The sequence below is a fragment of the Lathyrus oleraceus genome, chromosome 7 (assembly GCF_024323335.1).
Source record: "Lathyrus oleraceus cultivar Zhongwan6 chromosome 7, CAAS_Psat_ZW6_1.0, whole genome shotgun sequence".
Taxonomy (NCBI): Eukaryota; Viridiplantae; Streptophyta; class Magnoliopsida; order Fabales; family Fabaceae; genus Lathyrus; species Lathyrus oleraceus.
The window spans coordinates 36,428,545-36,500,633 of record NC_066585.1 but is presented as its reverse complement, the minus strand read 5'-3'; the positions used below and the strand labels follow the sequence as shown (position 1 = coordinate 36,500,633).

Sequence of the window (72,089 nt, the reverse complement as noted above, 5' to 3'; positions counted from 1 at the left end):
ATTGGTGCAGACTAGGTGGCAGTGTTGGCATGCATTGGTGCAGACTAGGTGGGAGTTGTCTTGTCTTGGGGAAGACTTGGTGGAATCTGATGATGCAAAGGTGTGACACGTGGAAGGCATGCATGGGAATCTTGCAGAATAGGTGCAGACTAGGTGGCAGTGTTGGCATGCATTGGTGCAGACTAGGTGGGAGTTGTCTTGTCTTGGGGAAGACTTGGTGGAATCTGATGATGCAAAAACGTGACAAGTGTAAGGCATGCGTGGGAATCTTGCAGAATAGGTGCAGACTAGGTGGCAGTGTTGGCATGCATTGGTGCAGACTAGGTGGGAATTGTCTTGTCTTGGGGAAGACTTGGTGGAATCTGATGATGCAAAGGTGTGACACGTGGAAGGCATGCATGGGAATCTTGCAGAATAGGTGCAGACTAGATGGTAGTGTTGGCATGCATTAGTGCAGACTAGGTGGCAGTGTTGGCATGCATTGGTGCAGACTAGGTGGGAGTTGTCTTGTCTTGGGGAAGACTTGGTGGAATCTGATGATGCAAAGGTGTGACACGTGGAAGGCATGCATGGGAATCTTGCAGAATAGGTGCAGACTAGGTGGCAGTGTTGGCATGCATTGGTGCAGACTAGGTGGAAGTTGTCTTGTCTTGGGGAAGACTTGGTGGAATCTGATGATGCAAAAACGTGACAAGTGTAAGGCATGCGTGGGAATCTTGCAAAATAGGTGGCAGTGTTGGCATGCATTAGTGCAGACTAGGTGGGAGTTGTCTTGTCTTGGGGAAGACTTGGTGGAATCTGATGATGCAAAGGTGTGACACGTGGAAGGCATGCATGGGAATCTTGCAGAATAGGTGCAGACTAGATGGTAGTGTTGGCATGCATTGGTGCAGACTAGGTGGTAGTGTTGGCATGCATTGGTGCAGACTAGGTGGGAGTTGTCTTGTCTTGGGGAAGACTTGGTGGAATCTGATGATGCAAAGGTGTGACACGTGGAAGGCATGCATGGGAATCTTGCAGAATAGGTGCAGACTAGGTGGTAGTGTTGGCATGCATTGGTGCAGACTAGGTGGTAGTGTTGGCATGCATTGGTGCAGACTAGATGGGAATCTTTCACGTGATTTATTGAGATTTGTTTTGTACAGTGTCAGACTGTACAGGTCAGATTAGAAGTTAAGTGTCACAAAGATAGTAGAATCCAATTTTAGCTTTGATATCCCCCAATAATTTATTTAACGGTTGAAATTTGACTTTCAAATATTTATTTTAATGGTTATGGGTAATCGATCTTAAAATTCACCAAAAGTTTATTTGATTGGAATGAAAAAAATAAAATAAAACAATAACTGATATCAATATTTTGGTGTCTAAATATATTTCTCGAACACATTTACATTAGCATAATTTGTTACTATGATGCATAATGGACCATAGGTTGGCATGCATTAGTACAGACTAGGTGGGAGTGTTGTGTAACACCCTTCTAAAATACCCCAAATATTTAATTAAAACAACATATAAAACTCAGAGTAATTATGCAGTTAAGGGTGTCACACACAAACACTGCACACCATTCAACAATATAACGGTCATGCTCCTTTATTAATTCAAAACATAACATTTGCATAAAACGCAGCGGATAGAAATCTCATCAATCATGTAAAACATTACATGTAAAATGGTTCATAACCAACAATAAAACATTTAAAACAAGTTAAAACATCCCATCCCGATGTTACATCTATCAGAGCACGACCCACTAAGGAGACTACACTAGACTCCAAGCATTTGCTTCTACTCAACTCATTGCTCGTTACCTAAAAAATAGTTGTAAGGGTGAGTTCCTCAATCGATATAACAAGCATTATAAAACATCATGTAATGCTAAGTAATAACACGTTTCATCACCCAAATCAGATTACACGTTCAGTAACAGCAATATCAACTCAATCATACTCAACATCAACACAACACACAACACACGTATAATACTGGAATACATCCATTCATATTATACGCCATACATTAATTATGAAATGAGACTCCATGCATGCGGTACCGACTCTTTGTGAACATATAGTTCACCTCACCGTCCAAATCCAGGCACGGCTACCAAGCCCACTAGTCCCACTCATTTGAGACCTAGTGACTCACTCACTAATTCCTCACCATGGGAATTAGCTACCACCCCAAATGGGCCATGCTATGCACGCTAATCACCTAGCATGCAAACATCAACAACAGTCCAAAATGACTAACTCACTAATTCCTCACCATGGGAATCAGCTACCACCCTAAAGGCCACACTATGCATGCTAATCATCTAGCAATGCAACATCAACAACAAAATCCACAATGGACATGTGCTCACACTCTAAGCCATACAACAGTCCATTCACAATTGCATACATAACATGTACATTCACAACATTATGCATACCATCAAACATCATCAACACATGTATCAAAACATCATATCATGTCAAATAATTAACCACAGTATTAGCACACTCTACTAATACCTATACTGCTCAAAATAGCGGGAATTAATCCCTATTACATCATACGCCACTATAGGCCCAACATCAATTATGAACAAAACATTAAAATGTCAATTTTCTCACTTTTCAACAGTGTTAACCGGTTAACGCCCTGGGTTAACCGGTTAACGCAGCACAAACACACTTTCTGGCAAAACGCAACAGTGTTAACCGGTTAACGCCCTGGGTTAACCGGTTAACGCAGGCAAAACATCACTAATTTTACAATTCGCAACAGTGTTAACCGGTTAACACCCTGGGTTAACCGGTTAACGCAGACAAAACAGCAGTTCCTGCGCTAACACAAGCAGAATGCAGAATTCTCCGCATTTTCCGCCGTTGGAGGACTTCCGGACCTCCGATTCCAATTCCGTAAAAAGCTATACGTTAGGGAAGTTACAACACACTCAATTACAGGTTCAATTCCAGTTTTTACACAACATATCCATCACAATTTTCGGCATTCAACAATCCCAATTAGGGTCAATTCAACGGTTTATCACTACCCATTACATGCTAACCCATAATACCCATTAAACGACGATAACCCCCCTTACCTGAGATAATCCGGCAATCTCTAAGCTTCAAGCTTTTCCGTTCTTCAACCTTTGCTCTCTAGCTCTTCCTATTTGCCCTTTCTCCACTTTCCACTTTTCAGCCGCTTCTCTGTTTCACGTGAAAACTCTTTACCAAAAATGAAAACCCTTTTCTCTTATTCCAACTTATATATTTTCCACTAATTATTATTCCAAATAATAATAATAATAATCCAATAATTCAATTTATTTAATTAAATTAATAAATATATTATTAACTTAATTTAAATAATTCTCTTAGTTTATTCGGGGTGTTACAACTCTCCCCCACTAAAAGAGTTTTCGTCCTCGAAAACATACCTCAAGCAAATAACTCTGGATAAGACTCTTTCATCTGACTCTCCAGTTCCCAAGTCACATTGCCACCTGCTGGTCCTCCCCAAGCTACTTTCACTAAGGCAATCTCTTTACCCCGCAACTGCTTCAACTCTCGATCCTCGATCCTCATAGGTGATGTTTCAACAGTCAGGTTATCTCTCACCTGTACATCATCTACTTGGACTACATGCGACGGATCATGAATGTACCTCCTCAACTGAGACACATGAAAAACCTCATGCAAATTCGCAAGTGACGGCGGTAAAGCGATACGATAGGCTACTTCCCCTATCCTCTCCAAAATCTGATAAGGACCAATAAATCGAGGTGTCAACTTTTTCGACTTCAAAGCTCGCCCAACACCAGTTATCGGAGTAACACGAAGAAACACATGATCTCCCTCTTGGAACTCAAGTGACTTCCTCCTCCTGTCATGATAACTCTTCTGACGACTCTGAGCAATTCTCATCTTCTCCTGAATCATCTTAATCTTTTCCGTAGTTTGTTGAACAATCTCCGGTCCAACCACAACACTCTCACCGGACTCATACCAACATAAAGGTGTCCGACATCTCCTACCATACAAAGCTTCAAACGGTGCCATACCAATGCTCGAATGAAAACTATTGTTGTAGGTAAACTCAATCAAAGGCAAATAACAATCCCAAGCACCTCCCTTTTCCAAAACACAAGCTCTCAAAAGATCCTCTAGTGACTGAATCGTCCTCTCAGTCTGACCATCGGTCTGCGGATGATATGCAGAACTCAATCTCAGCTTAGTTCCCAAAGCCCTCTGCAAACCTTCCCAGAACTTCGATGTAAATCTAGGATCTCTGTCCGAAACAATGCTCGACGGAATACCATGCAAACTTACAATTTTCTCAATATACAACTCGGCTAATCTCTCTAACGGATAATCTATTCTGATCGGAATGAAATGAGCCAACTTTGTCAATCTATCCACAATCACCCAAATAGCTTCAAAGTTCTTACTTGTCCTCGGCAAACCAGAAACAAAATCCATACTGATAATATCCCACTTCCACTCTGGAATAGTCAACGGTTGCATTAGCCCAGACGGCTTCTGATGCTCAATCTTCGACTTCTGACAAGTCAAACAGGAATAAACAAAACTTGCAATTTCTCTTTTCATTCCCGGCCACCAAAATAACTTTTTCAAATCATGATACATCTTCGTAGCTCCAGGATGAATACTCAGGCCACTACGATGTCCTTCTTCAAGAATACTCTTCTTAAGTTCGGTAACATCCGGAATACACACCCGATTACCAAATTTCAAAACACCATTCTCATCAACTCTGAATTCACCACCTTGACCTTGATTCACTAAAGTTAACTTATCAACCAAAAGCACATCGGATTTCTGACCCTCTCTAATCTCATCCAGAATACCACTCGTTAATTTCAACATTCCCAATTTAACACTATTGTGAGTACTCTCACACACCAAACTCAAGTCTCTAAACTGCTCAATTAAATCCAATTCCTTAACCATTAACATAGACATATGTAATGATTTCCGACTCAATGCATCAGCCACCACGTTTGCTTTACCCGGATGGTAATTCAAACCAAAGTCATAATCCTTCAGAAATTCTAACCATCTCCTCTGTCTCATATTCAGCTCTTTCTGATCAAACAGATACTTTAAACTTTTATGATCACTGAAAACCTCAAATCTTGACCCGTACAAGTAATGCCTCCACAACTTCAGAACAAATACCACAGCTGTCAACTCTAAATCATGTGTCGGGTAGTTCCTCTCATGAACCCTCAGCTGTCTCGAAGCATAAGCTATAACCTGCTTATGTTGCATCAACACACCACCCAAACCCAACAATGAAGCATCACAGTAAACCTCAAATGGTTCCGACGGACTCGGTAATATCAGAATAGGAGCAATAGTCAACCTTCTCTTTAACTCTTGGAAACCTTCTTCACATTTTGAGTCCCAAACAAATGCTTGCCCCTTTCTAGTCAACATCGTCAACGGTAACGCCAACTTAGAAAATCCCTCAATGAATTTCCTATAGTAACCAGCCAATCCCAGGAAACTGCGAATCTCAGCAACAGACTTCGGAGCTTCCCACTTAGACACCGCTTCTATCTTAGAAGGATCAACAGCAACACCACCTCTTGAAATCACATGACCAAGAAAACTAACCTTTTCTAACCAAAATTCACACTTGGATAGTTTAGCAAATAACTTCTTTTCTCGGAGAACTTCTAAAACCACTCTCAATTGCTCAGCATGCTCTTCTTCAGATTTCGAATACACCAAAATGTCATCAATAAACACCACAACAAACTTGTCTAGGTACGGATGGAAAATCCTATTCATATACTCCATAAATACTCCAGGCGCATTAGTCACACCAAAAGGCATCACAGAATACTCATAATGTCCATACCTTGTTCTGAAAGCAGTCTTCTGAATATCCTCAGTCTTCACACGTATCTGATGATACCCAGATCTCAAATCTATCTTGCTGAACACACTCGCACCAACCAATTGATCCATCAAATCATCAATCCTCGGCAAAGGATACCGATTCTTGATCGTCACTTTATTCAGTTGCCTGTAGTCCACACACAACCTCATAGTACCTTCTTTCTTCTTAACCAACAACACTGGTGCACCCCACGGGGACACACTCGGACGAATAAATTTCTTATCCAACAGATCTTCCAACTGACTCTTCAACTCAGTTAACTCAACAGCAGACATACGGTACGGAGCCATCGATATCGGCCTAGTACCAGATACCAAATCAATCGAGAACTCAACTTCACATTCTGGCGGTAATTCATTCACTTCTTCCGGAAACACATCAGGAAAATCACACACCACGGCTAGATCGCAAATCACCAGTTTATCTTTAGCCTCTAAAGTCGCTAACAGCATAAACAACTCTGCCCCATCCGCTACTGCCTCATTCACCTGCCTCGCTGATAAAACCAAACTCTCTCCTTCCTCAATCTCAGGAAAGATCACAGTCTTATCAAAACAGTTGATGGAAACCCGGTTAAACACCAACCAGTTCATACCCAAGATAACGTCAATCTGCACTAGTGGAAGACACACAAGGTCTATCCCAAAATCTCTACCAAAAATACTCAAAGGACAACTCAAGCAAACTGAAGTAGTAGTCACTGAACCCTTTGCAGGAGTATCAATCACCATACTACCATACATCTCAGATATCTCTAACTTAAGTTTCACAGCACAATCCAAAGATATAAAGGAATGAGTAGCACCGGTGTCAATAATAGCTACAAGAGGAAAGCCATTAATATAACACGTACCTCTGATCAAACGATCATCTGCAGAAGTCTCAGAACCCGATAAGGCAAAGACCTTGCCTCCTGACTGATTCTCCTTCTTCGGCTTAGGACACTGTGGACTGATATGACCCACCTCTCCACAGTTGAAACAAGTTACAGTCTTCAACCGGCACTCTGCAGCCAAATGACCACCTTTTCCACACTTGAAACACTTCTTCTCAGCACTGGTACACTCATGGACACGATGTCCAGCCTGACCACATCTGTAACACTTAGCAGGAGCACTAGAGTCTCCCCCACTGGGCCTCTTCATCCCACTCTGACTCTGGAAACCTCTGCCAGCTGCATACGGTTTCCCACGATCATTCTGATTCTTGCCTCTTCTATCAACCCTCTGCTGATAGCTCTCCGCTCTGGCTTTGGAATCCTGTTCAAAAATCCTGCAACAGTCAACCAAGTCAGAAAACACTCTGATCCGCTGATATCCAATAGCCTGTTTGATCTCGGGACGCAACCCGTTCTCAAACTTCACACATTTCGAAAATTCTCCAGCAGCCTCATTATAGGGAGTATAATACTTCGACAGCTCTGTGAACTTAGCAGCATACTCAGTAACAGACCTGTTACCCTGCTTCAATTCCAAAAACTCTATCTCTTTCTTTCCTCTGACATCCTCTGGAAAGTACTTCCTCAGGAATCTCTCTCTGAACACAGCCCAAGTGATTTCAGCATTCCCAGCAGTTTCCAACTCAGTGCGGGTAGCAACCCACCAATCATCAGCTTCTTCTGACAGCATATGCGTACCGAACCTGACCTTCTGGTTATCGGCACACTCAGTCACTCGGAAGATTCTCTCGATCTCCTTCAACCACTTCTGAGCGCCATCTGGATCGTATGCTCCCTTGAACATTGGAGGATTGTTCTTCTGGAACTCACTCAATTGACGAGCAGCTCCCATCCCCACCACATTCGGATTCCCTCCAAGTACTCCAGCTAGCATCCCCAGAGCCTCAGCAATCGCAGCATCATCTCTACCTCTTCCAGCCATCTCTATTCTGAAAACCCAACAAGCTAAAACAATAAGTACTGATAGGGTTACACAACACCTATCCCGTACAGGGGAAACAGAATAATTACGACTCGACTCGACCGACTATGCTCTGATACCACTAATGTAACACCCTTCTAAAATACCCCAAATATTTAATTAAAACAACATATAAAACTCAGAGTAATTATGCAGTTAAGGGTGTCACACACAAACACTGCACACCATTCAACAATATAACGGTCATGCTCCTTTATTAATTCAAAACATAACATTTGCATAAAACGCAGCGGATAGAAATCTCATCAATCATGTAAAACATTACATGTAAAATGGTTCATAACCAACAATAAAACATTTAAAACAAGTTAAAACATCCCATCCCGATGTTACATCTATCAGAGCACGACCCACTAAGGAGACTACACTAGACTCCAAGCATTTGCTTCTACTCAACTCATTGCTCGTTACCTAAAAAATAGTTGTAAGGGTGAGTTCCTCAATCGATATAACAAGCATTATAAAACATCATGTAATGCTAAGTAATAACACGTTTCATCACCCAAATCAGATTACACGTTCAGTAACAGCAATATCAACTCAATCATACTCAACATCAACACAACACACAACACACGTATAATACTGGAATACATCCATTCATATTATACGCCATACATTAATTATGAAATGAGACTCCATGCATGCGGTACCGACTCTTTGTGAACATATAGTTCACCTCACCGTCCAAATCCAGGCACGGCTACCAAGCCCACTAGTCCCACTCATTTGAGACCTAGTGACTCACTCACTAATTCCTCACCATGGGAATTAGCTACCACCCCAAATGGGCCATGCTATGCACGCTAATCACCTAGCATACAAACATCAACAACAGTCCAAAATGACTAACTCACTAATTCCTCACCATGGGAATCAGCTACCACCTTAAAGGCCACACTATGCATGCTAATCATCTAGCAATGCAACATCAACAACAAAATCCACAATGGACATGTGCTCACACTCTAAGCCATACAACAGTCCATTCACAATTGCATACATAACATGTACATTCACAACATTATGCATACCATCAAACATCATCAACACATGTATCAAAACATCATATCATGTCAAATAATTAACCACAGTATTAGCACACTCTACTAATACCTATACTGCTCAAAATAGCGGGAATTAATCCCTATTACATCATACGCCACTATAGGCCCAACATCAATTATGTACAAAACATTAAAATGTCAATTTTCTCACTTTTCAACAGTGTTAACCGGTTAACGCCCTGGGTTAACCGGTTAACGCAGCACAAACACACTTTCTGGCAAAACGCAACAGTGTTAACCGGTTAACGCCCTGGGTTAACCGGTTAACGCAGGCAAAACAGCACTAATTTTACAATTCGCAACAGTGTTAACCGGTTAACACCCTGGGTTAACCGGTTAACGCAGACAAAACAGCAGTTCCTGCGCTAACACAAGCAGAATGCAGAATTCTCCGCATTTTCCACCGTTGGAGGACTTCCGGACCTCCGATTCCAATTCCGTAAAAAGCTATACGTTAGGGAAGTTACAACACACTCAATTACAGGTTCAATTCCAGTTTTTACACAACATATCCATCACAATTTTTGGCATTCAACAATCCCAATTAGGGTCAATTCAACGGTTTATCACTACTCATTACATGCTAACCCATAATACCCATTAAACGACGATAACCCCCTTACCTGAGATAATCCGGCAATCTCTAAGCTTCAAGCTTTTCCGTTCTTCAACCTTTGCTCTCTAGCTCTTCCTCTTTGCCCTTTCTCCACTTTCCACTTTTCAGCCGCTTCTCTGTTTCACGTGAAAACTCTTTACCAAAAATGAAAACCCTTTTCTCTTATTCCAACTTATATATTTTCCACTAATTATTATTCCAAATAATAATAATAATAATCCAATAATTCAATTTATTTAATTAAATTAATAAATATATTATTAACTTAATTTAAATAATTCTCTTATTTTATTCGGGGTGTTACATGTTGCATTCAAGGGTGTGACACGTGTAAGGCATGCGTGGGAATCTGCCAGACTTGGTGGTGAAGACTTGATGGGGAACAGGCATGCATGGGAATCTCTGAGACTAAGTTCAGGCTAGGTGAATAGGTTGGCATGCATTAGTACAGACTAGGTGGGAGTGTTGCATTCAAGGGTGTGACACGTGTAAGGCATGCGTGGGAATCTGCCAGACTTGGTGGTGAAGACTTGATGGGGAACAAGCATGCATGGGAATCTCTGAGACTAAGTTCAGGCTAGGTGAATAGGTTGGCATGCATTAGTACAGACTAGGTGGGAGTGTTGCATTCAAGGGTGTGACACGTGTAAGGCATGCGTGGGAATCTGCCAGACTTGGTGGTGAAGACTTGATGGGGAACATGCATGCATGGGAATCTCTGAGACTAAGTTCAGACTTGGTGGTGAAGACTTGATGGATAGGCAGTAAGATTCTTGCAGTATAAATATTCACACACATTTTCGCAAAGGTATTCACAATATCTTCACAGCAATCTTCACAAAACCTTGACAATATCTTCACAAAACCTTCACAAAACCTTCACAATATCTTCACAAAACCTTCACAATGTCTTCGCAAAACATGGCATCTTCATCACAATACAAAATCAAAGCTCACGTCAATGGTGAGACTTATGAATGTGATATGTCTGGCTTCCTATTTAGAAACACCGAATGCACTCGTTTTTGTCTAAATAGAGGAGCTGACTTCTCTTATCTGAAGAGGAAGATTGAGTCCAAACTAAGACAACCCGTGTCCCAAATTTTTTATCAACAACCTTTTTTTTCAGAAAACAACTCTGTCAAGTTTTATAAGTCATTGATTCAAAATGACATGGAGACACAATACATGCTTCGTAACCATGAGTACTCTGGTTACGAATACATAGTGTTGTACATTGTGTTGGAACAACCTCAACCAACTCAGAATATTCAATCACAGGTTATTGATCCTGTGATTGATGACGAACAAGATGCTGAGCACCACGTTGAAGACGATGTGGTTGATGATGCTGAAGACGTGGTTGATGACTTGGTGAACCGTCATTCTGAAGACGAAGACCAAGCTCAAATACCTATAGCGCAACGCTACTCACCTCCTGCGCACTTCACAACACTTAACTTGGGCGAGGATGAGCCCTCATCAGATATGTTCTACAACCCATATATGAGGTCTGATGAGGACTTAAAGAAGGGTGACCAATTTCGGACCAAGGAAGAGTGTCTGTTAGCAATAAAGAACTGGCACTTGAAAAATTGTGTTGACTACGATGTTATCAAATCAAATCCGGAAAGATACATTATTGTATGCAAAAATCCGGAGTGTGGATATAGGTTGATGGCATCGTACAAGAAGAAGCATAATGCGTGGGTGATAGGGTCCATATCTCAAGCTCACATTTGCGTCAACACCAACATGGCACAGGATCATCGCAAACTTAGCCATGACATGATCTGCCATTCCATATTACCTCTAGTTGAGGCTGACCCGTCACTGAAGGTCAAAACAATTATCTCCCATTGTGTGGCTGTTTTCAAATATACACCGTCATACAGAAAGGCTTGGTTAGCGAAAACCAAGGCAATTGAACTGGTGTACGGTAACTGGGAGGAATCATACAAACAACTACCACGCTACCTGGCTGCACTACGATTGTATTCACCTGGGACGGTTACTATAATGGAGACCTTGCCTGCACAATCCCCTGACGGAACTCGTCTAGAAGGTAATGGAATTTTCCATAGACTTTTCTGGGCATTCCGTCCCTGCATCATCGGGTTCACATTCTGCAAACCACTTGTTCAAGTCGATGGAACTTGGCTGTATGGGAAATACAAAGGATCGTTACTGATGGCGGTCGCACAAGATGGCAATTCAAATATTTTCCCAATAGCCTTTGCATTGGTGGAAGGAGAAACGGCTGCTGCTTGGAGTTTCTTCCTTAAGAATCTTCGAACGCACGTGACTCCACAAGCTGGCATCTGCGTGATTTCTGACAGGCACGCTTCAATAGACAGTGCATACAATAATCCAGCAAATGGTTGGCATGACCCCCCGTCTACCCATGTCTACTGCATCAGGCATATTGCTCAAAATTTTATGCGGGAGTTCAAGGATAACTTCTTGAAGCAACATTTGATAAACGCGGGGCATGCATTAAACCAACCTGGATTCCAATACTATCGCCGGGAAATAGTGTTGGCAAATTCTGATGCAGGGAGGTGGATCGATAATATCGACAGAGCGAAGTGGACTAGATCATACGACGATGGGGTGAGGTGGGGCCACATGACAACAAATCTTGTGGAATCAATGAACGGCGTGTTTAAGGGCATACGTAACCTCCCGGTAACCGCATTGGTGAGTGCGACCTATTTTCGGATGGCAACGTTGTTCGTAACAAGAGGCAGGCGCTGGAATGAAGTGTTGCAGACGAGTCAAGTATATAGTGATGCCTGCATGAAGTTTATGAGGCAGGAATCTGCCAAAGCCAGCAGCCATCGGGTTACGGAATTCGACCGCCATGGCCACACTTTTAGTGTCAAGGAAACAATTGACCACAACCAAGGGTTGCCCAGACAAGAGTATAGGGTCCTAATACCAGACCGTTGGTGCGACTGTGGTCAATTTCAGGCCTATCGTATGCCTTGTTCCCATGTCATTGCAGCGTGTTCACACAGCCACTTCGATGCATTATCGCTAGTGTCTCCAATCTACAAAGTTGCAACATTGCTCAATGTATACGACAATCCCTTTCCGGTGGTAGCATTGGAGGCGTATTGGCCAGAGTATGACGGGGAAATTGTTTGGCACAACGAATCGATGCGGCGGAATAAAAGTGGTCGCCCAAATAGCAGGCGCATTAGAACTGAAATGGACGTCACAGAGAAAATGCAGAGGAAGTGTAGCATATGTAGACAACTAGGGCATAATAAGAACAAATGTCCATATCGTGGATCTAGTTCCACAACTTAGTTTTCACTTTCATAAATCTGTGTACCAAAATCATTTTAAATTAAAGTTTACTTTTTATTCCAAATAGAAGATGACACTTGAACAACAAACACAAACATCTAACATTACAACACCAATTACTAAAACAAAAACAAATACTGGAACAAAAACAAGTACTAAAACAAGAACAAGTACTAGAACAATAACAAATACAACAACAACATGACAAACAACCATTAAAATCTAAGAAATTACAACAGTTAACACTATGCCGTCTGATCCATGCATCATTTGGATGCAATCAATGTCGCTTTCAACTTCAATCCACCAACGTATCGTTTCTCCAGTTTCAAATGAGAACCTTGTTCTAAGCCTCTGAATCCTTCTGATGACTTCACCAGGTTGGTAATCTCCCTCTAACCAAGACATCAAGGACCTTTTTAGTTGGTCCAACGAACGGATGTTCCAAAATTTCATCTCCATTGGAGGTTTCAAAGGCGAGAAAATAACATGCCCATCCCTTTTTAAGATTACTGGTTCAGGATCCGGGCGCCTTGATGATGTTCGCTGCCATGACGACGGTCTTGGGGATGCCATGAACTCAACTTGATAGGAAACAGTGGTGAAGAAAATGCAAGGAAATAACACTTTATTTATAGGAAAAGATCTGGGTTGTACACCAGTCTACCTAACCCTAATTAGTGTCGCACTTGATTACTTAATCTTATAGGGAATTAGGGTTTCAATTAGGTCATAACTACCAAACTCTAATTATAACCGATCAATAAACCCTAATTATAATTGATAAATTAACCTTAACATGATTAACCCTAATTCTTCCAAAAAATTTTAAATAATAATAATTACTTATAAATTAAATTAGTATATATATAAATTAATATATATATATATATATATATATATCTTGTAAATAATTTTATTTATATATATGTGTTAATATAAATTAATATAATTTAGAAAAAATATAAATTCATAAATTAAAAAAAATTAAAAAAAATTAAAAAAAAAAAATAATTTTAAGGGTAGGCGCCACTCCTAGTGGCGACTTGCCCTACCCTTTAAGGGTAGGCGCCAACTAGGGTGGCGCCCATGTAGGAAACTAGGGCAAAAATTGCCCATTTTGGTAATTTTTTGGAAAAAATGGATATTTTTGAAATTTTTTTAAAATTTTTGGATATTTTAAAAAAAAATTCGAATTATCATGCTTAATATTCTTTAAAATACTAGTAAATAAAAAAAATGCATACTTTTTTTGAAAGAAAAAAAGGAAATGCATAATAATGGCTATAACTAATTTTCATTTTATTTATTTATTTATATTTTTAAGAAAGTAATAATAATAAATCAATGCCGGAAGTCGTTCATTTCACGGTTGGCCACCCTCGCCGTGACGAAACAACATAAACAGAGAAGAAGAAAACAAAACACCGAACGCCATCACAAAATTCACAATTCACAACAAAGAACCAATGGCGGTAAAAATCTCTCACTTGCTCACACTTTTTGAAATTCGAACTTCACGCTTCACGTTCCTAACTCTTGATTTATGCAGGACTCTTCCGGAACCACGCTAATGGATCTGATAACGGCTGATCCAACTCCGGCGCCGGCTTCATCTTCCTCATCGACCGCGGCTCCACCGCCGTCGGCATCACCGTCAACATCCGCTACAACTTCATCGACTTTAGGTAAACCTGCTACGGAGAAGAGATCGAAGAGAGCCGCATTGATGCAGATCCAGAACGATACTATTTCCGCTGCTAAAGCTGCAGTTAGAACCAATATCATGCCTCAAAAGCAAAAGAAAAAGGTTCCATGATTTCTTCGTTTTTTTCTTCATTTTTTTTTCTTGTTATCATGGCAATAAATAATGTGATGTAATTAGTTTGTTCTGCATTTGGATCAGTTAGTTGAGTTTAACAATATTGGTTTTGTAGATGTACTTGAAAGCCTTATGTTATTAGTTATGCAGAATATAGTGTTGATAGTGCATAATTCTGTGTGTTTGATGTTTGTTTTTGCAGCCAGTTTCATATTCGCAACTTGCCAGAAGTATTCATGAACTGGCTGCTACTTCTGATCAGGTGATTGTGGCAAATTTCTTTGTGAGGTTGTGGTTTAGTGTTTGGACTGGAATGTGGAAAGTCTCTCATGTTTTTTTTTTTGGTAACATGATTTCAGAGAAGTTCTCAGCGGCAATTAGTACAGCATGTATTTCCAAAACTTGCGGTTTATAATTCCGTGGATCCTTCGTTGGCCCCTTCTCTTCTCATGGTATGCTCTAATCCCCTTTAGCTTGTATTCTTTGCTTTCTAAAAAAATCCTAGTAGCTTGTGTTATTGTTTTTGCATGTCAGATTGAGCCCTCTAGGTGCTTCTTTCTATGCCTATAGTGTACATGTTTATACTGTATGGACCTACCGTTAAATTGCACGCACTATGAAACGTACATTGTAGGGCATACTGCATTTTTCTTATGGAATTTTATTTCTGCTTGCTTAGTATATTAGGAAAATGACATGTATTTCTCTTTTCTCTGTAGCTTAATCAGCAGTGCGAGGATAAAAGTGTCCTGCGATATGTCTATTACTATCTGGCCAGAATTTTATCTGACACTGGTTCCCAAGGTTTGAGCTCAGGTGGAGGGATACCCACTCCTAACTGGGATGCTCTGGCTGACATCGATGCGGTTGGAGGTGTTACTCGGGCTGATGTTGCCCCACGAATAATAGAACAGCTTAGTACAGAAGCCACAAATGCTGATGTAGAATGTAAGAGTTAAGCACTTTTGTTTTTTGTGGTTTTAAACCTTTAATGAGACAGTGAATATTTGCACATTTTAGAAATGGTGAATGAGATGCGAACACACATTCGAGAATATTCTCTGAATTGTGTTTTATGATCATAACAGAAAATAGACAAGAGTATATATTGGATTCTTATCCTACCCTCACCAAGGGATGAACATACACCCTTTGTTACTAACTCTATCATATTGAAACAGAGTGCCAACTGGCACAATTCTGAATAACAATCAATATAGAAAGGAATGTGTTGGAATTTCTGCCTTAATTGCAGTCCGCCCCTAGTCGCCTAAATTGTGACATTTGACTTGCCTTTAGTGCAGCCTCCCAACACATTCGTTGTGTTGGGTTTGAAGGGGTGGATTTAGTGCCACATTGCTTAGAGATATGACATGTTTATAAGTGGGGGCAATCCTCACCTTACAAGCCGGATATGAGAGAATGTCGAAATACAAACAACAAAAAATGTCGAAAAACAAACAACAAAGAAAAAGAAAAAATTGGTTGATACTATGCTCTGACTAATTAAATCGGATATGAGAGCTAAACTGGCATGATCAAAGGACCCTTTTATGTTTGAACTGTGGTGCCTGGCTATCCTTGATATCGCCTTTGAATGGGGCATCCTCCAGTAAAAAAATCCTTTTATCCATGAGAGAGAGGAGAAAAAATAAAGAACATGTCGAGATACAAACAACACAGAAAATGAAAAAATTGGTTGATACTCTGACTAATTAAACCGGACATGAGAGCTAAACTGGCATGATCAATGGACCCTTTTATGTTTGAACTGTGGTGCCCAGCTATCCTTGATATCGCCTTTGAATAGGCCATCCTCCAGTAAAAAAATCCGGTTATCCATGAGAGGAAGGAGAAAAAATAAAGTTTAAATTTCTCTGGTATACAATCGTACAATGATATCTAGTTTGCAGTCAATAATTTTATTGTTTATTTGGAATTAATGAGTGATTAATTCCGAGCAAGAATTATTGGAAATTTAAATTTAAGCTTTCTGTTATGCAATTGTACAATGAAATGCCATGTTGTTAAACATAGGTTGTTGAAGTATGTCTTCCATATTGAGATAATGTCTTGATTCCTGTTCAACTTGTATTTTGAAGTTCATGCTCGAAGACTGCAATCCTTGAAGGCGCTTACGTATGCTCCTTCGACTAACTCTGAAGTTTTGTCCAAGTTGTATGAAATTGTATTTGCCATACTAGAGAAGGTTTGTGTTTTTCTATTATCTTCATAATGCATATACAATATTGACCTCTGCACATTTATTTTCAATTATTACTGTGGCCACAGGCCACCTATATTTGGAATTGGTTGTTTGGAATTGTTGACGTGTTTTGTGTGTCTTGGGAATGCCTTCAGAGTTTAGAGTTTTATTCTAATTAAGATTTGGGTCTTTGGCCAGAAAAGGTGGCCAAAATGCACGATACTTGATTTGGATAAAAAATATTTTCATAGCCTCTTTATGGTGCTTAGCACATGGCTTCTTCTAAAGATCTGTATTATTAGTTGATATGATTGCAGAGCTTCATCACCTGGATTTCATTTTGTGTCTTCTGCCTTTTCAATTTAGTTTTTTTGCTTGGAGGCTATGTTATTCTCCCTTTCTGACTTTATTTTCTCTAACGAAGATTATTTATTTGTCAGAGTAGTAGTGAAAATATGGTACTTCAATTTTCTAGGTTGGTGATTTGCTGCAATTTTCAAAAAGTTTTTTTGTTTTCAATTTTCAGGTCGGCGATCCTTCGCAAAAGAAAAAGAAAGGCATACTTGGGGGTAAAGGCGGTGATAAAGAAGTATGATTGTTTCTTTGAACTATTCTTTCTCGTCGTGATATATGTGTGTGTCACTGAGTGTGTTTAAACTTTTATTTAAAGTGAATATTTTTCAGTCCCTTATGGAACTGTTTCATTTCGCCATTCATAGCTATGCTAAATTTTAGGTTCTTAAGGATAATGTTGTGAGAGCAAGCTATTCCAACACATTTTGGCCTCTCTTTCTGAAAAAATATTATTCTTAGGGGAAAATTGTATCTCGACATTTGTATGAACCTTTGTAGTGTGCATCATAAAACCAATACATGGATATAAGCCCCCCACTCCCAGAAAAAGTTGATAGAGTAGAGGTATAAACTTACGTAGCACCGACACTTCACATCGAAGGCGTTTCTGACACCGACATATGTCAATACATTCAATCATTTTATTTTATCAAATAATTACCGGTGTCGACGTTTCAGTATCGAGTTCGGTGTTTGCGTCAGTGCTAGGAACACTTAGAATTGGATGAATCTCTCCATAGACTCAGTTGTGTAGCATAGTTCTGTCTTCTAACACCTGTTTTAATTGTATCTGAATCACTATCTCAAAGGGTCTAATTTACTTTTTAGAGCTGGTATTATTTTTTGGGAATTTATTTTATTTGTAGAATGATATCCTATAAAAGAGCTTTGTACTTTTAATTTCGTGTGATGTAGTTTATGCCAAGATTTATCATAATCTGCAAACACTTTATGCTAAACTTAATATTGTCAAATAGAAAAACATTAATTTAATTAGCAGTCCTATTAATGTTTTTAATTTGCTTGATCATATAGTCTATCATCCGAGGCAATCTACAGTATGCTGCCCTGAGTGCTTTGAGAAGACTCCCTCTAGATCCTGGAAACCCAGCATTTCTGCATTATGCGGTACTAGGGTAAGTTGCTCTTATATCTAATATTTACTAATTATTACCTAGAGCTTTTCTTTGCTACAAGCAGATGAGTTTTCCTCTGCTGCATATCACATGCATAAGTTTGTTCAAGTAACATGTTACAGAATTGTACTTTCTTTCCTATTTTGTGGTGTATTTGGCTTGTATGTAATAGAAGACCCACAGAAAAATATTTTCTTAGGGAGAGTTTTGTTTTTCAGGCTTCTGTGCATTTTCAGCTCACGGCTTAGACCTAGAGAATCAACCACTACAAAGGACCTTAACCGACCGGGCCAGGTTGACTACATAACCACTAAATGTTATTAGGTGCCATCAAAAACAAGATTTCAATAAAACCATCTAAAAATAGTGCCTTACTGGCGTCATATTTATGGAATTTCTCTTCATAACCTCTTTCTCTTTCGTATCCGCGATGCAGAGTTACATAAGGCCTTTCACCTTTGTCAGAAATCAGAATGAGTATATCAACCTTAGTGTCAATGTTACTTACCCATGCGGGTCCTTAGAAATTCACTTTGAAGATATAATCTTCCTCTATTCTTTGCTCTCTGAGTGTTGCAACTAGCAATGCCTTCTGGTTTAGTTTTTCAGATTATATATGTCAGGATGAATACTCTTTTATGCCTTCTGGTTTAGTTTTTCAGATTATACATGGCAGGGTTAATGCTCTTTTATGTTTTTTTTCCTTGGCTCGGTATTTATAATATCAAATCTGACCAACTAATCTTGTAAATAAGAAAATAATCTAACCAACTAAAGGTTATTAAACTCTAATAGAAGATACCAAATTTAGGAGCATGCTACAAACAGAATTAAACAAATAGAAGATACTGGGTGCCATTACATAGTAACACAAGGCACTGTTAAATACCGGCCATGGCGGATATCGGTGGTGGGTTTTAGGTCTCCACCAAGGCCAAATATGTGACGGATGGTGGCGCTGCGGTGGTATATGCGTTATGCGAGATTTTGGCTCTCTGCCATGCACCGACATCCGCTATTGTTAGCCCTGGTAACACAGGAGACAGCAGCAAATTTAGGCAATAATATGTAGTCCAATCTGCCAAACAGTTGAATGTTGTTTGTTGGTTGTAAGTTTTTCCTTAGAATCTTTTGTTTCACAATAAGTTGAATTTCTCAAAGAGGTTTGCATATCTGATTTATTGCTATTGCGATTGAACAGCTCCGCCTCACTTTTATTTCTCTCTATTTTCTTCTTGATTTTCTCTGCTATGGGGATAGCATAGATCGGCTTCCCCATTGTTAAGTTCTCCTTCTTGCTTCTTAATAATAATTCACTTGGGATTCAAGTGTGAGTGGCTAAGTCCCACTTTGACTAGGAATGGAGAAAATGTTGAGTTTATAAGAGAGGTGACGCATACCCCAATTGTCTTAAGGTTTTGGATGGATATGTGGCGTCAAGGTCTCTTAGATTCTGAACGTTGAGCCCATTGACACTTCCGGCACTCTCCCGAACTCCGTAACAAGTGGTATCAGAGCCTGGTTAGACTCGGTGGAGGAGCGGATGTGAGATCTTAGTATGGATCAAGGCTAGTGATGTGGGTGACTCACACTTGTGAGGGAGATTGATGGGATTCAAGTGTGAGTGCCTATGTCCCACATCGACTAGGCATGGAGTAAATGTTGGGTATATAAGAGATGTGATCCATACTCCCATTCCCTTAAGGTTTTGGGTGGATACGTCGCGTCAATGTCTTTTGTATCATGAACGTTTAACCCATTGACACTCCCGGCGCTTCCCCAGACTCCCTAGCAAGTGGTATCAGAGCTATGGTTAGACTCGATAGAAGAGCGAAAATAGATCCTAGTTTGGATCAAGGCTAGGGATGTGGGTGTCTCAAACTTGTGGGGGAGATTGTTGGGATTCATGTGTGAGTGGTTAAATCGCACATCAACTAGAAATGGAGGAAATGTTGAGTTCATAAGAGAAAAGACCCTTACCCCTAATTCTTAAGGTTTTGGGTGGATACGTGGCATCAAAGTCTCTTGGATCCTGAACGTTTAGCTCAGTAATACTTCCGACGCTTCGCTCCCGGGACTCTCCAACAAGTGGTATCAGAGCCATGGTTAGGCTGGTGGGGGAGCGGAAGTGGGATCCTAGTATGGGTCTTAGGCTAGTGATGTGGGTGACTCACATTTGTGGGGGAGATTGTTGGGATTCAAGTGTGAGTGCATAAGTCCCCCATCGATTAGAAATGGAGGAAATGTTGGGTATATAAGAGAAATGATCCATACCCCTATTGTCTTAAGGTTTTTGGGTGGGTATGATGTGGTGTCAATGTCTCTTGGATCCTGAACGTTTAGCTCGTTGACAGTTCCGTCGCTCCCTGGACTCCCAACAAATGCTTTGTCAAATGAAAAATTGTTTTGGCTTGTGGTGGTTTTCTGTGTCTCATCTGTTTCTGGAAATCAGAAGCTGATCATAATTTGTTTTAGCATTGTTTTGAGCTCAGTGGTTAAAACATGTATCAAGGATAAAAAGACATGAATTTAAATACATTTGGTTTGCTGTGTGTCCCATCTGTTTCTGGAAATCAGAAGCTGATAGTAATTTGTTTTAGCATTGTTTTTAGCTCAGTGGTTAAAACATGTATCAAGGATAAAAAGACAGGAACTTAAATACATTTCATAGGTTGTTTCAAAATATCGGGAAGAACAATAGTAGAGTATTGTGAAGATAAGTTTTACTTGCCATAGTTTGGTATCTATCGACTGAAAGGAACACAGGGTTCTGAAAATTTCAAGAACCAGAGCTTACACAGGACTGTTCACTGCCTTTGAGAAATTTTTCGTTTCTTGCTTTTCTTTTACTTTTGAGCTGGCTTTAACATTTCATAGTTTTTTAGCTTTTGCATTTCTCCCTTGTTTCGGCTGTTTAGTTCCCAGATCTAAACAGAGTTGACTTCAGGATTTCATCTGCTGATCCGGTTGCTGTGAGGAATGCTCTGGAAATTGTTTCTGAGATAGCAGCAAGGGACCCTTATGCCGTTGCAATGGCCTTAGGTAATTACACAATCCTCATAACAGTTTTCCATTTAAATGGTGATTTACACATTCCTTTGCAATTAATCGTTGGAAACTAATTCTCCATAGTCTACTACCTTAAATCTAATACTTGATGTGTATTCTTCTGTAGGAAAGCAAGTGCAGCCTGGAGGTATGTGTACTGGGTTGGATCTTCATCATCCCTTGCTTCCTTCATTTCCTTTTGTTTGTTGAATATGACTTTGAATGTGATATCTTCTTTATTCACTAAAAACCAGTACATAAGGACTAAGAACACGTTTTGTGTTGATGAAATATATCAAAGCACCAATGTCTTGTGATTTTTTTTGTGTGTATGTGGAGAGGAACTCCCAGATTACTTCAGGTATTTAAAAAGCCATAGACTTAAAAAAACCACAAAACTCAAAACACATGGAAAATGTTTGCATACTCAATTACTGAGTTTTTATGCTCTAACTTGTTGCCTTCATAGTAAGAAATTAGGCTTTATGGATTTTGATTACTATATTTATGCTGTGGTACAAACTTAGATTGTTTGGTCCTAATTTTTCGGTGTATGCTGCAGGGGCTTTACAAGATGTTCTCCATTTGCACGATGTTCTTGCTAGAGTTTCTCTAGCGAGGTTATGCTGTACAATATCGAGAGCTAGAGCTTTAGATGGTTGGTGTGTTTAGATCCTTGTTTTATTTAATGGAAATTGATCCTTGGGAAGTTTGTATGATTAACTTTTTGTTTTACATTCATGTACAGAAAGACCAGATATTAGAACCCAGTTCAATTCAGTGCTCTATCAACTTCTGCTGGATCCCAGTGAAAGAGTCTGTTTTGAGGCAATTTTGTGCGTACTTGGAAAATATGATAGCGCTGAAAGGTGTGATTTATATCATATAGTGAAGTCTATACACTCTCCTCCTATGTAACCATAAGATCTTTGTCTGGCTAGGTTATGAGTTCTGTGAAATTTTTGCCTTTTATTGGCTGGGTTGTAAATTGTAATCCTATCATGTTTACCCTTTAGAACGGAGGAGCGTGCTACTGGGTGGTACCGTTTGACCAGGGAGATTCTCAAGTTACCAGAAGCATCGTCGAAAGAAAGTTCAAAAGAGAAACCACACAAGATAAAACGGCCACAACCTCTTATAAAACTTGTAATGAGAAGGTTCAAAAACTCGTTTATTTGTTTTCTCAACGTGCTTGTCTATTTTCTCCTTGAATTCTCAAGTCATCAGACTTGGCTGAGGTAGAAATTGCCTAATATTTGCACACTGCCTACCATTGACTGCTTTTCAGGTTAGAGAGTTCTTTCCGTAGCTTTTCTAGACCTGTGCTTCATGCAGCAGCTAGAGTTGTACAGGAGATGGGGAAAAGTCGGGCCGCTGCTTTTGCTATGGGCATACAGGATGTTGATGAAGGAGCACATGTCAATACATTTGCTGAGGCTGCAGATTTAAATGATTCAGATGAAAGTACACATCCTGAAAGTAATGTTATTTTATTTGTTTAATGGTTCATGCTTGCATAGAAGTGTAGACAGAGGCTTTTTGTCTGTTTTATCCTCATCGTAGTCATTTTCATCATTATATTCATGAACATAAAACCATTTACTCTTCAAATACGATAAATGGCTTTTCTTCACATAGCTTTTTTGCAGTCTTAAATGCTCTTCAAATACGATAAAACCATTTGTGTTCATGAAAATACAATAAATGAGCCATGTATAAATACGCACAACGAACAAAGAATAGTGGCTAAGGACGTAAAATATTGAAGCAAGTGACATTGGGATGCAACAGTTGAGACATAAGACCAGAGCACTGCAGAAAAGCTATCTAGACGTGTTCACAACCATAAGTATACCATTTTGAATGGGATGATTTGAATTGCTTGAGGGAAGTTACTCTTCGAATTTCTGCCTTTATTGTGGTCCGTCCCTAGTCGGCTTAATTGCGGCATTTGACTTGCCTTCATTGCAGCCTTCAACACCTTCATTGTGTTGGATTTGAAGGGGTGAATTTAATCCCACATTGCTTAGAGATAGGGGCTGTGTTTTAGAAGACCCACTCAATCATAAATAAGGGAAATCAATAGAATCGGAGTTGCCTATACGGATAAAAAGGGGCCTATGCTGCAACTTGACAACAAAGAAGGCAAGCTGACAGAAAACAACAATTCGTTTTTTTCAATAAATAGTACCTCACCCGCGATAGAGTAAGCAATTTGAAGGTAGCGGCGATCCGTATGTGCCCATGCTGGTGTTTATAAGCGGGGACAATCTTCACCTTACAAATCGGTTTTGTAGGGATGAGTTAGACCTAACCCAAATTCTAAGATGGTATCAGAGTCTATCCTAGATCACTTGTTGGTCTTCCTGCATCGTCCACGCTTCGGCCTCATTGAAGTCCAAGCACGAGGGAGTGTGTTGGAATTTCCGTCTTTATTGCGGTTCGCTCCTAGTCGCCTTAATTGCGGTACTTAGACTTGTCTTCATTGCAGCCCCAAACACCTTCATTGTGTTGGGTTTGAAGGGGTGGAATTTAGTCCACATTACTTAGAGATAGGGCCTGTGTTGTGTTCATAAGTGGGGGTAATCCTCATCTTACAAGCCGGTTTTGTAGGGATGAGTTAGGCCCAACCCAAATTCTAAGATGGTATCAAAGCCTATCCTAGATTTCACTTGTTGGGCTTCCTGCATCGTCCACGCTTCGACCTCATTGAGGCCCAAGCGTGACGGTGTGTGTTGGAATTTCTGCCTTCACTGCAGTTTGCCCCTAGTCGCCTTCATTGCAGCATTTGACTTGCTTTCATTGCAGCCTTCAACAACTTCATTGTGTTGGGTTTGAAAGGGTAGATTTAGCCTCACATTGCTACTTGATATGGTTTGCGTTGTGTTTATAAGTGGGGACAATCCTCACATACAAGCCGGTTTTGTAGGGTTGTGTTAGACCCAATCCAAATTCTAAAATGGTATCAGAGCCTATCCTAAATCACGTGTTGGCTTCCCGCATCGTCCACGCTCCGGCCTCATTGAGGTCCAAGCGTGAGGATGTGTGTTGAAATTTCCGCCTTTATTGCAGTTCGTCCCTAGTCGCCTTAATTGCGGTACTTAGGCTTGCCTTCATTACAGCCTCCAACACCTTCATTGTGTTGGGTTTGAAGGGGTGGATTTAATCCCACATTGCTTAGAGACAGGGCTTGTGTTGTGTTTATAACTGGGGGCAATCCTCACATTACAAGGCGGTTTTGTAGGGATGAGTTAGGCCCAACCCAAATTTTAAAAGTTACTAACAACCTTTTTATATATGACCAAGTGATTACAATCAAATCTACAACTAAATCCTTGATTATAGGGATAAAACCAACAAACCTAATCATAGAGATAATTATTCAACAAACTATAATTTAAATCTAATACATATCTAAACTGAAGAACATAAAATCATTTATCTGTCTTAACCCATCTTAAGCTTCTATAATAGTTGGTTCATGAAAATACTAATAAACTCTATCAGGCAGAGAGATTCAACTTATTTTAGCCAATGATATTTTCTCCTTTTTTTCTTTGCTAATTTATGTTCATTTCTTTTTAGAGGATCCCATAGGTCTAGTACACGCCTTGAACAACACAAGCACAACTAGAAGCACAATCCAATACTTGTAACACACAATGGCACACCGTTATATTGTCCTTTGTCAATATTATTTTTGATATGAGTTCCACTCCACATCGGATGAGATATGACTTGAACATTTGTTTATAGGTGGAGCGATCCTCACATTTTAAATCAGTTTTATAAGGTTTTGCCAAAAACAAAAACAGTTATAAGGATGAGTTAGGTCCAATTTAAAAACTAAGTTGGTATTTTAGAGCCTATCCAAGATCTATTGGGCCACAGGCCACCCGCTATCAGGTTTCTGCTATTAGGCTATCCATCATTTATATCCACGCACCCAACCCTATAGTGTTGGGCATGAGTGGGTGTGTTAAGAGTCACACATCGGAGGGGATATGGCCTAAGAACATGTTTATAAGTGAGGACAATTCTCACCTTACAAATCGGTTTTGTGAGGGTGAGTTAGTCCAATATAGAAACTTAAGAATTCTATTAAAAAGAAAGTAAAATTTCTATCTGCATGATTCGGCATAGATTGTAAGTTCAAATGAGGTTTCTGTAACCAGTAGTGTGGATTTATGATTACAACCCTTGCTGCATACTGCTGCAAGCTGGAGATATATTTGTGGGCTTTCATTACCAAGTAACAAGTTTTTTCCATGGTTTTATACTTGGTTACTCTAAGATACTGAAACAAATTGTGATATTGAAGAAAATCCGAGAACAATTATTATAATAGATAATCTAAGATACATTAACATATTATATGATAGAATAATGATGTGATGGGATATTTCTTAGATATTCTAACAAAGAAACATTATGTTTTATGCTGCGTTAATTTAGTTATTTTTGCATGTTTCTGCATGTGTGTAACCTGTAGTCTTACATAAGAATCAGGTTGATGCACGGAAAAGATAAATAGGTTGTCTTACCATGCATGCTGAGCAATTATCTAATTATATTACATAACTGATACCTTGACACAGGTATCCGAAGAACTTCCTCAGTGTCTAATGGAACTGCTGGTAGAGATACCATTGCGGGTATGTTGGCTTCATTAATGGAAGTGGTGCGGACAACAGTTGCCTGTGAATGTGTTTATGTTCGAGCGATGGTGATCAAGGCATTGATCTGGATGCAAGGCCCAGTCGACTCATTTGATGAACTAGAATCCATTATTGCATCAGAACTCTCTGATCCAGCTTGGTCAGCAGGTCTATTGAATGATGTATTGCTTACTCTACATGCTCGTTTTAAGGTACCTGAACTATCTCTTATTGTTGATATATAACTCTTAAGCACCCCCGGGTTGTTCGATAATCCATTACTCAAAAGAGCGGTGGATGTATTAATATGATTAGGATCAACCCATGGGATTTTATTATGCTAAGAAGATAGGTTAATTTGCTGATTGTAAAAGACCAACTTTTAGGATAGGAGAGAAACAAAATTGGTTTGGATCAGTTACGCAGTTAGTTAGTAATAAGAAGAGATTAGTTAGATGAGTAAACAGATAGGGGGTTGACGGATGGAGTGGTTCATTCTGTAATTAGTCTCTGAGTGAAAAGGGGAGATATTTTATATGAAGGAAAGCCCTTTACTTTTAGGGAGAATTCGATTCTTCCTTTTTTGCCCAGTTTTCAGTAATACCTCTGTTTGTTTAGTCTTTCTATTTTTCTTCCTCTCAGTTTCTCGGGGCTCCTGAGAAATTGTTATGACTTGCTGGATCTCTCGTCGAGGAAAAAATAACAAAGAGACCAATGATAGGGGAGCCATAGCCACCTTCTTGGGTTTCTAGCTATTCTAAGATAAGAGTTTTGACTCTTGGTACTCCAGATACACTAAGATCATGAAAAAGCATGGCATTATTGAAGAGATAAAAAATGCTATGAAATGTGGAATCAAACTCAATGAAGAGACACATGTGCATAAGCTGCCAATACGATAAATTATGCGTCAAATGGCTTTGAAATATTACAAGTCTTGTTCTCGGGTGAAGACGAGACTTGTCTGATTTAGATGGAAGGGACACATGGAGTTGAATGCCAAAAAAACAAGAGACAGATAGAATTAAATTGGACAATTGGAAATATGTCATAAAAACAAGAAGCAAAACCACAATCAGATCAGCCTTGGCAGAATTGAAGAAATAAAGAAAATGCTATGTAATAAGGAACCAAACTCAATGAAGAGGAGACACATGCAAATAGTCTGCCATTACAATCAAGTATGCATCAAACAAAACACATGGATGGAGGTCTTTGGAATATGACAAGTCTTGTTCTTGGGTGAAGACAGGACTTGCCTGGTTTTAATGGAAGGGGAGTGTATAGAGTTGGATGCCAAAAAACAAGAATCAAAAACAGAATCAATTTGCCAATGGAAAAGATGTCAGAAAAACAAGCAAAACCAAAATCAGATTAGCCGTAATATCAAGTGTCAAAAACAAAGGAAGTCCCTGTGGTAGGTGTGCTTGAGATTGAGGTTAGGGTAAAGGATATCCAGGTGGATGTTGATGGTGGAGAATCTGAGCACAAGGAATTTGAAGCCGATTTCGAAAAGAATGTTGATGCAGTGGTAGAATATGAAAGTCATGGGAGATTCATGGGTATAAAGAGAGTGGAATAATAGGTAATAATACCGCAGTGTGGAGAAAGCATTGTTAGACTATGGCACGGATCTAGAAGGGGGGGTTGAATAGATCCCAATTAAAAACTTTAGTCGGCGCTACCAATTTAAAAGAAAAATTGGTTTAAAAATGTTTTTAGGTGCGGAAGCTGCCGAGGAAAATTAGTCTAAAACGAACCGTTATTGGAAAACCGGATATGCGTTAAGCGAATGGATTATTTGATTAGAAGAGATACAATTCACTACACACAAAGCACAATCAATTATCTAGATCACTTATTTGCAAGCCTAGTTCCAATGAGTCAAAAATACCAAAGAGAAAACTTAAGGTAATTTTAGCTTAGGCAATATTACAAACACTTGGTGTGCACAAGCACTCCAAGTGATTTTTGAGTTAAGTAAGTGATACAATTTTTCCTAGTACAATATGTTATTGTACTTAGTATTCCAACAACAGTTTGCACCACTTTCTCAACTTAAATCAATGTTTGTCAGAAAATTGCTTAAACTAAAATCACTTAAATTTTAAGCTGAAAATTAACTTGTGCAGAAAATTTAAAGAAGACAGAGATTTGATGAGGCAGTTCCCCCGCCGTCCTCGCTTCGGGGTACGTCTGCCCTCAATTCTAAAATTAGAATTGAGATGATCAATAGATATAACCTGTGATGTTTAATCGTTTTTACAAGGAGTGCAGAGTATGTAAACAACAGAATTTCGCAATATGTTGAATGATACTTCTTCTCCTTTCCCCTTGATTCAAGATGAATCAAGACCTTTGATTGTTGCTGTTTGACCTCCGTTTCCTGCCGCTCGTTGATGAACCTTCCGTTCTTCAATCCCTTGGCCCGGCTGATCACGAACAAGAACAATCAAACCCGGATTCTTCACTGCTCAATCACCGACCCCGCTACTAAACTGATGAAGACTTTCTCTTATCAGTTACCTTCGCTCAGCTGAATGATAATGAAGCAACCCGTCCAAAAACCCCCAAACGCAAACCGGTATTGGAGGATAAAACCCTAATGGTTTTATTCAAGAAAGAACCTGTCAAGACTTCAACTCGAACCCGATTCTTCAATCGCTACCTCGAACCTTATCACCTTCAAACTGTCACAAATTTGCATCAAAAGTTATTGTGTGCAGTTGATGAATTTTTTTGGACTGTTGAAGATGAAGATGATGAATCTTTGACAACTATTTCACTCTTTCTTGTTTCCTTGAACACTTGTACTCAAAAATTCAAATGTTAGTTAATAGAAGTGTTTTTGCTTCTATTTATAGTAACAGACAAAACCAAACAGACAGAACAGAAATTTAAACTTTGAAATAACTCAGAAAATTGAGTTTGCGCGCGAACGGTCGACCATAGGGTCAGCGCACGCTGACCCGTGGGGCACGCGCTGACTGCATGCGTCGACGCAAGGGATTTTTGCGCCGACCCGTGAGTTAAGCGTCGACCTTATGCGTCGACGCATAGGGTTCTTGCGCTGACTCCCACCAGTTTGGGCAGAGCCCTTGCGCCGACCCGTGGGCTTTGAGCTGACCCCTATGGTCGACTCAAAGCCATGAAATCTGCAGAAAAACTGTGGTTAGTGAATTTTATATATATGGTCATGATCACGCTTTGTTTGTATGTCTTTAATGATCATAATAGCTTTAGGATAACGTGAAAAGGATATGGTGAGTAATGTGATGCATTTGTTCGTAGACTTGCATGATGGTCTTTTGTCATCATCGAAACTTGACATCGTATGTGTATGAGACTTTGTCTTTACATACTCCCCCTTTTTGATGATGACAACCCGTATAACTCAGCGTGACGAACATCATGCAGCATTGACACATTTTGCACACTCCCCCTTTCTTTTGTAATCTAAGGCCATTTGCAGTTTGTCAGACTGTTAGTTTGTCAGCAATGTCAGCATTTTTCTCCCCCTTTGACAACATCAAAAAGAGAGACAGAGTAATTATTCAAGGTTGCAACGATAAATTCACAGGCAGTAGTAGATACCAACGAAATAATATCACACATATATCATTTCTTAACACTAGTCATTAATTACGAATGAGAAAATACATAATGAAGTTGTGGTGCATAAACAGGCAAAACAACAACAAAATACATGCAAAAACAACAAGCAACATGTAAAGTGCATATGAATGGCTATTGTCTTAAGTGACGGTGTCCAGGATGGTAGCATACGCCTGGATTTCTGCTGGGGTCAGCCAGAGTTTCTAGATAATCAGTAACACCTTCCAGATGCCTAAGACTACCGGTGACTTGCCGATCCAAATCTGCATACCGTTCATTTAGGCTTGTGGAGAGATTGTCGAGCCGCTCATTTTGGGTCTGAAGTTGACTGTTAATTTGAGCAAGTCGGTCATCTTGAGATTGCATGAATGTTTGTTGGGCAAGCTGCATGCTTTGCATCATCGCCAACAGCTCTGAAGAATCAGCTTGATGTGGAGGGGATGGAGGAAGTTCTTCCTCAACCTGGTGATATGGCTGGTAAAATTCACGTTGAGTTGTCCAACCTGAATGTTGCCATTCACCCCAGCCACCCCACTGTGGAGCATCTTCTTCATATGTATCCGGCTGCTGTACCCAAGCAGAGCCGGAGTGGTCATGCGTGTCAACTGGTGGAGGACTTTCATCTCCACCAATGAAAGCATCATCGTGCCTTATTTCTTGTTCTTCTTCTGCTTCTTCTTCTTGTTCTCTTTCCACTTCATCTTCTTGATCTTCACTATCATCACTGTCATCCCTTACAGGAATATTTGATCTTCTAACAAACTTATATTGCTTCCGCTCCTTGCACCATAGATAACCCATCATAGACATGGTCTTTGTGCTAAACTCTTTGTCAGGTGTGATTGATGTTAACGGGAAGGACGGATGGCTAACATTTGCTGATGTGAGGATTTCTTGGATGAACGATCCGTAGGCGAGAGCAGTTCCTCGTCCGGAATCCCTAAGATTATACATTCTACTGGCAATGTAGTATGGCCAGTTGATCTGTATCTTATTTTTCAGAATATAGATCAAATGAACTTCGGGCTGTTCGACTCTGGAGAGACCGCCCTTCTTGGGCCGTAGGATGCGTGAGACAACCCACTGAAGAATCCTTTCCCCGGCGTTCAGTTTGCCGGCAGTGACGGTTCGTGGGAACATGTCACTCTGCACAAAATCATCAGAATATGGCCGTACCAACATGTCATTTAATGCGCGCTTAAACTCATAGCCATCAATGTGGTGAGTATCAGTCACCTCAGGCAGGGAGTTTCCGGCATCATCCACAGACAGATCAAAATATCTATTCCAAAAGTTTGATTTAACTGATACCTTAACAGAGCCAACTTTGGAGGAGAGTTTGTGTCCGCGAAACTTCTCATGAAGACCGGAGTAGAAGACTCGGACAAGGTCTTCACTGTATTGAGAGTTGCACTCCAAGAAATTTAGGAGACCTTGATGCTTCAGCAGAGCCAAAACTTCCGGTAAGTGCATACGGTCAGCTTCAAGTCTGTAGAACGCATGTTGTTGCACAACACTTCGTTTACCGATGTCTTGGTTGTAGGTTTCAACACGAGCAGGTGGAACGAGAGATACGGCAGATATGGGAAGAGATACACCAGATGATTCACGTGGTCTCTTGCCGGAAGGTCTGCGTGATGAAGAAGCCATTTGAGTGGGTTTGAGATAGAGTGTTTGGATGTATAGAGAAGGTTTAATGAGGGTTTTGAGAGTGATTTTTCAAGAGAAGGGTTTTTCCCAATTTATAGTGGAAAGGTTAGGGTTTTGGGAAGATGGAAGAATATAGAGCACTAGCTAGTGGGTAGGTGCAGGTTACAATGTAGTGGGTAGTTGGAAGGGTGTGGAGTGTAAATGCACGGTTAATGATGGAATGCATGAGTGATGATTCAAATTTTTCTGCAGGAAAACGGAATTTTCGAGCGATGCGTCGACCATACCCCTGTATGCGTCGACGCATACTGTTTGATTTTTGAAAATATGCAGAAAGTAATTTTCATGCGTCGACCATACCCTGGTGCGGTCGACTCATACTGTACAAATTTTCATTTTCCACTGTTTACCACATGCAATGACTAGTTTGATGCATAAGCAACAATATATACAACAATACACAACCAAATGGATATATTAAGGGAATATATATATAAACCACATCATTTTGAGATGAAATTTTGAAGTCATGAGCTTTAGCAGAGATATAGAGAAAGGAACGATATCACCTTAATACCACAGTGACTTAGTGAACATTAGACATGTGCTTGCAACAACAGAAATTTGTTAGAAGTACAGTATTAAGGCTTAAGATGTAAACAGCAGTTTAGACTGCCCGTTCCGAAATATCAAGGATGCCAAGTTCTCGACGAATATGAAAGAAAGGTTCATTTGCTAGCGGCTTTGTGAAAATGTCCGCTAGTTGATTTTCAGTGTTTACGTGTTCAAACACGATGTCACCTTTCTCTACATGATCCCGAAGAAAGTGGTGTCGAATTTCGATATGCTTAGTGCGAGAGTGTAGCACAGGATTTTTGGTCAGGTTAATAGCACTCGTGTTGTCACAAAATATGGGAATACGTTCCAGTTTTAGGTTAAAATCCAATAGTTGTTGCTTAATCCATAAGATTTGGGCACAGCAACTACCGGCTGCAACGTATTCAGCTTCGGCGGTTGACAAAGCGACAGAAACTTGTTTCTTGCTATGCCAACTAACCAAAGAGTTTGAAAAAAGATGACAAGTGCCACTTGTGCTTTTCCTATCCGATTTACAACCGGCAAAGTCGGAATCGGAAAAACCTACCAAAGAACAATCATTACCTTTGGAATACCATAGTCCGTATTTCGGAGTACCGGATAAATATCGAAGTATCCGTTTAACGGCTTTTAAATGGGATTCCTTGGGACATGATTGGTATCTTGCACACATGCAAACACTAAACATAATATCGGGACGAGAAGCAGTAAGATAAAGGAGTGAACCAATCATACCTCTATACCGTTTTACATCTACTTCCTTACCGTCTTCGTCTTTGTTCAAGTTGGTACACGTAGGCATGGGGGTGTCTATGGCCTTAGCTTTTGCCATGTCAAATCTCTTGATAAGGTCCAAACAATACTTTGTCTGGCTCACGAAAGTTCCTTCTTTGAGCTGTTTGATTTGTAGACCGAGGAAGTATGTGAGCTCCCCCATCATACTCATCTCGAACTCACCCTGCATAAGGTCAGAGAACTCTCTCACAAGTTTCATGTTAGTAGATCCAAAAATGATATCATCCACATAAATTTGCACTAGTATCAAGTGCTTTCCTTGACGTTTAATGAAGAGGGTTGTGTCAACCTTTCCTCTTGAGTAACCTTGATCTAATAGGAACTTGCTTAGTCTCTCATACCAAGCTCTAGGAGCTTGTTTGAGGCCGTACAAAGCCCTTTTTAGCTTATAAACATGATCAGGATACTCATGGGATTCGAAACCCGGAGGTTGTGCGACATACACTTCTTCATTTATGTGACCGTTAAGGAAGGCACTTTTTACATCCATTTGAAATAGCTTAAAATCCTTTGCACAAGCGAAGGCAAGGAGAAGGCGTATAGCCTCGAGTCGGGCAACCGGCGCATAAGTTTCCTCATAGTCGATGCCTTCCTCTTGGTTATACCCTTGCGCGACTAAACGCGCCTTATTACGGGTTATTACCCCGTTTTCGTCCAGCTTGTTCCTAAACACCCATCGGGTGCCGATTACTCGATGATCTCGCGGAGGAGGGACAAGGTCCCAAACCTCATTTCTGGTGAACTGATTAAGTTCCTCCTGCATTGATAAAAACCAGTGTTCATCGAGTAGGGCTTCTTTAGGGTTTTTAGGTTCCATCTGCGAAACGAAAGCGAAGTGATAACAGAAATTACTTATCTTAGACCGAGTTGTTACACCCTTTGAGATATCTCCGATAATGTTGTCGATTGGATGGTCTTTGGAAGACTTCCAAGCTTGAGGAAGATCATTGTTTGAAGGCGGATGATCTACTTCTGTTTCATCATGGTGTACATCTTTGTCCTCCTCAATTTTGATTGTGTCGGGTTGATCAATCCCCGCTCGCCATCATTGAGGATGTCTTTGGTAGATGTACCTGCACCATGAAAAATACTATCCTTTCCGACGTTTCTCGGATTGGATTCATCAAAGGTAACATGCACAGACTCTTCTACTGTAAGTAATCGCTTGTTGTAAATTCTATATGCTTTGCTAGATTGAGAGTATCCGAGGAAGATACCTTCGTCGGCCTTGGAATCAAATTTCCCTAAGTTTTCCTTTCCATTGTTTAACACAAAGCATTTGCAACCAAAGACATGAAGGTGAGAGACATTTGGCTTTCGCCCTTTTAAAAGTTCATACGGTGTTTTGTTAAGAATGGGGCGAATGAGCACCCTATTCAAAACGTAACACGCCGTACTAATGGCGTCGGCCCAAAAATATTTTGGTAAGCCACTTTCATTGATCATTGTTCTTCCCAATTCTTCCAAAATTCGATTTTTACGCTCCACAACCCCATTTTGTTGAGGAGTGCGTGGAGCGGAGAAGTTATGATCAATGCCATGGTTACCGCAATATTCTTCAAATAGGTGATTTTCAAATTCACCTCCATGATCGCTTCTAATTGCAACAATGTTTGTGTTTAGTTTATTTTGAGAAAGCTTAGCAAATCGTTCAAAGGCGGCGAATGTGTCACTCTTACTTACTAAGAAAATAGTCCAACAAAATCGAGAAAAGTCGTCCACTATTACGAAACCGTAATAGTTTCCTCCTAGACTCTTAATCCTAGATGGCCCAAATAAATCCATATGGAGAAGCTCGAGAGGTCTCGTTGTTGAAACGATGTTTTTGGATTTAAAAGAGATCCTCGTTTGCTTCCCCTTTTGACAAGCATCACAAAGGTGATCCTTGGTGAACTTAATTTTGGGGAGACCTAGGACTAGATCTTTTGAGACTATTTTGTTAAGTAAGTCGAAATTAACATGTGCTAAACGTCGATGCCATAACCATGAATCTTCATTCATTGTTACAAGACATTTGTCACTTGTTAACGACACTTCATTTAAGTCAAGCATATAGACATTGTTCACACGAAGACCATTAAACATGCTCTTCTTATCATCAGTATGCACAATTTTGCAACAATCTTTTGAAAACGATACATTGTATCCTTTGTCGCATAACTGGCTGATGCTAAGTAGGTTATGTTTAAGACCTTCGACAAGCAATACGTCAGAAATAGTAGTGGAAGAGGGATTACCTACACTACCTTTACCAAGTATTGCTCCTCGGTTATTGTCACCATAAGTTATATATCCCTTCTTCTTAGCCACGAAGTCAATGAAGAGAGATATGTCACCTGACATATGCCTTGAGCATCCACTATCGAGAACCCATCTTCTCTCGGTAGTCTCGAGGCATTGTACCTGTGATAAGATAATTAACAAAAGGAGGTACCCAATGGCTTATTGGGTCCTGAGTGGTGAGAAGCAAATTGGTTGCATTTGGGCATCCATTGATAAATGCCTTTAGGAACTAAAAATCTCCTAAATCTACACTTAGCAATGGAATGACCCTTCTTGCAACAATAAAGACAAGAGAACTTTTCATTTTGATTACTTTTGCTATCTTCATCCTTTATAACATATTTGTACTTTTGATATGGATTAACCATACTTGTTCGAAAATTTGATTTATCAATAGCAAAAGTAATCTTGGGCTCAAGAGCCTTGTTAAGTTTGGCTTTTAGGTTCCTTACTTCACTTTGCCAAATGTAACAAGTATCACACCCAAAGTTCATCATTCTACTTTTAAGGTCCTCATAACTAGTTTTTGTACTTTCCACTATAGAAGCCTTAAGTGCCTCAAGTTTCCTTTCGGATTCTTGAATTTTTTGTTCTAAATGAGAGAAAATTTTCTTATTTGAGGCAAGCCTTTTAAAGGCTTCTTTTGCTTCGCAGTGGAGAGTTTCAAAAACAGTTTGCAGTTCATGATGAGACATACTAGAGGAATTTTCATATTTAGCATGTCGTACCTGTTTCTTCTTATTCTTTTGATGAGCAGAGAGACATAGATTTGCATTTTCATCTTCATCACTTGAGCTTTCATCATCGGAGGAGTCGCTATCGCTTTCCCAAGCAATGTATGCCCTCCTTGGCTTTGATGGTTTCTTATGTGATTTGTATGAATCTTTTTCTTTTGCCTTTTTATTCATCGGACAGTCCGGTTTGTAGTGACCCGGCTTTCCACACTTGTAGCACGACCCTCTAGTTGTTTTTCCTTTGGAGTCATCATTTTTGGAGAACCTAGATTGCTTCCGGAAGTTAACTAAGTTTTTCTCGGAATGTTGGATGCCGTTCTTTCTCACGTAACGGTTGTAGCGTTTGACGAACAGCCCCATATCTTCACTCTTGTCCTCTTCTTCTTCGTCACTCGTAGAATAATCACTTTGCTCTTTTGCTTGAGACTTTGAGGAGGAAGTCTTTAGAGCAATTGATTTCTTTTCGCTCACCTTGGCTTTGTCTTTCTTATCTTTCCTTTCATGTTGTTCCAAGCTTAATAGAACTTGTTCGTGCTCTTGTAGTTTGCCGAACAATGTTGTTAAGTCCAAAATGGTAAGATCGTTTGCCTCTTTGATGGCGGTCACTTTTGGCTGCCATTCCCTGTTAAGACATCTTAAGATTTTATTAGTAGCAACATCATTGGAAATAGGTTTACCTAGTGAATGTAATCGATTGATTAGATGAGTGAATCTCTTTTGCATGTCGGCAATGGTTTCCCCTTGCTCCATGAAAAAGAGATCAAACTCTTGCGTTAGTGTATTGATTCTAGCCAATTTAACATCGTTCGTCCCCTCATGGGCAATTTGAAGTGAATCCCACATGGCCTTAGCAGTAGGGCAATGGGATACACGATAGTATTCGTCTACCCCTAATGAGGAGATTAAGATGTTTTTGGCTTTCCAATCATAGTTGTATTTCTTTTCATCATCATCGGTCCATTGTGCTTCAGGCTTAGGCACTATTTCATTATTCTCATTGGTCATGGTTATTTCAATTGGACCATTGAGAATAACATTCCATATTTTTCTATCTATGGAATTTATGTGCACCCGCATACAGTCTTTCCAATAACTATAATTTTCACCATTGAAAACGGGAGCTCTATTATAAGCCCCTTTAGGTTCGTTAGCCATTTTCTATCAAAGTTATATTTTGAAGCACGGAATAAACCGGAGCTCCTGATACCACTTGTTAGACTATGGCACGGATCTAGAAGGGGGGGTTGAATAGATCCCAATTAAAAACTTTAGTCGGCGCTACCAATTTAAAAGAAAAATTGGTTTAAAAATGTTTTTAGGTGCGGAAGCTGCCGAGGAAAATTAGTCTAAAACGAACCGTTATTGGAAAACCGGATATGCGTTAAGCGAATGGATTATTTGATTAGAAGAGATACAATTCACTACACACAAAGCACAATCAATTATCTAGATCACTTATTTGCAAGCCTAGTTCCAATGAGTCAAAAATACCAAAGAGAAAACTTAAGGTAATTTTAGCTTAGGCAATATTACAAACACTTGGTGTGCACAAGCACTCCAAGTGATTTTTGAGTTAAGTAAGTGATACAATTTTTCCTAGTACAATATGTTATTGTACTTAGTATTCCAACAACAGTTTGCACCACTTTCTCAACTTAAATCAATGTTTGTCAGAAAATTGCTTAAACTAAAATCACTTAAATTTTAAGCTGAAAATTAACTTGTGCAGAAAATTTAAAGAAGACAGAGATTTGATGAGGCAGTTCCCCCGCCGTCCTCGCTTCGGGGTACGTCTGCCCTCAATTCTAAAATTAGAATTGAGATGATCAATAGATATAACCTGTGATGTTTAATCGTTTTTACAAGGAGTGCAGAGTATGTAAACAACAGAATTTCGCAATATGTTGAATGATACTTCTTCTCCTTTCCCCTTGATTCAAGATGAATCAAGACCTTTGATTGTTGCTGTTTGACCTCCGTTTCCTGCCGCTCGTTGATGAACCTTCCGTTCTTCAATCCCTTGGCCCGGCTGATCACGAACAAGAACAATCAAACCCGGATTCTTCACTGCTCAATCACCGACCCCGCTACTAAACTGATGAAGACTTTCTCTTATCAGTTACCTTCGCTCAGCTGAATGATAATGAAGCAACCCGTCCAAAAACCCCCAAACGCAAACCGGTATTGGAGGATAAAACCCTAATGGTTTTATTCAAGAAAGAACCTGTCAAGACTTCAACTCGAACCCGATTCTTCAATCGCTACCTCGAACCTTATCACCTTCAAACTGTCACAAATTTGCATCAAAAGTTATTGTGTGCAGTTGATGAATTTTTTGGACTGTTGAAGATGAAGATGATGAATCTTTGACAACTATTTCACTCTTTCTTGTTTCCTTGAACACTTGTACTCAAAAATTCAAATGTTAGTTAATAGAAGTGTTTTTGCTTCTATTTATAGTAACAGACAAAACCAAACAGACAGAACAGAAATTTAAACTTTGAAATAACTCAGAAAATTGAGTTTGCGCGCGAACGGTCGACCATAGGGTCAGCGCACGCTGACCCGTGGGGCACGCGCTGACTGCATGCGTCGACGCAAGGGATTTTTGCGCCGACCCGTGAGTTAAGCGTCGACCTTATGCGTCGACGCATAGGGTTCTTGCGCTGACTCCCACCAGTTTGGGCAGAGCCCTTGCGCCGACCCGTGGGCTTTGAGCTGACCCCTATGGTCGACTCAAAGCCATGAAATCTGCAGAAAAACTGTGGTTAGTGAATTTTATATATATGGTCATGATCACGCTTTGTTTGTATGTCTTTAATGATCATAATAGCTTTAGGATAACGTGAAAAGGATATGGTGAGTAATGTGATGCATTTGTTCGTAGACTTGCATGATGGTCTTTTGTCATCATCGAAACTTGACATCGTATGTGTATGAGACTTTGTCTTTACAAGCATAGTGTGTATTGTCAAAAAAGAGAGAAAGCAGAGTGTGGAGAAGAAAAGGAGGAAGCAATATGATGTAAGTCTCAAGACAGTCTGATCGACCTACCACCTCTGTCGGAGCTGCCGGACACAAGTCTTCTTGCAATGGCTAGTGGGTTGTTTTTGGAGTCCTTTTATGCCGAATTTCTGTAGACATGCACAATAAGTAGGGATGTCTCTATCTCGTGGTACTCTAACTAACCTGGCTTCCGCTGCTACATTCACCACACCATAGCATAGTGCACACCCGTGGGGCTGGATCTGGTTTCTTGTACTATTGAGCAAGGAAAATTATCAAATTGCAGCCTTGCGAACATGTATGAAACTGAGGGGAGATGGTATTCTTAAGAAAAGAGAGGGAAAATTGGTCAGGGACAGTTTGAGTTTTACTTAGTAAGAGGAGACTAGGTAGATAAGTAATTTGAGGATGGATGGAGGGTATTGTTCTGTACAGTTGTTAGCCTGTGAGTGAAAGGAGAGATCCTTTGTGAAGGGGAAACCCTTGGGGAGAATTCTATTCTCTTTTGAGTTTTCAATAATTTATATTCTTGATTTATTATTTATTTATTTATTTATTTATCTTTCATTTCAATTTGTTTGGGTTCCAAACGCCCACACTCCTAAAAGCTTAAGCTATGAGGTGGAGGCCTAAAAAGAGCCCTTTAGGGTTGAATCATGGATATATTTTGCTGTGATTTAACTTTATTTAGAAAAATGTGATAGAAGGATCAAATTCTTGGCCTCTTGGTCATGGTGGCTGCAATGCCACTTTAAAAGCTAACTCTCTTAACTTAGTTTAAGCTGTTAGTGAAAAGCTTATGAATGATTTTATAATAGTACTTGACACTTGTCTGTTCTTTTAATTCTTTAGTAGTACTCCCTCCGTTCCTTTTTAAGTGTCATTTTTTGACTTTTTACACATATCAAGGAAGTTAATCATTATTGTTACTTTTCAAACAATAATTCTTCTTTTACCTATAATACCCTTAATTATTTATTACATTCATTTTACTTTTTCTCTCTCTGCAATCATTATCTAGGGGTAATTTTGACAAAATTGCAATTAATACTACCTTGAACTTTGCAAGTGACAATTAAAAAGAAACAAATTTTTTGCAAGAAAGTGACACTTATAAAGGAACGGAGGGAGTATATACTACCTCCGCCCCTAAATTTTGGATTTCTTGAGTTTCTTCCCTGTCCTTTTTATAAGACCCCTTTGAAATTTTCAACCACATTAATTATTTCTTTGCCAAAGTACTTCCAATTAGTTGCATCGTGTTAGAAAGATATAGAAGAGATAAAATTGAGAGAAAACTGTTCAATGTATTATTATTTTCAATGCATTACAATAAGAACAGTGATGTCTATTTATATCAGAATTAGTTAGATTACAGCTGACAACAGCTAAGCTAACTAATTCTTAACAGACTGCAATTGACAACTACTAGCTTGCCTGTTACAACTCTAACACGTCGTTATTTATAATATTAAATAAATACTCAGATGAAAATATTAACCAATTCTTCCTCTTAAAAAGTAAACTTAAAACAATATTAATTACCAACAAATTTAATACTACAACCAATTTAATACTGCAACCAACTTTTGTAATTCCCATGTATACTCACTGAGGTCTTATATTTAGGGACGAGATAATATTAGTATATTTTCTCGGTTAGATTATCATTTGTTGAAAAATGTTGGTTTGTCCCTGCTCTGAATTTCGGTGAAAATTATTGTTCGATTGATTTGAGAGGGGTATGATTTTCTATTTTTGTGACATACTTCTGTTCATATTATCAGCCTTCCTTGCAAACTTTGTACATCTTCATACAAGCAATGTGGATGTGTGCTTTGGTATTCATGCATAAAGGAATGCATAAAATTTAGAAACAAATGAACAAAATGGATAACATAAAATTTCCCTAACATTAATTTCAATTTGTCTTTTAAGGCTTCTCCCGATATGGCTGTTACTCTCCTTGAAATTGCTAGAATATTTGCTACTAAAGTTCCAGGAAAGGTTGATGCTGATGTGCTACAATTACTTTGGAAAGTAAGTCTGTATATCTTTTTACTTTTGAATTTGTTATTTGTTTGATATGCATCTATTTTTAATATAGTGGTGAAATGATGATAAGTAGAGATAGAGACACATCCATACACATACAGCTGCATTCATACACACAGATCCCCATGTTCGTATAATCATCAATGTTAAGTTTAAGTTATGAATTTGACATAAATGGATAATTTACTAAATGGTTAATCTGTTTTCAGACTTGTCTTGTTGGAGCTGGTCCTGATGGGAAACATAAAGCTTTAGAAGCAGTCACAATTGTTCTTGATCTACCACCTCCCCAACCAGGATCTATGCTTGGTCTGACTTCGGTGGACAGAGTGTCTGCATCTGATCCGAAGTCTGCTCTTGCATTACAAAGACTAGTCCAAGCTGCTGTAAGCATTGTTATTTGTATAGACCTTGTTTATTCAGCTTCTGCAACCCAACCACATGTTAAGTTAATTTCTCTTCGTACTGACTACTTATGCTTTTAGGTTTGGTTTCTTGGAGAGAATGCAAATTATGCTGCTTCCGAATATGCTTGGGAATCTGCTACCCCTCCTGGTACTGCATTGATGATGTTAGATGCTGATAAAATGGTAGCTGCTGCCAGTTCTCGTAATCCTACACTAGCTGGAGCTTTGACCAGGCTTCAGAGGTGTGCATTCAGTGGAAGCTGGGAGGTATAGTTCACCTGAGTCATTTTCCTTATTTATCTCTTTACGACCCTTATCTCACAGTTTGAAGTTATTTTTAATTGGCATCACTCTATTTTTATGAACATTTATATTGGTGTGTATTATAATTATATTGCAATGTTGGTTGGCTTCCCCATAGTTTTAGTCATATTCAACCCTGAATATTTGGGCATATTTTACTGCTCGGTTGTTTGTTATTGCTCTTCATTATTCTCTATTGGATGGACTTGCAGATTCGAATCATTGCTGCTCAGGCTCTTACAACAATGGCAATTAGATCTGGTGAACCTTTCAGGTTACAGATTTACGAGTTTCTACACACTCTGGCACAAGGTGGTCTGCAGTCACAGCTCTCTGATATGCATCTTAGCAATGGAGAAGATCAAGGAGCTAGTGGCACAGGCCTTGGAGTTTTATTAAGTCCTATGATAAAGGTTCTGGATGAGATGTATAGAGCACAGGATGATTTGATCAAGTGAGAGCCATATCCTAATTTCATGTTTGATCCAAATTTGCTGTTCCTAATTACTGATGTTTGTGAGCTTTTGCTTATGATTAGGGAAGTACGTAATCATGACAATACTAAGAAAGAGTGGACTGATGATGAACTGAAGAAATTATATGAAACCCATGAAAGGCTGCTAGACCTTGTCTCATTGTTTTGTTATATTCCAAGAGCTAAGTATCTCCCATTGGGTCCAATAAGGTACTAAATTATTAAAGTGCATTCTGTAGATTAACCATTCAAATTTGCCATGCTGTATCTAATGGTGTGCATCAGAAGTGGGGATAGTTCTTCAAAATGAAGTGCATTGGAAGTGGGATAGCTTTTTAAAATGGGCCAAGAAACTTCGTTTAGGTTTTTGAGTGTTAACATTTTATGCAGGTCTGACTTTAGGTCTTTATTTAGAGCTCTATATCCTCAAGTTTATTGTGCAACTGTAGAAATTAAATCCTTAAGAGCATCCCCGATGGAGGGAGCTTAAGAAGGGAAGCAGTAGAATGTACATTATGTTTATTTAGTTAGTTTTGAGTGTGGCTTCTGTGCTGAGCTACTTATTTTGAATAGTGGGAAACGTGGGCTAGAGTTATTGCGATGGGCAATTTAGTGTTACGAGCATAAATTTTCAAATATTTTGGTTTAGGATTTGTTAGTCTTATGATCCACCTCCATTTTATTTTATTCTCGTCTTAGTTCACAATTCATTTTCTAAGTTCACAAAATCCCCTCCTTTTTGTACTGTAATATATAGATGACAGATCTACAGAGCTATCTTTCATGATTTAATCACGATGTTTTGGTTAAACCATGAAACATTTATTTGTTGTGGTTGTGTTATTGATGCCGTTCTTTAATATGGGTTTTTTAAATTTTTTTACAGTGCCAAGCTCATTGATATCTATCGTACACGCCACAATATTAGTGCATCAACTGGTTTGAGTGATCCAGCTGTTGCCACCGGTATATCTGACCTCATCTATGAATCATCCAAATCACCTGCTGCTGCTGAACCTGATGCCCTTGATGATGACCTTGTAAATGCTTGGGCAGCAAACCTCGGGGATGATGGCTTGTGGGGAAATAATGCACCAGCAATGAATAGAGTATGAATTTGTTAATTTATTATTTTTTTCTTTTACTTTCCTTCTTTTCAATCTGATAAGAGAATTCATTTTATTACTAACTAAAATCATGTTTCTTTCTATATATTTATGAAGATTTTACAGTATTTCTCAAACACATGCATGCAACAATAAATGCTAATATTCCTTGTTATTTGAAACTTAGTTGACTTTAATTGAAAATTCCCTTTTATTTTGGCATCAGGTAAACGAATTTCTGGCGGGTGCGGGAACTGATGCCCCAGAAGTTGATGAAGAGAATGTAATCTCTAGGCCTTCTGTTAGCTATGATGATATGTGGGCAAAAACACTTCTAGAAACTACAGAACTGGAGGTTAGGATTAAGCCAGATCCTTTTTAAAATGCTTTAGGTCTTGAACTTTTGATGGTGTGTAATGTATCACTGAAATTCCTTCCTTGCAATAACAGGAGGACGATGCAAAGTCATTGGGATCATCATCTCCAGATTCAACTGGATCAGTTGAAACATCAATATCATCCCATTTTGGTGGAATGAGCTACCCTTCACTGTTCAGTTCAAAGCCGAATTCACGTGGAGCATCACAAACTACGGTACCAAATATTCTCCTAATCTATTATGCATCATTCTTTCCTGCAATGACATTTTTGTTGATATTCTAAGAATGATTATGCAGAAATAAGCTCCTAATAATGTTTGCCTTTGCAAATAGTATTATCACTGCTACAACTCACATTTTTAGTCATGTTCTTATTGACAACTTATTTTTTGTATTTTTAATTTCTTCTGAAAATTTGAATCATCCATGGCAGGACAAGGCTGGCCGAAGTAGTGGTCCCTCTATTTATGAGGGTCTTGGTTCTCCGGTAAGGTTTTTTTTTTCTTTTTTTTTCCCTTTTTAATTATATTTTATTCTTGTAATTAAAGTTTTGATATTAAATCTCAAAATCTCCAGATAAGAGAGGAACCTCCACCATACTCATCTCCTGGCATGCAAAGAAATGAATCATTTGAGAACCCCCTAGCTGGGACGGAATCTTATAGTTTTGAGTCTCAAGAGGATGAACGGTCTTCATCTGGAAATCCACAATTTGGATCTGCACTTTACGATTTCACAGCAGGAGGAGATGATGAAGTAAGTCGATTTAAATTTTTCTTGTTGTTTTACAAATTGATTGACAAATTGCTAGTGGTTAGTTTGTTAGGGGGAAAATATGTTAGTAGCAGTGATCGAGCCATAGATATCCTACATAATACTTGTTGGTGTCTCAACCCATACTCTTGGACTACTCCTTCAGGGACAAGGCCTCCCATACTTATGCATATATTTTTTAATCGGCCTTTCTGGCCTGTTGTATCCATGTTGTTGATTTGTTATAATGTAGGATTTATTTTCTATGTGCGAATATGGATATAATTAATTTTTCACTGTTTTTCCTGGCAGTTGAGTTTAACCGCTGGAGAAGAAGTAGAGATTGAGTATGAAGTAGATGGCTGGTTTTATGTAAGTCTTTGAGGAAACATCTCTCTGTAATATTGGATGACTAGATCTAGAATTTGGTGGGATTCCTCGTGTTTTTGCATGAGAAAATCAGTTATTGATTGTTTACTTCTTGCTGCAGGTTAAGAAGAAACGCCCTGGCAGGGATGGCAAGATGGCTGGACTGGTCCCTGTTTTGTATGTTACTCAATCATGAGTTTTGTAAGTAAATATCTTTGTAACTTTGGAGTCATGCTGCAAATGGCCTTTCTCATATCCAGCACTGCTTTTCAAACATTCACCATGCCTCTGTCATATACCATCCTGTCAAATGGCCTTCTGTTCTTCGGAGTCATGCTGTTACCTTGTAATTTTTTTAATCTATATATCTTGTATCTTGGTCCCCAATTTGTTGTATGCTATCAAAGTATCAGTTTCCATTGTAATTGATTACAAGTGTCTGTCATTCATCCTAGGCATTTCAGCTTACCAAACATTTCAGTTTCCCTGAATGAGTGTTTTTTGCCCTTATATAGTGCAGTTCCATTATCAAATGGAAGTTTCAATTTTCCATTCCAGCAGTTATAACTCGAGTTGTTTTGAGCACTTGCATGTGTTGGAAATATCAATTAAAAATTTGTAACATTAAAATAAAATGAGTTAAAAACAGAGTTAGAAGAGTTATGCAAATAGGTGGTTCTTATGTATAGGAAATTGCTATGGATCTATGATATAGAAATCCAATGTTTGATTCGTAAAAACTCACATTCATCTTTGTAAGAAACAGCTGACAATTTTGAAATGGTAATGGAAGTAAATTCTTATAACCACTTCAATTCACTCAACTGACTAATATACTTAAAGGATAAAGTTTCTGTAGAGGAACAAGTGTTGCTGGCCTAAGCTTTAATGTCCTGCAATGCAAGCCTTTGGTGTAAACATTGATTACAGAGATGAGAATGTTAAAGTTGAACAAGGTGACTAACAATTGCAAGAAAATAATGATAAATAAGTGTGTTGATGATAGAGATCATGAATTAGATTTTGGGTGAGTCTGAAAGGGGAAAGATGTCAGTAAAAAAGACAGCGAATTGAGAAGATTATTGAAATGATAAGAGTGTCGATGGTCGAGATCATGAATTAGATGTTGGGTGAGTCTGAAAGGAGGAAGATGTTTGTAAAGAAGATAACGAGTTGAGAAAATTATTGAAATGATGATCATGATCTCAATCTTATCATGTACACAAAGTATATTGAAATGAGGGAAGATTTAAAGAAATTGAGCTAAATGTGGGGCACTAGTAATGAAAACTCTCAAATAAATCAAACTCTTTTGAATTGGATATATATATTTGGTTCACTTTATTTTAAACAAAAACCAATTACAATAAAAATCATTCCATACAATATAGATACAATACAAGCCATAATTAAAATGTGTACAACTTTTCTGCAAATTAAATTTTTTAATCTGGTATTCGAAAACACCCTGGTCTTCAAAAATACCTTTATTTTAAAGCAAGATAAAAATTACAAAGTAAAAGAACAAATACAAGAAGAGACATATATGTGATATACTGTACTTTTGCTGTGTACATCAAGCAGCACCCACAGCTTGTAGAATCCAAATTGAATATCTTTTTCAAGCTTTGTGTGGAAAAAGACGAATTGGGAGATTATTTGCAGGGATAGGGAAGGGATCAACAACAATCTTCTCATCTGGAATCATCTTTTCCCACTTGAACCTTTTCACTAAATTGTGCATGAAAACTAGAATTTCCAATCTTGCATACTCTTTTCCAGGGCACATCCTTGGTCCTCCACCAAATGGCACAAAAGTGTAAGGAGCTGGTCCATTTCCTTCATATCTTGTTGGGTCAAATTCCTCTGGCTTGGGAAAACAATCTGGATTCAGATGTGTTGAATTTACACTCCAATAGAGCTACACATAAACATATCAAAAAATAAAAATGAGCTAGGAGATCACAAAATAGTAAGCACTCATACCTTAGGTTCAAACTTGAAACCATAAAGTAAAAACCAGAATTACCTTCCATCCCTTAGGAATTGAGAATCCATTGAACATAAAGTCAGTGATGGCTTCCCTGAAACCTCCTTGGAGTGGAGGTGCAACTCTCAATACTTCACAAGCTACATTCCAAGAGTATCTCATTTTCTTTAGGTCATCCCAATTCAACAACTCTCCGAGGGATTTCGAATCTGCAATTTCCATTTGCTCTATACATGTTGCACAAAAGGAACACAAATTAAAGTGTGCTAAATAAATGAACTTTAATCATGTATGGTAACTAGGACTGTTAAAAAAATAATGAACTCAAACTGAATCGAATTGTTATATTTAGTTAGTGAATTAAACTATATTTTACAAACAATTTTAAAATCGAATCGAAACTGAAATCGAACTAAATTAAAATTGTAACTGAACCGAACATAAACTAAAATAGAAAAAATACTAAAAATAAGTTTTAATTTTTTTATAAAAAAACTAAAAATAGTCTAAAATGATTTGATTTGAGAAAAATTAATTTTTAATGATTTGGTACGCTTTGGAATTTCGAAATAATATATCAAACCAATAATTATGATTCAGTTCAAATCTGAGTAAATTAAAATAATCGGATTCAACTCAAATAAATTTTTACTATGATTTAATTTAGTTCGATTCGTTTTTTTTAACCATACCATGAACAATCCTAACGACAACTAGTTTGAAAAACTAAAATTCTGTTTCTTGCTTTAGGGTTGGCTCAGTTTTTCTGTTTTTAACCTAGTCACAAGAAAATAAAATCAAACTGGTTCCATTTTTAGGTAAGCCTTCGTTGTTAATTGATCGACAGGATTGATAGAGTGCAAAGGTAGAATAAGACTTGAGGAGCACTATATTACAAACTGGTTCCATTGTTATTTATAAATCAACCATTTAAAAATATATTGATTTTGATAAAGAGAACAAGAAAGTTGGTGTGTACTAACTAAAACATTATTAGTAAAAAATCAATATTACTACTTGCTTGTTACTTTATTTAATTATCCATTACATTTCCCTAATTATATAATGAATATACCTACCGTGCATTAAGCAAGGCCAACTTTTGGTATTAACGTCTTGTGAACTTTTTAATAAACAACTTCAGAAACAAACATAGGCAGATCTATGTCTCATATTGAATACTATGATGTTTTTTGATTGCACATATTATCATGTTAATAAAATTTAATAATAATAATTTAAATAAGTTATAAAATTTTTTACGACATTTATTTTATAACTCATTAACATATCAAATAATTTTATATTCGATTTACCTTGAAAGACTTTATCGTAAATGTGAGGAAACTCGGCAAGATATTTGACAACGAAAGTGCATGCGATGCTAGCAGTGTCATGTCCTCCTATCAAAAGCCCTAGAATCTTATCAGCAATATTAAGTTCATTCACGTAGTCTCCATTTTCGTCACAAGTCAACAACATGTGAGACAATATATCTTGTGTTGGTGATGCAACACCTTGTGCCAAATCCATCCTCCTTTGCTTTATGATCTTCAACAACTCTTTTCTAATGGTGTTTGAGGCTTTTATAGCTTTGTTGAACGGAGTTCCGGGCAAATTTAGCGGCAGGGATATGATTCCGGCCGCTATTAAATGAAATGGATCCCTGAATTTTGCTACATGGTTCTCATCTTCAACGCTCATGAATAATCGACAAGCTAACAAAAAAGTATACCTGTTGAATTATAACAATAAGGTTATAATCTTTTGTAATAAGTGAGTTATAATTAGGGGTGGCAAAAGGGCAAGTCCGTCCCGTTTAGGTCTGTCTCGAAAAAAACGGGACGGGACGAGACGAAAATAGTTGAAGATGTGGACTTAAAAATCAAATATATCCAACAAAAAAAAAGTTAGGGTGGGACGGAGAAAGTCAGCATGATACTGCATTTTTTAATCTAAAATCACAAAAGTTTATGTAAATGCGTCCCCGCAAAAGTCCGCGAAAAAATGGGACGGAACTGTTATAGTTGAAGACGTGGGTTTAAAAACCAAATCCACCCTGCAAAAAACTGAGGACGGATGGAGAAAGCCAGCGGGACACTGTATTTTTTTTAACCTAGAATTGTAAAAGTGTATGTAAATGTTCATTTCCACAAAAGTCCGCGAAGAAAACGGGACGAGACGAGACGGGATGGACACATTAGAGGATGAAGACCTAAAGCATTGGCCTGCCCCGCATACAAAATGGACATGCCCAACAGAAGAGACCCATTTTGCCACCGCTACTTATAATTGAAGAAAATAAATAAATGGTGCATGCATGTGAAAAGTAAATAACAAACCTTTTAGCCAATGGATAAACAGTGACTTGATCTTTATTTTCCCAAAGAGAAACAAAGTGTCTTTGAGCAATAGTATCCATAATACCAACATAACGTTGCAAAGCTTCTGGTTTAAGAAACTGAGGAAGCATTTTTCTCATCCTCATAGCTTCTTCCTTAGAATCTATTCCAACTGAATTATTAGGAAATACTTTGTTCACACTATTTGGCCACCATGATACAACTGTTTTATTCTCGTTTGAAAACAAAAACTTGTTACATGCGGCTCCACAAAAAACCACCGTGGATTCACCTAGGATTGATGTTTTAAATACTTCCGTTGAATGTTTAATCATTCGGTCGAAAATGAAATTTTCCGGATGTCCTTTCCATCCGGTCGATAAAAACTCGAGACTTTCGCCGATCACCGGGTAACCCATTTTCCCCGGTGGTAGGTTCCATGGAGATTTGTTTTTGTTGAAGAGGAAAAAAAGTGAGAGGGAAATGAAAGAGACAAAGAGAAGAAGAAGGGAGAGATAGAAATTGTGCTCCATGCTTTTTATGTGATAACTTGAAAAAAATTTAGTGAAAAAGAATATAGTTGCAAACTTGTTTATAATATATATTGTTTTTCTTAATTGCAATGGTGCAATGGAATGCATGTACATGTTTTGAGGGGTGCAATTTATAGGCATAATGCTAGGAAGTGTGTGATTTCGTGGGTGGGAGAAAGTAAGAAACAAAACAATATAAAATAAGGTCAAATATTTTGTCGAAAAAAATTATTGACTAAAGTATTGTGTTATTCCCTCATTTCCACGGTACTTGCTGTAAATTTTAATAAATTATTCACTAAATAAGAATTAGGTTCTTGCTAACAACAAGTGTCTAAAGAGTGTTTTATAAAATATTTAAATATTTTTTTAAAGAAATATTAAACATTTTAACTTTTATTATATTAATAAATACATAAATGTCTATAAAAATTCAGTCTTTTTGTCTTTAAAGGATATTTTTTTAAGAGAAAATGAATACTAAATATTGTTGGAGTGCAACAATGAACTTTCATTGATGTATAAGAATTGAAGGAGAGAATATATAATTGACTTTTAAACTTTCTCAAATGTAGAATTATGTCAAAATTTCATCTTACTTTGGGCTTATATACATTCACTCAAATTCAAATGCAAGTGAAGCTCAAAACTAAACCAATCTTGAACGTTGAATTACATTCAACCCCATCCCTTAATTCACATCCAATTTTTAAAATGAACAACACCAATTCCATCACTCAAATTGACGAAGTCTTTAGTTTTGATCATCTTGGTCAGCACATCTGCAAGTTGCTTATGTGTGCTGACATGAACAACCTCAAGTAAACTATTCTGAACTTTATTGCGCAGAAAATGACACTTAGTGTCAATGTGATTGCTCATTCCATGCAACACTGGATTCTTAGAAAGACTTATGGCATATTTGTTACCAATCATCAATCTGACTGGTTTGCTCACCTTGAACTTTAGTTTCTGTAGCAAATTCATCAGCCAAATAGCTTGACAAGCTGACAAAGCACTAACTATATATTTAGCTTCACAGGTTGACAAAGCAACCAATGGTTGCTTCTTGGAGCACCAAGAAATGAGAGCTCCTAGATACATGAACATGTACTATGTAATACTCCTTCTGTCCACTCTATCACCACACCGGTCAGAGTCTGACTAACATATCAGCTCAACATCATCTCACACTCCAGATAGAAACAAAATTCCATGCCTCAGAGTTCCTTTTACATACCTTAGAATCCTGACTGCAACTTGATAACGTGACCACTTTGGCTTTACTCATAAACTTAGTCACCATTCCAACCGCATAACATATGTCAGGCATATTATCACACAAATATCTCAGACTGACAACCAATTGTTTAAAGGTTGTGGCATCTACATCCTCACCATCAACATTTAAATCCATCTTATGATTTGTCTCAGTAGGTGCCACAGCTGACTTACAATTCATCAACTCAAATCTCTTAAGCGACTCAAGTTCATACTTTAGTTGGTGCACAATGATTCTCTTTTCAGAGTGTGATATCTTCATCCATAGAAAATATATCATATTTCCAAGGTGGGTCATATCAAACACATTTATCCACGCCTTCTTGAACTTGTTTATCTCATAAGTACAACTCCCTGTTAGAAGTATATCATCCACATAAAAACACACTAGAATCACATTGCCTTCAAAGGTATGTTGCACATACGCACCATATTCTATTTCACATTTCTTAAACCCCAGAAGCTTGAAAAATGAATCAATATTTAGATTCTACTCCCTTGGAGCTTGTTTCAGCACATACAAGGCTTTATGAAGCTTGTACACCATCCCTTCTTTGTTGTCTTTCACAAATATAGGAGGTTGTAACACATAAACTTCTTCTTGCAATGTACCATTCAGAAAAGCTGACTTTACATCTAAATATATCAAAGGCCAATTCCTACTTGCAGCTATAGAAATAACCAACCTTATGGTTTCATGTCTAGCTACAAGTGCAAACACTTCAAAGTAGTCTAAACCAAACTTTTATAGGAATCCTCTAGCTACTAACCTTGCTTTATGCTTGCCAACTGAACCATATGGCTTCAACTTTGTCTTGAAAATGCATCTCACACTGATGGCTTTGTTGTTATGAGGTGAATAACCAATTCCCATGTCTTGTTTCTTTGAATGGCCTCAAGCTCTTCCTTCATGGTGTTCACCCGCATATTCTTCTTGAGAGCCTCATTGATACTGACAGGTTCAAAGCCTACCATCATGGTATTCTATATGACTTCCCTTTCAGAGTCAATCTCGGTATATTATAGCAAATCAAAGTCTGCAAGTCTCCTTGGTATCTGTCTAACTCTCTGTGGTCTTAGAACTGTGCAACTTCACCTTCAGAAGCTAGACCACCTTCAAAATTTCCACCTTCACATGCTGGATCACCTTCAGAGTCAGATCCACTGTCAGATTCAGACTCACCTTCAGAGTCAAAGTCACCTTCAGAGTCAGACTCACTTTGAGAGTCAGAGTTATCTTCAGAGTCAAACTCACCTTTAGAGTCAGAATCACCTTCAGAGGCAGAATCTCCTTCAAAGGCATAATCATACTCTAGTGTTAACATTACACTAGAGTTGGATTGGTACATGCTTCAGTCCCATGTTTCTGATTCTTTCACTATGACATCTCTTATGACTTCAACTTTGTTGGTGACTGGACAATAAAGCTTATAAGCACATGTACTGTGGTAACCTATAAGCAACCCGACTTTGCTTATGTCATCCAATTTCCTTCTAGTAGCATATGGTATATGTTTGTAACATACAAAACCGAACACCTTGAAATGGCTAACACTTTTCTTTCTTCCAGGCCACTTCTCAATAGGAATTGCTTTCTTTAACTTCTTTTTTGGACATCTGTTGAGCACATATACTGAAGTGGCAATTTCTTCACCCACAATTGCTTAGGTAGACTCTTATCCTTGATCATGCTCCTTGTCATGTCAAGAAGAGTTCTATTTCTCCTTTCAGCAAGACCATTATGTTGTGGAGTGTATGGAGAAGTCACCTCATGCTCAATACCATATTCCTCATAGAAATTCTTGAACTTTGTTAAATTGAACTCAGCTCCACCATCGGTTATGAGGATCTTCAATATTTGTCCACTTTTATTTTCAGCCTTCACTTTGAACTTCTTTAACTCAACAAACACCTCATGAGTGCTACCCATGTCACTCTTGTGAAGTCATCTACAAAAAACACAAAGTACTTGTTCCCTCCAAGTGAAGGTACCTCAAAAGGCCCACATACATCAGAATGCACCACACCCAAAACATGAGTTGCTCTTGGAGGTATTTCTAATGAGAATGGAAATCTTGGTTGCTTGCCTCTCATGCATACATCACATGATTTCTCTGGTGCCACAATCTATGGGATTCCATGTACCAGGTTATTTGAACTCAAATGCCCTAAGCTTCTATAGTTTAAATGCCTCCAATATCTTGTGTGAGAACTCACTTTCCCCTTCAATACTTCTTGCACTTAGGCATTGAGTGCATGGTGTTGTAAAATTCACCTTGAATGTTCCATTTCTTCCCAGTTCATACTGCATAATCAACTTCTGATTATATTCATACAATTTCAAGAGATTTTCCTTCACGGTTACTTAAAATCCTTTTTCAATCACCTGATCAACACTCATCAGATTGCTATTCATGCCAGGAACATACCACATATCCTTAATCAGTGTCGTTTTACCATTGTTAAATTTCACTCTGACATTTCCCATTCCTTTAGCATTCAGATACTTATCATCAACACATCTGATCTTGGTCCTTTTACCAGAGTCAAAATCAACCAGCCATTGTTTGTTTCCAATTAGGTGATTTGAGTAGATAATATCCATATACCACCAGTCTACCATTAATCCACCTACAGTCTCAGATGCCATGAATATCACAGGTTCATCATCAGAATCTCTTTTGGCTATGTTGGATTTTTCACCATTGCTAACCTTGTTTGACCTGCAATCAACATCAAAATGGCCAAACTTGTTGCAACTGTAGCACTAGACATTTCTCTTATCAAACTTCTCCTTTCCCTTATGAATATTATTATGTTTCTTATCAATAGAGTTGGAGAGTTATGACTTAAAACTACCACCAACATACGTTTTCTTATCCATTAGCCATGCTTGCTTCTAGTTCTTCTTGCCAAAAGAAGCTTTCAGAGTCTGAGCTTTCAGAACCTGTTTTGACTCCTTTTCAGAGTTTATTTTAGTCAGACACAAAACTTGTGCCGCTAAACTACTATAGAGCTCTTCAATTCTCATGGTACTGGTGTCTTTAGAGTGTTATATGGCTACAACTATGTAAATAAATCGAGGAGGAAGTGATCTTAGTAAGTTTTCAATAATTACTTGTTCAGAGAGTTGTCCTGCCGCAAAAAATACCCGAGTGCATCACACGCTCAAAATACAACAGAGTCGCCACTAAATATTGTTTATTCTAAGATTAAGCGAAAATATCAATAAAACCCAAAGGGAAAAGAAAAATATAAGGAAATAGGTTATGCAAGGGGAAGGTATGAGAACCCCTCACATCCGTTGTACTCAACAAGAACCATTTTGATTACTCTATGTGTGTATAGGTGTTATTATCTAAAGGTTACTTGCGATTAGTTTTAATTAATGGGAAAAATAAGTTTTTGATTGATGTGCTCGCCAAGATTTTAAAACCTTGTGCCTACGTATTCTCATGGTGCAATGAGAAAATCAGAGCTTCGTAGATTGTGCTAGAAAATGAGTATTTGTTGGTTGATTTTAGGGAACAATGATACAATAGTATCCTAGAAGTCTTTTGACGTTAGCTATTTGATCCTGGTTCAGATGCTCTAAGTTGTTAGTCTGACTACTAAGGAATGTAGTATAACAGTTCTTTTATGAAAAAAATGTTGTTTGGCCTGAACCAAAGACAAAGAATTGAAATGTGGTGTCTAAACCAAGGACAAAATTGTAAAAGTGGTGTCTGAACCAAGGACAAAGAATTGTATATGCGGTGTCTGAACCAAAAACAAAATTGTAAAAGTGGTGTACCATACCCCAATTTTGCCCCTCATTCAATAAACGGATACATGCATCATGACATTTGCATAATTTGCATATCATAACATACATTTCATCTTGCATAATGCCTAAAATGTCAGTCATAATAAATTTTTGGGTTTACAGATAAACCGGTTGAACTGATTCTCAAATGCACGTGAAGTTAGCGGGCAAAAAAATTTCAACATCGAGCTTGTAGACATAATTTTAACCTAACATGCTCGTTTTATTCTTTTTAATACTTTTTCAGTCGCATTTTAAACAGTCTGAGCCTTTTAATCGGTCATTTTTTTATTTCAAATTTTGATTGAACCCTGTATATTTTCGAGAGATTTATTTCGTGCTGATTATTTTAGTGCATTCATTTCATTTTTTCGAAAGCTTTCACGCACATTTTTTATTCGTTTTGAATCCTTTTCTTTTTTCTTTTTTTGTCAAAAGGTTTGAATCAATTAAATATGATTATTTATGTTTTTGTTTCGATTTTATTTTGACTATTTAGGATAGTTTAAGTTTTATTTGAATTATTTATTTTAAACTTTTTTTACACTCTAAAAATCAAGAACAAGGGCATTATGGTCTTTATTTCAATAATGAAAACCCTACATGTCACTATAAAAGTGGATTTTTTTTAAAATAACCATTTTTTTCAAAAAAAAATCGAAAATAACCAATAGTTAAATAAAAAAACCAAAATAACCAGGTTTTGAAGAGAATGCGCCAGATGAATTGGCGCACCCCCAAAGCATTAAAAGGAGGCGCCAATAGCATTGGCGCATGCATTGGGCTCCTCATGAGGAGGCGCCAATGCTATTGGCACATGCATTGGCCCTCATGAGGAGGCTCCAATGCTCCTGGCGCCTAGGTGTGCCTTGTAGTGTGGGCGCTAATTCATCTGGCGCCTACATGTTTTTCATGTGGGCGCCAATCCCTCAGGCGCATGCATGTCATGTACAATTGATGTTCAGTCTCTATAAATACCACGATTTGGATGCAATATTTTTCACTCAAAATCATCTCCTAATACCATAATTTCTCTAGTTCAACCACCATCACCTTCAGGTTTCTCTGTTTCAACAATGTCTGCATACATTCAGAAACGAAATCCTGATGTAATATTTTCCGCCGTTGCGGCCCGGTACAAATTCGACTTTGGAACACAGATACATTTGAACATTTTAATCGGACGTTGTACAATTGGTTAGAGGGAGAAATCAGAGAGGGTGAAAGGATTAGAAGAATACAATGACTCGTGTCTACGTTCAACCAAAACGGAGAAGTGCGCGAATGGGTGAATATTAAGACCGACCAAGACGCTCGTAGGATGATGTATTACATGTTCAAAATTGTTTATGGTTGTAATCGCATAGTTCTTGTATTTTATTTGTTATAATTATTTGTGTTACTATTTATGTAATGGTACTTTCTTCACAGACGTCTAATATGAAATGAATTTAGTTTTTCATATATTGCAATAGCGGTACATGTGAATTTATCTGGTTTTGCTCGTTCCAACACCAGGACAGTTATTACGATTGTGACCTGACTGACGGCATGAACTACACAGTCTAACAATTTTTTTTGCCGTATCCATATCAGTTCGAATCCAGGTGCTGTTTGGGCGACCTTTTTTCTTCCTTCGCATAACTTCGTTGTGCCAGACGATGTCCCTTTGATATTCTGGCCAATAATCCTCTTTGGCCACTACGGAAAAACTAATTTTATAAACATTTGAAAGGCTAACGACTTTGTAAACTTCAGATAGCAAGTATGATGGATCTCTTCGAACCTTTGAGCATGGCGCAATTACATGGGAGCAGGGGGTACGAAAGGCTTGGAACTTCCTGCAGTCGCACCAACCTCTATCTAGTTCGACTCTGTACTGTCCCATCGACATGCCCTCATTGTGATCCATGGACTCGGCAACACTATACTGACCTTTAATGCGGTCAAAGACCGTAACCACGTGTGTTTATGCTTTGGCAACTTCATGTCTAATGAATTTCATTGAAGCATCACTGAACAATTGTCCAGATTGCAACACTGAACTCCATTTTGAGTGTCTGGTTTCAAACAGCGCCCCTAGCCTGAAATATGTTGCCTGCACCAAAGCAGTTATAGGTAGGTTACAGATGCCTTTGAAGACAAATTTCATAAATTCCAGAAGATTTGTTGTCATGTGGCCCCAACGCTGACCGTTATCGTATGCCCTAGTCCACTTTTCCAATGGAATACTATCGATCCACCGTACTGCATCTTCGTTTGACAATCTTATTTCCTCGCAGTAGTGTTTGAAAGAAGGTTCTGATAATGCGTAACCTGCATTGACAACCTTCTTCCGCAACGTCTTATCTTTGATTTCCCGCATGAAGTTATGAGCAATATGTCTAATACAAAACACATGCTTCGAAGGAGGATTTTGCCAGCCGTTATCAATGTTATTATATGCACTGATGATTGAAGGGTGTCTGTCGGAGATCAAACATAAGTTAGGCTGAGGTGCAACGTGCAATTGGAGATTTCTTAGGAAAAAAATCCATCCCTCAGCAGTCTCCCCTTCAACTAGGGCAAAGGCGATTGGAAAAATGTTGTTGTTCCCATCTTGTGCCACTGCCATCAGTAACATTCCTTTGTATTTTCTGTACAACCATGTACCATCAATTTGTATAATTGGTTTACAGAAAGAAAAATCTATGATGCATGGTTGATACGCCCAGAAGAGACAGTGAAATATTCCATTTCCAATAGCACACGTACCATCTGGTGTATACGCGGGCAATGTTTCCAACTTGACAATAGTCCCGGGAGCATATTGTTTTAGAGCCAACAGGTATTTTGGAAGTTGTTTGTAATACTCCTCCCAATTGCCAAAAAAAATTCAACAACCTTTTTCCTAGCTATCCATGCCTTCCTATATGATGGAGTGTACTCGTACTCTGCCCTAATAGGTGAGATTATTGTACTCACCTTTAACGACGGATAATCGCCAATGACAGACAATATTAAAATCAAATATTAGCTGAGAGCTTAATTTACGATGATCCTACATTGGGTTTGTCAGCATGCATGTGTGATCTGGACCCATTGATCCAATCTCCCAAGACTCACTCCTCTTCCGGTACGAAGATGACAACCTAAAAAGGCAGTGCTCATTCGAATAATAAACTTTATACCTCAATGCGTCAGTTCTGTCAACTCTGAAATCAACTGACAGTTGCATGTGTAATTTCTTAATGGCTTTTACACATTCCTCTTTTATGCGAAAGGTGTCTCCTTGTTTCAAAGATCCTTGCATTTGCACGTAAGGATTGTACCATACTTCTGATGAAGGTTCATCTGAACCCAAATTCAACCTTGTCATGTGTTGGGGCGGATAATATACATGACTTGCTGGTATTGGCTCCTCTTCCTCATCAACATTCACCATTGAATCAACCATGATCTCAGCTTTTTCTTCTTCGTCATCTGGAACATTCACCTCAGCTTGTTCGTCATCAGTCTCACAAAACACTTGTAACTGATCAATGAACTGAGACACCTGTTGTTGATGTGGTAATATATACAACTCTATATCTTTGTAACCGGATTGTTTGTGACTGACAAATATATGTTGAACATTGTTATCATCTCGAATCTTCTTCAGATAAAATTTTACCTGGTTTTCTGCAAACCAAACCGGATTTTTATAGATGATTTGACCCACATTAATGCACTGTAATTTCTTTTCTTCTCTTTGTTTCAGATGTGAAAAATTTGATCATCGATTTATTGTAAATCGAGTTACCTCTGTGTTTCGAAAACAAAAACCGAACAACTGATGATCAAATATTTCACCTTCGACATGAGCACTGATCATGTAATGTTGTGTGGAAAACATTTTGTTCAAATATTAAAAATCTATGTTTCTTTACTGGAATTGAATGCATTGCTAAGTTGTTCATCTGCACAACATAAATAGTGTTGCATTGATCACTTGGTTTGTCTGTACAGACTTGACCATGCATGCAGTAAAAAGAATCCACATGCAGTGACAAGAACACACATGCGCCCAGGGAATCCAGGAATCTCTGAGCCCTAATATTCCTAACAGGCGCCCATTCCCTAGGCGCCATAAAGCAACTTGGGCGCCAAGAGGAATGGCGCCCCTCCACTTCAAATGAACTAAGGCGCCACTAGGAAGGGCGCCCCTTCCCATGCCCTACACTAAGGCGCCAAGAGGAAGGGTGCCTCTTCCTTGCATGTGAAGAATCACATGCAGGCGCCAAGAGGAAGGGCGCCTCTTCCCTTGCATGTGGATTATTCACATGCGCCTAGGACAAAGACAAAGCTAAGGGTAGTCTGCATTTTATCATTCCATTGTCTTCTTTTGTCATTGCATGCAACCGATCCCATTCTTCTTAGGTTGCATACCTACTAACTCATTCATCTATAAATAGCCTTTCATATCAACAATATCAAATCATCTTCATCAATACTCATCTATATTCTTCTTTGTCACACTATTTCTCTACCACACTCAAGCTCTGCAACACAAAATCATGTCTTTGTTGACTATGGACGATGAATACAGAGGAACACTCGAGAATATCTCGGCATTTGTATGTTATCTCTCTCTTTTTACTTATTCCGTTTTTAGTTGTATACCTTTCTTACCTATGTTTTTCTTACTTCTTATAGAGTTACCTTTGTCGATTATGTATTTCTTTTTCTTATTGCATTTCTTACTTTTTTGTTATTAGGATCTAAAGCATTTTAGATGCCGTGTACATGAATATGTACCCCACAATCCTTTAATAGAACCATATATTAGAGGATATGGATTTGGAAATCTACTCAACATTGTTTCGTACTCGGTGGACTACAAGTTCATTCTTGCTTTGTTGGAGAGGTGGAGACCCGAGACCCACACATTTCACCTTCCGATTGGTGAGTGTACCGTCACACTTGAGGATGTGTACATGTTGTTGGGTCTCCGTATAGATGGAAAGGCCGTGAATGGTAGAGTTAACCAAGACAACTCTATCTGCAATGAATTATTGGGTGCCCCTTTGTTAGACGACGAAATTGAGGGAGAGACATCCGGTCAAGCAAGGGGCAAGGTATACATTTAAAATACCTTAAACAATATTATGCCAGTATATTATTGTCCAAAGATTCAACCGAGTACGAGAAAATAATAAAAGCTCGGTTTTATATTATGATTTTATTTGGTAATTTTTTATTTCCAGAAAGTACAGGTAATTCTGTAAATATAATGTATTTACCTTTATTACGCAACATTAATAAGGTAAACACATATAGTTGAGGTTCAGCTATGTTAGCACATCTATATAGTGCAATGTGTAAAACTGCAAAAAGAATACCTGTACTTTTTTTTCATGTGCGTATTTGCTTCAAGCTTGGGGTTGGTCAAGAATGTCGTCGCTCGCCTCGATAAACGAGCACCTATTCGTGTTCCCGTTTGCAATCAAGTAAGTATAACACTTTACCATTTAGTTAATTATATTTTATATTATAATTAACAGTAAAATATTTTTCACTTTTTTTATCTAAGGTGGTTAGTAAGGGGGATGAACTATAATAGGTGTCTGAAACACGCTATTGTAGTCTATCGCAATCTATTGGACCACATTGGACATGCCGATGTAATACTCCTACACAACTATATTTTAATTTAAAAATACTTATCAAATTATTTTCCATCTAATCATTTCGTATTGTTTTACAGTTTATCTGGAGGCCATATCTGGGTCTGGATCATGATGTGAACCATGACGATGTTGTAGTTTGGGCAGCAAAGACACCGATTATCCGATTCACTATGGTGGAAATGCACCAGAGTGACCGGGTCAAACTGCAGTTTGGCATGCTACAACAGATTCCAGAATCTCCCACGTGTTTGAGGAATTGGCATCAAAAAAGGGTTGATCCACAATGGGATTATTCTAACTGGAGAGACTTTTCCAAAGAGATGTGTCGTCAATGGAGGAATTGACGACAACATATCTTAAACGAACCAGTCATCCATGGTGCAAGATCGACTCAACAATATATGGCATGGTTTAGGTCGGTAACAACTCAACAATTTGTATCTGAGCCGCAATATTTAATGGATCCACGCCAACTTGCTTCGTCATCGTACGCCCCACAACAATTCCCCACCCAACACCAATATGAACCCACCCAAACCCAACAACCAAGCATACAACATCAACCTACCACATACACACAACAACCAAACACCCAACCTTGCAACCCGTTCATGCCAACCACCCAATAACCTACTATCCAACGTCACAATCCATTTATACCACCCACCCAAACACAATACAAAGAATCAAACCCCGCAACCACAACCGTATATAACCCAGATGATTCATATGGGTCACTTCATCGTAGCCCCCCACCAATGACCACCCAAACATCCCATAAATATAACACCCAACCATTGTTTAACTATAGTACACCGCGGGAACCATTGTTTTATTTCCAAAACGAATCAATGGCCCAATTTGGGCAAATATACCGTCCCCAATCTACCCAACCCCAACGACCTAACTATGATGACATGGGCACCAAATGCATGCGCCAATGCTATTGGTGCCTCCTTTTAATGCTTTAGGGGTGCGCCAATTCATCAGGCGCATCCTCTTCAAAACCTGGTTATTTTGGTCTTGTTTTTTGAATTATTGGTTATTTTTGAATTTTTTTTGATAAAAATGGTTATTTAAAAAAAAGTGACCATTGGACAACAAAGAGATGGGGGGGGGGGGGGGGTAGTTGACGAACGACGCCCACTTGTCCTATTTTTTTCCCTCTCATTTTTCATAAGAAAAAAGAAAACCCCAAACGAATGAGTGGAATAAGGGCCGCAACGTGACCCTTCCTTCTTTTGTTCACGTTTCACCACCACCTTCAAAGGATCTTCTTCAATCACTACTATAAATGTATCACTCCCTCTTCATGTTAACACAATGAGCTTCTACCACCTTACTACCACATAACAACCTTTTTCTCTCCATGTGCATTTTAATTTTCATGTGAATAAACATAGTGAACATAACTTCAAAACCTCACTTAAATCCCAACCATACAAACATAGGTAGATCTATGTCTCATATTGAATACTATGATGTTTTTTATTGCATATATTATCATGTTTATAAAATTTAATAATAATAATTTGAATCAGTTATAGAATTTTATAAGACGTTTATTTTAATATAACTCGTTAACATATCGAATAATTTTAGATCCGACTCACCTTGATAAACTTTATCGTAAATGTGAGGAAACTCGGTGAGATATTTGACGATGAAAGTGCATGTGATACTAGTAGTGTCATGTCCTCATATCAAAATCCTTATAATCTTATCAGCAATATTACGTTCATTCACGTAGTCTCCATTTTCATCACAAGTCAACAACATCTGAGACAATATATCTTGTGTTGGTGATGCAACACCTTGTGCCAAATCCATCCTCATTTGCTTTATGATCTTCAACAAATCTTTTCTAATGATGTTTAAGGCTTTTATAGCTTTGTTGAACGGTGTTCCGGGAAAATTGAGCGCCAGGGATATTATTCCGACCGCTATTAAATGAAATGGATCCTTGAATTTTGCTACATGGTTCTCATCTTCAACACTCATGAATAATCGACAAGCTAACAAAAAGTATACCTGTTGAATTATAACAATAATGTTATAATATTTTGTAATAAGTGAGTTATAATTAGGGATGGCAAACGGTAAAGTCCGCCCCAATTAGGTCAGTCTCGCAAAAAAACGGAACGGAGCAGGATGGGCATAGTTGAGGATGTAGGCTTAAAAACCAAGTCCACCCCGCAAAAAAGTGAGGTCGGGGCGGAGAAATCCAGCGAACACTGCATTTTTTAAATCTAAATTCGCAAAATTTTATGTAAATACTCGTCTTTTCAAAAGTATGTGAAGAAAACGGGGCGGGGCGGGGCGGACACATACATGTCACTATAAAAGTGACCATTGGACAACAAAGAGAGGGGGGTAGTTGACGAACGACGCCCACTTGTCCTATTTTTTCCATTCTCATTTTTCATAAGACCATAATGCCCTTCTTCTTGATTTTTAGAGTGTATTAATTCACCTCACAAAACACCATACCACACAAACCATACCATGAAACAACTCATCTTCATTACCTCCAACCACCTTCTTCCCCATTGAACCACCTTACGTTCACCATTATTTTCGTCACCATCATAAACACCATCTTACTAAGATAAACCACCCCAAGTTACACAACAACCTCCCTTAACCTCCATTTCATCTTCTTAAAACAACCATTAAGAAACATGAAAACAACCATGTAGCAACAAACTAACCTCACAAAACACAAGTGAAACGACTTCTTCTCTACCACACAAACAGATCATAAAAAATAACCAACTGACTCACTCCATTTTGGACCAACCCTCTATACACCACCTCTCCATTTTCATGACTCTTCTTTTCCTTTTCTATTCATGCAACACTTCACGAGTAGTAGCAATAAACCACCTTAAACCACATCCAAACATACTCATTCAACCACCTTAAAGCTCTTCAAACCATTATTACACCTAACATACACAATTTCAACCAACTATCTACCATAGATTACACTTCAACCTCCATTATCACAAAAAAAAATCCTCTTCTCTCAATAAAACTCTAAACACAATAGATTTCCTCCCAAATTTCTATCATCAATGGCGTCAAAAACCAAGAACTTGAAAGATTCCAAGAAACAAACATCCATTCTTCCTGTTCACAAGATCTTAGGTTCCAAATTCATGGGGAATCAACAATACATTCCGGAGCCCCCTCCCGAGGAAGAAGAATGACATATTTATCAGTCATAGGTATTAATTCCTATCTCAATCTCTAGTAAAACGCGTGCAATTGCAGGCCCTTTACCAAATATTAATGTGAACCCTAAAAGACTCAAAGATTACTTTCCAACTTATCATAGAACCAAACCAATAGCTAGTAGAAAGAAATCGATAACTAGTGATAAGACTGTGAGCGTTGAGCCAAATACTGTAGTCGATACCCAGGAAAAGTCTTTGACTGAGCCCATAGAAAAACCTATCAACTTAGATTACATGAGCAATGCTCTTAGGGTGTTTTGCTCTTGCTCCTTGTCTAAAGATCCTGAAAACTACTTGTCTTGGCTTGCAAAACTAGAAAACCAGGAAGCTTAAACTTGGAAATAAATGGAAATCTTTGACATGATCCAATTGTCGAAGGTTGGCCCTGGCTATTGCCAACCCATGCTTCTAACTTCCCTATACTTCTAGGATAGTACTCATAATAACTTTCACTTCCCTTGTGGAATGTTAACTCCAACCCTTTTCGATGTTGTTGATATAACTGGTTATTGACCAGCTAGAGATACTTTCAACCATAACTACATGGTCGAGGACACCATTGGATTTGATGGAACTAGAGCTACCTTTACCCATTACATCTCAGATCACCACAATAGAGATATCGAAGAAGTCTCTGACAAAGAGCACATCGCCTTCCTCACATTATGGCTATCTCAATGCATATTCTGCTCGAAATCTCTACAAGTGGAAAACAAATTCTTGACTATGGAAAACCAATTACACGCTGGACACAAACTCTGCATCAGCTAGATGGTTCTAGGTTGTCTTTACGAGTCTTTAGGAGAAAGTGTTGAAACCCTCAAGAAGATTCAGCTAGGATCAAATCTACTACTGGTTGGTCCATATTGGTTGCTTCAACTATGGCTCAATGCTACCTTCGAAACATCATTGCCAACCCACAACACAATCAACGAAGAGGCTGACGGCATAAAGAACATAAGAGTCAAAGGAACACGCCTCGTCCAATTGACTCCTAATGATGAAGGGCTGAACTTACAAAAAACTTTTACTGGGTACATGATGATGTACGCCAAACGCTATAACTTCACTCCTTCTATGGCTCCCTTCGCCAATAAGACTCATGGCCCAGAGTGGTTCACTAGGAAATTCCCTGCTCCTTCAAAAGATCAAGAGGCGGAATCACTGGCGAAACGGGAAGAGTTTCTCACACCCAAGTTAATTTCAATAAGGCTCAGACCTTCGAAAAACCAAATAATCCTCCTCATCTATCAACCCAATCTTGTCTCTCGATAGTTTGGTCTCAACCAAGTTATGCCCACACTAATCTTCAACAAGAAAAGTGTCGTTGTTCTCTATAATATATACCATACTGAAGTCGAATGCAATGAAAAGATGTCTCATTATGTTGGCACTACACAACTCACCCCCATTCCATTTAAACCATCATACTAATACACTTAAGAATATGACACTTGGAGGAGAAGTTATTATTCCACAAAAATGTTTGACATTCCCGTTTTCACTCAGCAGTTAACCACCGCTTTTGCTTATGTATAGGAAGGATCCAAGAAAGGTATTTCGACTTACATCAAAGAAATCCAAGCATTCCAAAAATACTTTGAGACTGCCTACCGACCTGATGAGCTCTGTCGAACCATCCACGAGGCAACAGTAACTTTGAGAGAAAAATTTACAAAGAAACTCTCTGATTTAAAACTACCTTCGTATGTTAAATACGAACAAAGGTATGGGTTGGTTTTTAATCTTTACCCTCCAAAATTCCCTCGACTACCAACTGCTGATTTCAGCGTGGCTTTTTGCCCTTCATTTCCAAATTGGTTTGTCTGTGGAGATTTTGTCAAAATTCTTTGACAAGACTCTAAAAAACTGGCCCAACGGGTGGTTCTGACTAAGCACACTCTGGACAGTTTCAAAGGTTATCTTCATATTGACATAAAGCATGTTCACATACTCTCTCCAGTATATGAAGGTATGGAATGTGAGGGTTTCTCGATTTATTTCTTATTCCAATAATTACTTAACACCTTTCTTACTTGTGATCATTGTTTTGACCTTTTCTTCTTTTAGTCGTTGAAAGAAAATAGATAAAGGGTCTGACAAAGAAAGTTTCCAGCTCGGCCAAGGATGAATGCCAAGCAAAAGAAACCACCAAAACAACAACAAAGGTATACTTCGTGCGTTATTATTTTTCTTGATGTATTATCTTTGTACGCTAATTCTTATGTTATTTTCAGGTAAGGCGAAAATCACCTCCAACTCCAAAGAAACAAAAGACTAACCAACCCCAGGCTCCAACAATTGAGTCAGACGATGATGATCTCTCCCCGGATACCTCTGATGACACTGAAATTCACCGTATTTTCGACTCCGATTTCGCATGCATTTTAGTTGTTTTATTATTATTTTGTTATGTTATTACTATGTTTCTCTTTGTTTTGAGGTTTTCAGTCTAATCAGAGCCCCGATCGAGAAAAGGAGTGAAAATGAGCTAAAAAGACTAAAATTTAGCATTTTGCACTTGTGGCTGGCGCCATGGGTCCAGCCATGACGTGTCACAACTCAACTTCCCTCAACTGCCACATCTCCCACTATCTCCACTTGGGCGCCACAATTTACCCTTGTGGCGGACGCCACAAGAAGAAAGTTTTTCCCTCCCAATTTCAAACTGAAGGGCATCCTTGTCATTTCCATTATTTTCCTTGCCTATAAATACAGACTCGTTTTCATTTGTTTCATCATCCAAACTTAGAGCAAACTTAGTTTCACTTAGGCATATATTCAGTATTTTAAAAGTGGTAATCGCTTCGCATTGGGGTGTTGCCACAATTGTGTAATCAAGTCTGTGATCGAGTCTGTAATCGAGTTTGGAGCACTTTGGAAGGAAGTTAATCCTGCCGCCATTTTCGTTTCCGTTTCGTATTTTATTCAACCCTCCGATTGGAGTAGGTTTTTATTGCTTTACCTTTATCTACCTTATTTTCCCGCACCGCCTTTACTTTATTTATTTCCCGCACTTTCTTTACTTTATTTATTTCTCGCACTATCTTTACTTTATTTATTTCTCGCACTCGCACTACTTTTATTTATTTCCCGCACTCGCACTACTTTCATTTATTTCCCGCACTCGCACTACTTTGATTTATTTCCCGCACTCGCACTACTTTTATTTACTTTCCGCACTCGCACTACTTTTATTTACTTTACGCACTCGCACTACTTTTATTTAAATTAAAATGCACCTTTACTTTACCATGTCTAACTAAATCTATAAAGGTTAGAATGTAAGGACCGTAATTGAACCGATAATCCGTACAATTGTTCGTAGAAACACTTAAGGGCTATTTTAACTTTCAACTTAAGTTTTCCCGCACTTAATTTCCATTGGGTAAGATCGAAAGCCGTCCAACGTCTTTTTAAACTTAGTTGTTTTTAACTATTTCAAATACAACGAAAGTGCTTTGTTTAGTTCATTAGGAGTTTTTAACTTAAGAAGAAAAGTGATTTTAAAATTATTTTCGGACGCGTTTATAAGTTTAGAGTCTGGTTCGTGAGAACCTCTTTTGGTTAAGAGATCCATGTTAAAATACTTTTCAACTTAGTCAAGATACTATATTTCTTAAAAAAAGGTTTACTACTCTAACGCAATGCGCGCCTTTTTATAAGTGACAATAAAAGGGTTTGATTAGGGAGTGCAACTCGGTTCTGAATACACGAAAGCGACAGTTCCTGTTAAATTGGTTCTTTTCAAAGTAGGAAACACTGCCCATAAGTAATTCTATTAGCAAGTACTTGGATTATTAATTGATTATGTGAATTACATTCGAGCCTGTCTTTATTAATTGAACTTTATTAAATACTTTACTTTTCATTGCACACTCTTAAAACCCCTATCTCGTTTACCTTAGATAAACACCATAACAATAGATAACGATAGATTGACACTTGGTCTCTGTGGATTCGACAATCTTTTATATTACTCTGACGCGTTCATATACTTGCGAAAAGCACGCATGTCATACGGTGAACTGACTTTAGTGTGTTTTGCTTCGGAAAGCAAATGTCGCGGTTAGCAAGAGTCGCCACCGACTTTTCTTTCATCCAATAAGGAAAGGTGGAAAAGAACAGGAAAGACCTTAATTTGATTTTGGGTTCGGGAGGTACATTATACGAAGGGAAGGTGTTAGCACCCTTTGTATCCATGGTTATCCATGAGCTCTTAATTTCTGGATCACTTATGTTTGTCTGGAAAAAGTGGTGGTGAATTGTTTAGAAAATGTTTTGAAAAGAGAATTTAACTTTGTAATGATTCTTGTATGAATGTATACGAAGTGGTTATCTCGTTTAGTTTTGAAAGTTGTTTAGAAAAATATAACTCGGTAATGATTCTAGTATGAATGTATACCAAGTGGTGATTTTCTAAAAGATGTTTTGAAAGGTGTGGGGTGTGAAAAATATTTTAGGTGGTGAATCAGCAATTAAGAGTTATACCCACCCAAGGTCTTTATGGGTATTTCCTATCCTTATGAGGGGTAAAACTGTCCTTACTATTGAGAAGTAAGTAGTTTTATCCTTTGGATGTAAAAGGGTCATCGTAGGGTCATCGATTGGTCATTGAAAGCAACGGTGGTAAGGATACCTTAGCATTTGAAGGGACTATCATCATTTAACCGTAGGCTACACCGAAGGGTCATCGAGGGACAAAATCATATATTCGAAGGCAACATCCGAGGGACTATGATTTATTTTATGATGATTTAATCGAAGGGTCTTGGCTAAGTATATTCCCACATTCGCGGGACATGACCGTAATACCGTAAGGCAACAAAGAGAGGTCCAAGATCACATATTCAACGGCAATATTTTGCAATTAAGTACTTAAGATGAATTTCCACATTATGATCAATTAGGATGAATCTCCACATTAAAATTAATTAAGTAATTAGGAGGAATCTCCACATTAAAATTAATTAGGCAATTAGGATGAATCTCCACATTAAAATTAAGTAATCCAGAATCCATCTCCATAAGGGTATCCCACATATAAAGTGGAATACCTAGCCGGCCGTTTCCTCGGGAATATGTAAGCCTTTACACAATTCAGCACACGGGTTAGAACCTCGAGATAAAGTACAATTGAAAATTGTACCACAAAATAAACACAACAGTCATAAAGTCAGGCCAAATAATTCAGAATTATAATAAATCTTGATTAGATAAACATAAGGCAGAACAAAAAAGAAACAAAACAGCCACTGTCCTGTTCGCTCCTGCTTCGCCTAGCGAAGGCTTAGCGAGTGCTCGCTACAGGCTCGCTTAGCGATGTGCTAGCGAGCGGCTACGGGTTTTGAGTTTGATAGCAGCATGATCTCCGGAACCCTGAACTTTATGGCATTTAATTACAGGAATAGCATGGACAAACATTCAGGATATTCAGGCATACTTAAATTCACATGTGAAATCAAATTACATATCCGAAAATTTAATCATGATGCCTTATGTATGTAGAGATTACCGATTAAAAGCATAAAACAGTAGTGATGCGCAAACCTGTTTGCAACTGAGCTGCGATGTTGAAGGGATTGACCACTCTTGGTATCGGATGGAGTTGGGCGGCGGTAGCTTCGGAGCGGATGAGCGGCCTTCAAGGTTTCTTTACTCGGAATTCTTTAAGTTAGTCTCCAGGGTTTCTATGCCAGGGTTTCCGTCCGTCTTCGTCTGTCCTTTCGTGACTGAAGTGTCGGTATTTATAGTGATTGTGGTGACCTAATGGGCTCAGAATGAAGCCCGAAAATTCTGATATATCGCAAGCTTCGCTAGGCGAGTATTGTAGCGAAAGGTTCGCTAGGCGAAGGAGTTGCTCGCCTAGCGAGCAAGCCAGTTTGGGTCATTTTCTGGATTTGGCCATCTGTGAGTTGGGCCTTTGTTCTTTTAGGATCAATGCCTTGAAAGACAAGTTGGAGTGCCTTAAAAATGCCTTGTAATATTAATGGGCAAATTTTGGGGTATAACAGCTGCCCCTGTTCAATATTCTTGAACCGAGAGAGTTAGAATGGTATGTACGCCATTCGTGGTCTGGAGGTGGAAGATTATTGAACACTAGAATGCCCAAAAAATTTTCATTTGTTAATCAGAAGTTATTCCTGATGGAGATGGGCTTACAGATGCCATCCAGATAGTTTGATGATGAAGGATCAGAATGGATCATACACTGCTGGAGATAAAGGATCAGAATGAATCATACACTAGATCGTGTCTGGATCGCAGAATGACCCATCTATTAGGCTGGTGACTTCGCTGAGGATGAAAGATCAGAATGGATCGTGCGCTAGATCGTATCTGAGTTGCAGAATGAGCCGTACGCTAGACTGTATCTGACGAAGGTAGAATCAGAATGGATCATACGCTAGATCGTATCTGAGTTGAAGATCCAAATGGGTCGTACGTTAGACCGTATTGGGGTTGCAGAATGAGCCGTACGTTAGGCTGTATCTGAAGAAGAAAGTAGTCGTACGCTAGACTATACCCCGGAATGTACCGTATGCTAGGTAGTATCTGAGGATTTGAAGATCCAAATGGGTCGTACGTTAGACCGTATTGGAGTTGCAGAATGAGCCGTACGTTAGGCTGTATCTGAAGAAGAAAGTAGTCGTACACTAGACTACACCCCGGAATGTACCGTACGCTAGGCAGTATCTGAGGATTTGAAGATCCAAATGGGTCGTACGTTAGACCGTATTGGAGTTGCAGAATGAGCCGTACGTTAGGCTGTATCTGAAGAAGAAAGTAGTCGTACGCTAGACTACACCCCGGAATGTACCGTACGTTAGGCAGTATCTGAGGATTTGAAGATCCAAATGGGTCGTACGTTAGACCGTATTGGAGTTGAGAATGAGCCGTACGTTAGGCTGTATCTGAAGAAGAAAGTAGTCGTACGTTAGACTACACCTCGGAATGTACCGTACGCTAGGCAGTATCTGAGGATTTGAAGATCCAAATGGGTCATACGTTAGACCGTATTGGAGTTGCAGAATGAGCCGTACGTTAGGCTGTATCTGAAGAAGAAAGTAGTCGTACGCTAGACTACACCCCGGAATGTACCGTACGCTAGGCAGTATCTGAGGATTTGAAGATCCAAATGGGTCGTACGTTAGACCGTATTGGAGTTGCAGAATGAGCCGTACGTTAGGTTGTATCTGAAGAAGAAAGTAGTCGTACGTTAGACTACACCTCGGAATGTACCGTACGCTAGGCAGTATCTGAGGATTTGAAGATCCAAATGGGTCGTACGTTAGACCGTATTGGAGTTGCAGAATGAGCCGTACGTTAGGCTGTATCTGAAGAAGAAAGTAGTCGTACGCTAGACTACACCCCGGAATGTACCGTACGCTAGGCAGTATCTGAGGATTTGAAGATCCAAATGGGTCGTACGTTAGACCGTATTGGAGTTGTTGAAGGTCAGAATGGATCGTACGTTAGATCGCATCTGAGCTGAAGGAGTCGTATGTTGAGCTGAATCAGAATGAACCGTACGCTAGGCTAAATCTGATAGTATTTGTATATGTTGTACTTGTAATGAACACCTGGAGTGGGCTTTAGAGATGCCATCATTGGGAGGATGTCAGAATGACTGTTGACATAGAGTATATCTGAAAGATGTAGTCGAATCCTGAATGTAATTGATAAAGATGTCCGTCTGAATGAATCTTTTATTTTGACTATATCAGGAGGATAATTAACCTGAAAAATAAAGTTAGCTTCATGCCATGTCATGATGCATGAGATGTTTTATGCTTCTGAGACTAAATGTGAACAATGTATGTATGCGTATGTTATGAAATGATGTAATGAATGAATCATGCGTCTGAAATAAATGCGAGCATTGTATGCATGTATATGATGCGAAATGATGCATGAATGGATTATGTGTCTGAAACTTTCGCCGGGGAAAAATAAATCTCCATATTCTGGTTGGAGATATTTGTATCGATGACCCTTTCTTAACTGGGGGTACTTGATTTCTGTCTGATGGTGGAAACACTCAACAGAGCCCGACTGGGGGTGGAAGAGATGATCAATTTGTCTGGGGAATAATCGGCTTTGCTGGGGAATAGAATTGGCAACGACTTCATTGGAAAGCATGGTTAGACCTTATCCTCGATCCCGAAGTCTTGTAGTAATCGCTATTTCTATTTTATGCATGCATTTTTGGTAAACATCGATCATATTCAAATGCATATATTAATTCAAATTAAATCAATGGACGTTTACGCAAACAAAACAGAAAAAGTAAAACAAAAGCATCTTTTTGGAAATAAAATTATATTGATTTTGAAAGCGGGCCTATAAACCGGCAATTTGAGCACAAGGAGACAGAAATCCTAGTAAGAGGAAATCGTCGAGACAACAAAGGAAAGTTATGAAGAAAAAGTCCTATTGATTTTAATTCTGCCACTGTCATTATGTCTTCAAGTATCTCATCTCCTACTGTCGGATAAAAGTGATTAGCTTGTTCAGTCCTTTGAACCTGGGTGAAGCTGACCGAGAACGGGACATAGTCATACACTTTAATCCCTAATTTTTGCCTGGACCGCCTTTTCAGGTTTTCAGTCCACCAGGATACCCTTTTTTTG

General features: G+C 38.6%; 2 protein-coding genes across 3 annotated transcripts; one reads left to right on the top strand and one right to left on the bottom strand.

Moving 5' to 3' along the window:
* The first annotated feature begins 14,172 nt into the window (after positions 1–14,172).
* Positions 14,173–45,170, top strand: LOC127100469 (uncharacterized). Of its 2 annotated transcripts, XM_051037674.1 has the most exons (27): positions 14,173–14,341; positions 14,419–14,676; positions 14,891–14,950; positions 15,048–15,140; positions 15,408–15,636; positions 16,791–16,897; positions 17,421–17,483; positions 18,284–18,384; positions 21,332–21,426; positions 21,560–21,580; positions 21,995–22,090; positions 22,181–22,301; positions 22,449–22,589; positions 22,721–22,911; positions 26,031–26,302; positions 40,709–40,810; positions 41,035–41,211; positions 41,311–41,499; positions 41,748–41,989; positions 42,074–42,220; positions 42,897–43,119; positions 43,343–43,471; positions 43,567–43,710; positions 43,930–43,983; positions 44,073–44,252; positions 44,562–44,621; positions 44,740–45,170. In XM_051037674.1, exons 1-27 carry the CDS (start codon positions 14,336–14,338, stop codon positions 44,812–44,814), a joined length of 3,576 nt encoding a protein of 1,191 aa, XP_050893631.1. In that variant the 5' UTR covers positions 14,173–14,335; the 3' UTR covers positions 44,815–45,170. The 2 variants fall into 2 exon arrangements, with proteins under 2 accessions (XP_050893631.1, XP_050893632.1); XM_051037675.1 differs by lacking the exon at positions 14,173–14,341 and having other exon boundaries at positions 14,413–14,676.
* An 838-nt stretch (positions 45,171–46,008) lies between these two features.
* Positions 46,009–49,542, bottom strand: LOC127100468 (beta-amyrin 28-monooxygenase). Its single transcript, XM_051037673.1, has 4 exons — positions 48,951–49,542; positions 47,925–48,343; positions 46,648–46,835; positions 46,009–46,539 (listed from the first exon to the last, which is right to left on the bottom strand). The coding sequence occupies exons 1-4, from the start codon at positions 49,481–49,483 to the stop codon at positions 46,240–46,242; spliced, it is 1,440 nt and encodes a 479-aa protein (XP_050893630.1). The 5' UTR covers positions 49,484–49,542; the 3' UTR covers positions 46,009–46,239.
* Between the last annotated feature and the right edge of the window lie 22,547 nt (positions 49,543–72,089).

Bases quoted from the DNA above. Each gene is read 5' to 3' on its own strand.
- LOC127100468 (XM_051037673.1), bottom strand. From the start codon at position 49,483: ATGGAGCACAATTTCTATCTCTCCCTTCTTCTTCTCTTTGTCTCTTTC. The intron at 48,344-48,950 runs GTTTGTTATTTA...ATAATTCAACAG, and splicing joins GTTTATCCATTGGCTAAAAG to GTATACTTTTTTGTTAGCTT. The intron at 46,540-46,647 runs GTAATTCTGGTT...GTTTATGTGTAG, and splicing joins CAATTCCTAAGGGATGGAAG to CTCTATTGGAGTGTAAATTC.
- LOC127100469 (XM_051037674.1), top strand. The intron at 43,472-43,566 runs GTTAGGATTAAG...TTGCAATAACAG, and splicing joins TAGAAACTACAGAACTGGAG to GAGGACGATGCAAAGTCATT. The intron at 43,984-44,072 runs GTAAGGTTTTTT...CAAAATCTCCAG, and splicing joins ATGAGGGTCTTGGTTCTCCG to ATAAGAGAGGAACCTCCACC.